The following is a 72089-nucleotide window of genomic DNA, read 5'->3' as shown; positions in this document are numbered from 1 at the left end:
GGAGATTTTATTCCTCAAAGACCATCAACCAGTCGAAGTACTAGTTGCATGCCACGTGGTCAGTGTTCACACAACCATTGATTTTATCCCACAACTTGTTTTCACCAAAGAATTTCAGTAAGTAAATATTCTTCGATCTCTTTTTTCCCCCAGTGTCCGCAGATCAGCATCAATGTCCACGTGAAGAACCTAGTTATGTTGCCAGTGTCAACCCAACAAAAGGTACTTTACCTTCTTTTATATATTGTGATTCCTTTTTTAAAGTTTACTTTTATATTTGTTGTTATAGTTGAGTTAGGCAGGGCTTTTGTGCAGTCCTAAGAAACATACTGACTAGAGTGTTTTTCACTTTGTGGAAGAGTTTCTTTATTTTTTTTTTCTCTTAGTGTATGGAATTGAGGCGCTTCGTCAGGAGCTCCTTCAGTTACTGGAGGATGGAGAAGAGGACGCAGCCATGACTTGTGAGACGTCTGTCACGACGGGGTGCGCCGGTGTGAGGAAAGAGGTAGACCCAGATGCAGACACGGTGGAGACAAAAACGTAGTTTCAAAAATAAAGCGAGCCTTTATTGGCTGATTGCAGAAGAAAAACATGGAACTAGGGAAACTAAGGAGGCTATGAACACTGTGTTAACAGAAGGCTGTGACACTCAGTGAAGAACTATGACAAACTATGAACACTGAGTAAACTAGGAAACACAGAGAAACAATGGAGTAAACCTATGAAAACTGTGGTGAGGTTAACAGACGATCTGACACTGACTGAGTGGAAACACACAGGCTAAATACACATAAGGAATGATCAAAGGAAGTAGAATCACATGGGGAAAACAGCTGATAACAATTAACATAATGACAGGACACGTGAAACTAAATACAATAAACACAAAACACAAAGCTCTTTCAAAATAAAACAGGAAACATAAGAAGACACAGCCATGACTTGAACTTGACAAACAAAGAAAACTTGGACACAAAACATGGCAGAATGTAACTAGATAAGCTGAAATGAAACTAGACTAAAAAGAATAACAAAACACCAAGAAATTCAGAATACTGGGTCACATGACCCAGGGCCATGACAGTACCCCCCCTCCAAGGGCCGGCTCCTGACGGCCGTAACCAAAACAAGAGAACACCAGATCCGGGCGGACGGAGGGGGCATGGACGGAGGGCCAGAAACAGAAGAAAGAAAAAGGACAACCTAGAGCACCTGCACCAGAACACAAGCACAAGTGTCCAAAGGAAAACAAACCTCCCGAGGTCGATGCGACACAGTCCATAATCCAATAACTCAGGGGGACGACCCGGGGGCCGATGGCTCAACAGTTCATGATTTAACAATTCAGGGGGACGATGCGGGGGCCGATGGCTCAACAGTTCATGACTTAACAATTCAGGGGGACAATCCGGGGGCCGATGGCTCAACAGCTCATGACTTAATAATTCAGGGGGACAATCCGGGGGCCGATGCCACAACAGTCCATGATTTAATAACCACGGAAAAAGTGGCGGCAGCAACTGAGCAGATCCGGAGAGCGGCCGCGTGGAAGACGGCGGTGATGCCAGCAACAACTTTCAGGAGGTCTGCCATGGGCACGGCGGCGGCTAAAGAGTTCAGGGGGCCGCCCATGCCGGTGAAGATGCCCAGCCGGTGGCCCGGAAAGTGGCCGGCGAAGGCGCAGTCGTGGACGTAACTTGGCAGGTGCTGGCGGTGAGGCAGGGCCAGGCGACAACATGGAAGCCGCTGGTGGGGGCGCTGGTGGAGGCACTGCAGTGGCAGGACCAGGCGAAGGCGTAGCTGAAGCTGGGGCTGGACCAGGCGAAGGTGTGGACCATGGACGGGCTCCTCGGGCCCGCCAGCTGACGAGGCATGAGGCTGGACGGGCTCCTCGGGCCCTCCAGCTGACGTGGCATGAGGCTGGACGGGCTCCTCGGGCCCTCCAGCTGACGAGGCATGAAGCGGCGTGGGTGCTGCAAGGTGCCGAGTTGGCACACCCAGGCATCCAGCTACAGATGCAGGATGAGCAGTTATGGAGACCCCTGGCAAAACAGAGAGCTGAACAGGGGGCTGAGCTGTTACTCTGGCAGAAGAAAGATGCCGCTGACTCTCTGGAAAACTTAATGTAACATCACACAATTCATTTCCCACCAGATCGCCCCTGAAAACATTATTCATTAGTTCACCGTCTGGTTTAGAACCCAGAATAGAAATGTCCATGGCAGTCTGAGAAAAAGTGGCGTCGCAGTCAAGTACTAGGTGAGTGTTCCTTTCAGAGGTCTGCCTGTCGTCGTCCAAATTCATATTTTCATTTTCCTTCACAAACATAAATTCAGAGTCTTTATTCTCAGTCTTTGGTTCTTTTAACTCAGAAGCAGAAAAACACAAACTCAGATTGGCTGCCTCACCCTCAGAATTACATTGATGAATCTTGGACACACAGGCAGTATCTACCCCATAATATTGCCCAGAGACAGTAACAGTCTCTGCATCATCTCTAGCGAAAGTTTCACCATTCCTAGCAAGCAAGTTAACTGTTATGGAAAAACCCTGTTCGAAAGTTGAACCCCCAAGGCTCTCAGTACAGTTCATTTCCTCTGTCACAGGAAGACAACGTGACGTTTCTTCAGTCTCCACCTGTGACAGGGTTTCAGTCACCAAAGGGGCCAGTTCGGCCCTGTGAGCTGTGTTTATAACAGAATTGTTCATAGACACATGATTTATCTGTTCATGGCTAGGTTCCTGGACATCCATTAATTCGGCACAACTGGTCAAAGAAGTCTCATTCACGTTCATTTTGCAGTCATGTGGTGGACATGTAACCTGATCAGAGTCTGTGCTTACACATACAGCAGTTACACTTACTTCTGATGGGGAGGCTGGCACTAGGTTAACGCCAAGAGTCTGAATAAACTCTCCTGTGATTGGTTTGACAGAGCCATTAGCTTTAGCAATAACCACATTAGTCACAAACAAATCAAAAGTGACGCTGTCAGAGGGGATTGAAGCCTCATTATGCTCTGACTAACAGGAATCATGGGGCTCGGCCTGATATTTGGCAGTCTCAGTCCTGCATTCCCCAGCTAGCCCCCCACCAGAAGCTGACTTAGACAGAGACTCTGAGTCACCTATGAAGGGAGGTGCAGCTAACACAGTGTTTAAAAGAGCTGTGGCTGCCAGTGGTGGTGCAGACTGTGAGCTTACTATGTCAGTAGTACTCCCAACCAACACCCCATCCTGAAATGATTTAGAAGAAACAAAAGAGCATGATTCCAAATTTACACAAACTGAAGGTAAAACATGATCATTAGAGACAGTATCAGAGGCCCAGATCTCAGCCTCAGCATTCACTGCGCCCTGAGGGGAGCTGGAGCTACATGGTTCAGACATGTGTCCCCCATCTTCTTCTTCTGGGGGGCACAATTCACTTTTAGAGTTCAGAACATAGACCACATTGCCATTACTGTTCTCTTGACCAGGAACACAAAACTCAGGCGAATTGTGCTTGTTGAGTACAGGAGTGAGAGCATCACTCAGAGGTCGCTCTGAATTGTTTTCCTCTGGTTTACACAATAATTTGATCTTACACAATACATAACAAGTATTAGAGTCACAAGATGAATGAGCTAAGGAACAGTCAAGTTGATCACCAGGTACAGACAGGGTGTCATTATTTAATTCACATCGCTCATGACCAGAGGTTATATCACCACCCTTCACACCAAACATGAGTTCTTGATCAACACTTTCATCATTTATTAAGGGAATGGGTGGTGTTGAGGAGCACTGGGTCACTATCGCTCCTCCAGCACATGTAGAAATTGTCTTTATCTCTGGAGCGTCTGCAGACCTTTCATGACAGTCACATTCCTGCAACTTAGGAAGACTTTGAGGCGAAAGATTGTCACTAACCTCTATTATTAACGGAGTCTGAGAGGAAATGAGAGTTCCACCAACCTCCAGCTGCCACGCGGTGTTGCAGCGACGTGGACGTCGCCTCTTCTTTGAAGAAACCACTGAGGCTGAAGCATTGGCTGTTGGGGAAGTGAGGGGTGGCAGACCCTGGCAGCTCCGAGGGCCCCCGAGAGCCAGGCGTGTTCCCCGAAAGATGTGCTGACAATCGGGGGTGAGCCACGGCTTTCCCCAGAGCTCCTCCTCTACGTGGGTGCAAGCTGCTTGCTGCCGCTCACAGAGGTCGAACTCCATGATTTCCGTAGTAGGTCTTTATAAAGAACTAAACACTGTACTTTCAGTCTTAGAACACAATTCAGTTATAGTTTCCGGCCCCGGCGAATCAATGCACATCTCGCTCTTCTCTATAGAAGGATCGTGAGACACAGACACACAGTCACTCACCCCCGGGGATAGCGCGGTGCGACGCCGGCGCTGACGCCGGTTCTTTCTGGAAGTGGGTATGATGGATGCTGAAGCCACTGATGATTATGATTATGATTATTCAGTTCATAGTATGGCCCCATGAAGTCATTTCTCAGAGTGGAATGTTAGACACGCTCACCCAGAGGAATCCTCTGTCCAGTGAAATCCCTGATTCTTTTAAATTGTGATAGCAGTAGTGCACACAATAGTTCAAAAGCTGACTTTGGTTGCGTTGTTTTTAAACTTATATCCTAGCATATTATGGAAATGATTAAAGTGACTTATTCTACACCAACACACACACATACAGTGTACACACATACACACACACACAGGCACAAACCCAATAATGAGACGCCACTGCTGCAAAAAGTCAATCAATTTTTTCCCTCCTACCTATTCCATGATTAACTGTAAGTGGTATCATTACAGCAGACCACATAAAATTACAGAGAAGGCTTGCCAGATTCTAAGGCACATAGTGGGTACAAGTCTCTGGCATTAACATCAGCACAAAAACTGTACACCTGGAGATTCATGTCATGGGTTTTCTTGGTAGATTGACTCTTGTAGTTTTAATGTGTATTTTTGTCCACGTAGTTTAATAAAGAGCCTGTCCTCATTCCCTTTATCCGTAATGTGTTATTGGTGATAATGGGCGTGTTTTATCTCAGATGCTTCGGTAATTTGTTGTCATAGAGTTTCCATACAGTCCATATGGTGCAGTTGTTTGTGGCTGTTATATGATTTCTGAATACATAAAAATATACTTACCTGTATAAGTAAGGTAGCTCTATCGATTTGAGACAAGTTCACCAAAGAGGTAATTTTCATTTGAAGAAATGCAATATCTAGAAACATAAAGACACATTAAAATCCATTAGAAATAAATGTACTCTTTTCGGTGCTGAGCTCAAGTTACTGCAAGTAGTTACATTCATCAATGTTTCCAAGCAACCTCAACTCTGCTGATCATTTTTTAATTCAGGCCAAATACATCTTGTCATGGTCCTGGGTCATTTGACCCAGCCTTTTATGTTTATTTTTATTATTTTTATTCTGTTGTTGTCAGTATGATCCTTTGTTGTTGTTTATGCTCATTATGTGCTTGGGGTTTACACCTTTTTGTTCTTAGAGGTTTGGTGTCGCACTCCCTCTGTTTTGTGTCTGCCCATGTGTGTCCAGTCTGTGCATTTCCTGTTTTATTTTCAAAGTGTCTTTTGTAAGTGTGTTCTGTTTGTGCTCTCCCTGTCTCGTCAGTGTAATCAGCGTCAGCCGTGTCTCCCAGATGTTTTCTTCTTATTCCTGTTCACCTCTTGTATTAAGTGTCTGCGTCTTCCCCTGCTCGTTGTCGCATCGTACAATCAACCTTCGCTGTGTGTTCCGTTAACCTGTTTGCCTGCCCATTAGTTTACGTTTTCCCAGTACAGTGTCTCCTGTTTAATCTGCAACTGGCATGAAGCTGTTTGTTTTGAGTTTCACCCTTGCCTCCGTGAGTCCACATTTTGGGTCAGTTTCGCTGCCTGCCTGCCTGCACACAGCCATGACAAATCTGGAGCTGGTGCATGACTTCTAGAGGTGGGAATCACCATACATCCCACGTTACGATAGTATCACAATACTTAACACACGATACGATATTATTGCAATTTTTAAAAATATTTTGCGATATTCATATTCTGTACATAAAGGTAAACTTTATCAATATTCATTTTCTCTAATAACAAAGTCTCACACTCAGTCTTTCTCTCATTTCAGTCAGTTTTATTGTTGACAAACTGAACGGTTTGTATTACAGTCTAGTCCAACTTAACTGAATGCAACCATCTGGTACAATTATAGCTATTCTGAACTATGCAATTTATGAAAACTATGCAGCCCATTCAGCAACTGAAGAATTTGAAAGTAAATTAAAACAAAATATAATTTTACATTAAATAAAAAGTAAACTTAATTAAAATAAAACATGTCTTAAATTAAAATAAGTAAACTGTCAAGTTTATTGCTGCCATAAAAAAGTTAAACACATTTGGACAGTGAAGGAATGTCAGGATTCTTGCTCAGAAAAAGGAGCTGATCAACATGCTCTGAAGTCAGAGCATGTTCCAGTCCACAAAAACTTTTTTTGTAACACAATATCGATTTTTGCTGTCCCTGTATCGATACATTATTAGCAAACAAAATATCACGATACTACACAGTATCGATTTTTTTCCCCCACCCCTAATGACTTCTGGCTTGCTGACATCGAAGACCAGTGCATCATCGGCCTTCTTGATCTGCTGACCCTCTCAGGGGCCCCAGCCCCAGCCTCTAGGCCCGATAAACCCCCCTCAACCGAGACAACCCAAGCTGTTGATGACCTGTGGCAGCGCAGCAGCGTAGGTCTCACCGGTGACCAGCGCCAGAGGTTGAAGTGCCTCCTGGAAGAGAACATGGACATCTTTGCTGCTAGTGACAAGGACTGCAGGCAGACGGGGCTGGTTCAGCACACCATCTACACCGGCTCTTCTCAACCCATCTGTCTGTGCCCACACCAGCTGCCCCTCTCGAAATGGCAAGGAAAAGATCCGTGAGAAGGCTGAGGCTGGGGTGATCGAGCCGTCGGACAGCCCATTGGCGGCGCCTGTGGTCCTGGTGGGAAAGAAGGATGGCAGCCAGAGGTTCTGCGTGGATTTTCACCGTCTCAATGCGGTAACCAAGAAGGACTCGTACCTGCTTCCGGGGATAGACGAGGCCCTGGATTACATTGCCCACTCCAGCTGGTTCAGCTCCCTCGACCTATGCAGCGGTTACTGGTAGGTGGAGCTAGCCCCTGAAGCAAGGCCTAAGACTGCATTCACCATCGGACAGGGGCTGTGGCAGTTCAGGGTCATGCTATTCAGACTCTGCAGTGCGCTAGTGACATTAAAGAGGCTGATGGAGAGAGTGCTTGTGAACATCCCTCATAGCCCCTGCGTTGTGTAACAGGATGACCTGTTGGTGCACGGTGGCAACTTCGACAGTGCACTGTCCCACCTGAGCAAGGTCTTCGGCGCCATCCAAGAAACTGGGCTGCGGCTCAACCCGGCGAAGTGCCAGCTGTTGGCGAGAGAAACCATGTTCTTCGGCTATGTGGTCAGTGCTCAAGGCATCGCCACTGACCCAGCGAAGGTGGCTGTAGTCCGGGACTAGCTGTCTCCCTTGAACATCAAAGAACTGTAGAGCTTCCTGATCCTAGCCTCCTACTACAACTGGTTCATCAAGGGTTTCGTGATGATAGCCAGCCCTCTCCACCGCCTGACCGATAGGGGCCAGCCGTTCGGCTGGGGTGATGCCTGCACTGCAAGTTTTGCACAGCTGAAGGAGGCCCTCACCAGAGCTGCAGAGCTGTTGAGGGGCTGTTGGTGCCTCAGTTGCTGTGGTCGCAGGTGCTCAAGCTTGTCCATGGCTCGGTGGGGGCCGGCCACTATGAGAATGCCAAAACTCTCCGCCGTCTCAGGGGACGGTTCTACTGGTCTGGTTGTCGACGGAATGTGAAACTTCATGTGCATTGCTGTGACACCTGCATGTTCTGTTGTTCCAGGCGGCAGCGTTATGTTGCCATGGTTATAGTGTGATACTCTCTCTGCGACTGTGTGTTTCTGGGTGAAGAGAGAGCGCCTTTTGTTGTTGTTGTTTTGCTAAGCTACGCCGAGCAGTTGGGTTACTTGTTTCTGTTGGAAAATAAACGGCTGCGCTCCCTGGCAACTCGGGGAAGCAAGACCAAATGACACCGCTGTCTCCTCCTTGTCTGAGCTCGCCACCGTATCTTTGCTAAATGTTTTGTTTAAAAAAGTTAGGTACAAGACTTTTCAGATTTTTATATCACCAAAATGTGTTTTGTGTTTGTTGTTGAACCAGCCCTGTGTTTGTCCACCAAGGCTTAGTTAGCGTTAATTACTTGTTATTCTATTATTCTTGCTTTTTTGATGTTGAGTTTTTCACTAGTTCACACTGGTGATTGCAAAGACTGTGCTATAGTGGCCCAGTGAAAATCACCTGTAATCAGCTTATGCCTTTATTTTGGACTTTGGAATTTGCATGCCGTTAGTCAGTACTGCAAAATTAATTTAATACCTCAAAGTCAAGTATTGTGCTCGATTAACAAATTGCCAATTTGAGAGTATTATGTAGCGATATAAAAAATGACATGAAATTTTACTGTTTTGGTGTGACCAGGAATCAATAGACATGAACTAAATTGATCCTAATATATTTGCACAGAAAAAGAGTAACTCAGTAAAAATCACCCACTCCTCAATCCAAGGTCTTCCTTTTACACACAGAATACACAACTACCATCACTACTATGCAATACTTAATTTAAGTGCAATAACCCACACTGCAAAAATATAACACTATTTATTTTTCTGATATTTGTACATTTGATATTTTTGAGTAATGTTCATATGTATATAGTGCAGCAGAACCGTACACCTCACCCCCTCTTTCTTTCCCACGTCTGCACTGAGAAGGAGATGAATGTACATCTCATAGTACATGTGTATAGTGACAACAAAAGGCATTCTATTCTATTCTATTCTATTCTATTCTATTCTATTCTATTCTAATTATTACACTCACAAGCTGGTCCACTGGGTGTAGTTGATGCAGGAAGAGTGGTACTTGGCATACTGGTAGTAGTTGTTGCAGTTTCAGTAGTTGGAGTACTAGTGGTATTCTGTGTGGTTATTATTAGTCCTATAAACAGTCAGAATCAGCTGTTATAACTCTGTTACACTGATCCAGTAAATTAGATTAAAATGTGGCTGAAATGGTGAAGGACTCTACTCACCATTTGCAACAGTCACAATGACACATCGAAGCTCTGAGTGATACTTGGTTCCACTGTAAAAAAAATAAAATAAATCTGTGCAATAGCTCTGTTATTTACAGTTCAAAATTCTTCTTTATGTAGTTGAACATCATCTTTCCTTTTCAAGTATACCAGAATACTCTCCTTAAAGGATACTTGATGACCATGCTTAGATCACCCAAAGACAAATCTAAGCAGAAAAATTCACACAGACACACCACACTCAAAAAGAAAAGTTAACAATAAAGAGAAATCTGATGTTTTGATGCTTTAAATGTGATCAAAACGCAATAAATATGATACAAATGAAACTTACTTTAAGTCTGTTTAGATTTAGAAAAATAACTTTGTATTTATACACAGTTATGTAAATGTAACTGTGTATAACATGTATTTCTGTATGTATTATTGTAGGGTCTACCTTACAATATAAAGCGCCTTGAGGCGACTGTTGTTGTGATTTAGTGCTGTATAAATAAAATTTAATTTAATTAACTTGAGTAAGAGATGTCAAAGCAAACAATGATAAAGTCTAATGTTTCATTATACAGCTCTCTGGTGCAATGATAACTTCAAGTCACTTAACCACTGACACTTTGTATCTTAATTGAGCACACTTTCACAACATGGTGGTTTCCAAACCAGCTGCTTTCTAATTCTTGAACACAGCACAGGTCACAGCGGATGGAGGTAAATTTCAAAGAGACATGGCTGCATGGATCTTCAACATGAGTCTGAAACTGCAGAGGGTTCTATCACTCTGGGAGACATCCTGCCTAGTTCCTGTCCCCAAAAAGATCAATCTGTCAACCCCTAGTGACTACAGGCCAGTGGCTCTGACTTCACATGTCATGAAGACGCTGAGAGACTCATCCTGAAACATCTGCATCTGCTGGTAGAGCCTTGGCTGGAGCCCCTGCAGTTTGCTTATCGACCCCGTATCGGTGTGGTGGATGCCATCATCTACCTGCTGGACCAGGCTTATTCTCATCTGGACATTGTTGGGAGCACTGTGAGAGTCATGTTCTTTGACTTCTCTAGTGCTTTTAACACGATCAGACCATCATTGTGTAGAAATGTTTAGCTTATTTTACAGTTTAGACATGTAGGAATGTTTAGTTTGCTTTAGAGTTTAGAAATGTGTTAAGATAGAATGTAGAATTATGGTAGAGACACTGACACTGCCCTGGATATAAATAAAGGCCTGATTGTGTCATGAGCTTAGAAGTAGATTTGTAACTGGATAACTGTGGTCTGGAGGGGAGATGGTATTTATGGCCCCTAGGAAGAGACACATACCCACAGTGTTTTAACTGATATACTCCCACACCTATATGTACACTCACTCACGTGCACGCACATACCAGGTATGCACACACAGTCACTCATGTGCTCGTGCATACACACAGAGACAGAGTTTGGAGCACACCATGGGGGATTTATGATGGGGTTGCCTCTATAAAGCTGCCTGGAACTAACAAAGGGTGAAGATTGTTTCAGAGGACACCGCCTCGTCTTCCCTTCTAGAAGTGCATGCTTAAATGAAGATGAATAAAGATGAATAAAGATTTTGTAAAAATAACTACTGAGTTCCGGTGCCGTTTTCTGGATCCCTCGACGAATAAAAGAACTGGGGTAAAACTGATTTCGTAACAATTGCTGCGGAATAAGCTCACAGAAATGCAGGTAGACGCCCCACTGGTAGCTTGGATCACGGACTATTTAACAAGCTAGCCACAGCATGTCCGGCTGAAGAGCTGCCGCTCAGATAACATCCTGAGCTGCACTGGGGACGCCACATGGGACTGTCCTATCACCCTTCATCTTCACCCTCTACACGTCTGACTTCAGGTGCAAGTCTCAGTCATTTCATGTCATCTGCAGAAATTCTCTAATGACTCTGCCATTGTGGGCTGTATCAGGGATGGACAGGAGGAGGAGTACAGGAGTGTGCTGGACAGCTTTGTTGAGTGGTGTGAGCTAAACCATCTATAACGTAGCCTCACAAAATCAAGGGAACTGATCATGGACTTTGGGCTGACATGGAGGTCGTGGAGGAATACCCCCCCGGAGATAGCGAGAACATCGGGTGCTCCGTGGATTGTTATCGGCTCTGCCAAGAAATGCAGGCGGCGGAAGGAACGCAAACAAAAGCGGGGATGCCGGTCGGGCCTGCTAGCCAGGCTAAAGAAGCAGCCTTTCAAACCACCACTCCCGAGTATCTTCCTGACCGACGCACGGTCGGTTGTCAACAAAATAGACGAACTGAACCTACTTCTCGCTGCACAGCCAATCGTCCGCGACTGCTGTGTCCTGGTCGTCACGGAGACATGGCTACGAGAGGGAATTCCCGACGCCTCCGTGCAGCTAGCAGGCCGCACAATGCACCGCAGCGACAGAAAGTCTACAGCGGGGAAAAGCAGAGGAGGAGGGTTGTCAACTGTCCCTTAAAAAACGGAATCGTCCCGTATTTAGAAACAAAAGTACACGTCCCGTATTGAGCTAATAAGGGACACACTTTGTCCCGTAATACAGTGAGAATCAAAAGTAGTCTATAAATGTTAATGGAATTAACGCTTTGTTTGAAAACATAATTCCCAGCCCCTCTCCTGTTTTGTGACCAATGAGCTGACAGCACACTTAAGACAATTCGAGTATGACAATTCAGATTACCGCTTATCTCATTGGTCGAGGAAAGGTCGCTTACGGAGAAAATACCGGAAGACAACAGATGACCACAACAAGAGGCATAGCCAACAGGGAAACAAACGCCGACACTGCGGTGCAAGTCTCGGACGACAGTACACCTAAAGCTGGGCATACACTGTGCGATTTTCAAACTGCACGATTGACTCGCAGGGTTATAAGTTGGTAGGTCACGATGCAGGGTCTCACACTATACAGCCCGATGCTCTGATGCAACCTGAGTGCTCACACTGTGCCTCCATAAAATGAAGGTTATAACAGAAAATCTGTCGCTCACTCTCCCTCTCTGTCTTTCACTCACACAGACACGCACACCACCACCATCAACTTTGCTAAATTGCTAATGAAAAACATTGATCAGGCAACTGTGATTGAGCAGCAATGTAAATCCAACTATTTTCACGGTTGTTGTGGTCGTGATAATTTTGTGAGGCCACATCAAAAAGGCTCGGATGAGCTTTCCAAAGTTCTACAAGTTGTGCCTCCATCACTTGTGTCCAGATCACACGCTGCACTGCCGCGCTGCTCCGTCTTTTTCACCGACGTTTACGTGTTTGCGCGTGAGCAGTGTGAGCGGCTGCGGTGACACCCTCACGAGTGATTGATGATCAGGAGCTGGTCGTGAGGTGTTAATCGCTTCTCGTTACCCCACGTATACTGCACAATGAAGGCCAAAATTGGGCTGATCACCAAATCGGTCGCATGACTCAAAAATCGGCTCAAAATGGGCCAAAAATCGCACAGTGTAAGCCCAGTATTAGACCAGCAATGTGTGTTCCCCTCAGAGAAAGAAAAAAAAGGCTGCAAAAGTACAGGGAGGAATGGGAAAAGGAAAACATCTGGCTGGAAAAGTGCACAACAACAACTATAAAGCGCACTGCACTGTGTGCCGGCGCACTTTTTCTATAGGCATGCTTCTAATGGTGGGCACATGAAGGGCATGAGGGGCGTGAAAGCCCGGGGAACCCTTAACAATTTTTTGTCCACCAGGCCACGGCAGAAGCAGATATGGTATGTAAACACTGGTTTGTTTGTTTTTTAAACCCTCTGTTTAAGGTTAATACGGGCATGTGCAGAAATATCAGCGCTATGTGGCCAGAAGTGTGATAATATAATTTATTTTGTGTAATAAACAACTGCAAGGACAGATGATTACAACAAATAGATGACTAATACATAAAAGTAATACATAGATGAATAATGATGATGAGTTATGATGCGTAATCAAGGGAACAAGCGGGTTTACAAACAGGAGCAGCTGATTAGCATTAGAAAAGCTGAAATAATACCTCAACTGAAGCCAATAAAAGCACTATATGTGCACTGTTACAAGAATGTTTTTCGTTCTATTGTTTTCTATTAGTTTATATAATTTTAAGTTAAGCAGGACAGAGTTCTTTAAAAGAAAGATTTACTTATATTCTCAAAAGTTAAGCATGACAGGCTTCTGTTTAAGAAAGAGACCTGTTTTATTGTGCTAATGTTGTCATTTTGAGCTAAAAATAAATGGCTAAATGATCATTTGTTTCCCATATGGTCATATCACAAAGAATATGCATCTACTTAAATCAAATTCAAGTCAAATGGTTAAAAAAATAATTTCACACACAAAAAAAGACCTACAAAATTCACCACACTGGGAAGGGTGAAGACAACTGGGTTGCCCGGCCCTGGCCACGAGGTGTCCCTTATTTATTTTTCAGGGAGTTGGCAACCCTAGCCCTTGCATACCTGCACGACATGATCTCCGAACAGCAACGGACATACCCAGAGGGAGTACACATCATTGCAGGGGATTTCAACAGAGCATGCTTAAGAACTGTGCTGCCTAAATTTCTACAACATGTGAAATGCCCTACGAGAGGAAATAAAACCTTGGATCATGTTTACTCAAATATTAAGCAAGCCTACAGATCCGTTCCCCTCCCCCACCTGAGCATGTCCGACCACCTCTCCCTACTCGTTGTCCCGGCATACACACCACTCAGAAAAAGGACAAAGCCCACCATCAGAACCATTAACACCATTTCTGAGGAAGCTCTCGCTCAATTGCAGGACTGTTTTCCTCTCACAGAGTGGAGTGTCTTTGAACAGGATGACCTAGAGACTCACACAACCGCAGTGCTGGGTTACATCAAACACTGCATGGACACTGTCACCACGGAAAAGCGGGTCTGGCTCTACCCCAACTGTAAACCCTGGATGACAAGCAAGGTTCAGGCACTGTTAAAGGCACGCAACTCTGCATACAAATCTGGGGACCAGGACATGTACAGCAGAGCAAGAGCAGACCTTAAAAAAAGGCATCAGAGTAGCAAAACTGGACTATTCAAACAAGCTATCAGATCACCTCTCTGATAACAACTCCAGGAAGGTATGGGAGGGCCTGAAACACATCACCAATTACAAAGGCAATGGGACAAATATAGATAATATGGACGTCTCGTTAGCAGAGGAACTTAAACACTTTTTTGCCCACTTTGAGAAAACTGCAGTCACCCCCACCATGCACACCACCCTGCCCACGGCATCCTCTGAGCACAGCCCCCACACATTTAGCCTCCAACAACATCAGGTCTGCAATGTGTTCAGAGCAGTAAATCAGAGGAAAGCTGCTGGCCCCGACGGAATACCTGGTAGAGTGCTCAAAGCCTGCGCCGACCAGCTGGCTCCTGTGTTCACCAGACTATTCAACCTCTCCCTGACACATTTGATTTGATTTGATATACCTTTATTAGTCCCACAAGGGGAAATTTCATAAGGCTGCCGACCTATTGCACGCAATGGCGGCGCCATCTTACCCTCCGACCATACATACATTACACAAAACATCACATGGGGAAGACAGGTCAGAGAGGTATAACAATGGAAAATGCACAACATGAGGAAAGATAAGGAGAAAAAAATATCTCCCCCCAGACTGAGCTCCAACAGGGAGATCAGTTTGAGAACAGAAAAAAAACACCTCTGCACATAGCACATGAAAAAACTCTTAAAACAACAAAGAAACACATGACAAGCAACAGGGGTGGGTAAAGGGTGACAGACAGCCGATGTAGACAGTACATCCGGGCCTGCAGCCTATGTGCTGGTCTCCATGATCCACCGTCAGCATCGGAAGGGAATAAGCGTCGAAGGCGTTTGGAGGGGGAGGGGGGATGAGTGTACATCTGCATGTGTATATGTCTGTGTGTGTGTCCAGAGTTCAGCTGAGACAGTGTCCTTTGCCCTGCCAGGCTAAGTAAACAGTCTTCCAGCCAACCCAGGTGGCCTTGCATGGAATGGGAAGAACAGTCTCAACACAGTCGTTGTCAGGGTGTTGTTGTTCCGCTCCAGCCTTTCAGCTGGCGCCAAAAGGGTATCCGCATAAGTGATAGTGCTTTTTACTTTAGTGCGAACAGCTCATATGAATTTCCAAGCAGTTCTACAGTCCAACACTGGTCTCTCAATCTCCCGTTGGAGAGCCGTGAGCTTCGCCATACTTGCACTCTGTGATGTTGTCATTCTTGTGCCCAAAGAGCCGATTCTGAGAACTCACAACAGTGTGCCTCCCCGAGATGTCATCCATTTTACGCTCAGAGATGTTATTCCGAGCCAGCCCTTCCGAGATGTAATCCAGTCTGCACTCATAGATCTTATTCTGAGTATTCACGGCAGCTGTAAGCCTTTCTAAGATCTTATCTGTGCTGCACTCAATGAGCCCATTTTGAGAAACTCACGCCTCTTCCCATCGTTTCAATCCCAGCGGGCAGCCTTGTGGGGGTTTGAACAGCCGGTTCCGCTTCCTTAGTTCGTCGGTAAGTCAGGGCCAAGCCAGCTCCGATCAGCAAGAACCCTGTTATCATGGTTCCGAATAGGAAGATATCTGCCGAGATGTTTCCGATGGGTAGATATCTTCAGCACTCAGGCTCACCCAAGCCCAAACTTCTTGTTGAGAAAGGGGTGTCAATTTCATTCAGAGACCTGTTGATCAAATCCATAATTCTCTTTTAGGTTTTAGAGAACAGATTGTGAGAGAGTGTTCCAGGGAAAAGTAATACAAAAAAACACGAGACTAGACAAGGACACAAGAGGCTAAGCAGGGAAGCTAAGGGAAAGGAGGAGGAGGAGAGGAGAAAAAGTGCGACCACCTTCGTCAGTACCAAAGGAGAGCCACTGTCCCTCACTGCGTGAAATCATCAACAATAGTCCTAGTCCCCAAGTCCACCACCATCAGTAGCCTCAGTGACTACAGACCTATCGCATTGACTCCAGTGGTTGCAAAGTGCTTTGAGAAGCTGGTCCTAAAACACATAAAGGACTGCCTCCCACCCAGCTTCGATCCCCACCAGTTTGCCTATAAGGCAAATAGGTCCACAGAGGATGCAATTTCCACCGCTCTCCACTCCGCTCTGCATCACCTGGAGAATCCTGGGACATCAGTAAGGATGCTCTTCATTGATTTCAGCTCGGCCTTCAATACCATCATCCCAGACATCCTTATAGACAAACTGGTAAACCCCCTCCACATGTACATGGATCAAAAACTTCCTCACAGACCATTCACAATCAGTCAAGGTTGTTAACCAGAGATCATCCACCCTGTCTCTCAGCACTGGTTCACCACAGGGATGTGTGCTGAGTCCACTCTTATACACCATCTACACCAGTGACTGCACCCCTACTCACCCGTGCAACATCATCATCAAATTTGCAGATGACACCACTCTGATGGGGCTCATCACCAACGATGATGACACTGCCTACAGGGATGAGGTCCAGCGACTGTCAGAATGGTGTAACTACAATAACCTCACCCTAAACACCAAGAAAACAAAGGAAGTGGTCATGGACTTCCGCAAAACAAGAACTGATTCCCCTCCCCTATCCATAAAAGGTGACTATGTGGAGAGGGTGTCCTCTTTTAAGTTCCTCGGCACCCAAATATCTGAGGACCTATCTTGGTCCACAAACACATCAGCCCTAGTAAAGAAAGCCCAGCAGCGCCTCCATTTCTTGAGGGTTCTGAGATGGAACAGGCAGCAGACTGAACTCCTAGTGTCCTTCTACCAAGCCACTATCGAGAGTGTGCTGGTGCATGCCATCTCTGTGTGGTACGCTGGTTGCACAACAGCTGACAAGAAGAGACTACAGAGGGTCATCAGAGCTGTAGAGAAGGTGTTCGGCTGTCCACTCCCCTCCCTGGACTTAATTGCCAGCTCAAGATGTCTCTCCACAGCCAGGGCAATTATAAAGGACCACCTCCATCCTAACCACCACCTCTTCAACATCCTGCCCTCTGGAAAAAGGCTCAGATCCATCAGGTGCAAAACCAACAGAGTAAAGAACAGCTTCTTCCCGTGGGCTGTCAGAACTCTTAATGCAAACTAAGATATGTGTACAGACTTCCCCAACACATCCACTCTGACACTGCTGTTGATCATCTATGACCAATATCTCAGTCTTTCCATGTTCTGTGCAATATTTTTGGCTCATGTGCAATATTCTGGTCCCAGTCTGTTTCAATGTTTCTTACACATACACTATCTATATAGTCTCACTCACATATATGTATACATACACACTGCTTTTTATTTTATTTTATTTTATTTTTTTCCCCCTTTCGTTGTATATTGTATATCAGCGCCCTGACCCACTGGTGTCAAGACAACCATCTCACCCTCAACGTCGCAAAGACAAAGAAGTTGATAGTGGACTTCCGGAGGTGCACAGAAGTACACACCCCCATCACCATCAACGGTGCTGCTGTGGAGAGAGTGAGCAGCTTCCGGTTCCTTGGTGTACATCTGGCTGAGGATCTTACGTGGTCAGTACACAAACAAAACAGTGAAGAAGGCGCAGCAGTGCCTCTTCTTTCTCAGGAGACTGAAAAGATTTGGCATGAGCCCCCGCATCCTCAGGACCTTCTATCGCTGTGCCATTGAGAGCATCCTCACTGGATGCATCACCACCTGGTATGGCAACAGCACCGCTTACAACCGCAAAGCTCTCCAGAGAGTAGTGCGGTGCTCTGAACGGATAATTGGAGGTGAGCTTCCCTCCCTCCAAGACATCTACAGGAAGCAGTGCCTGAGGAAAGAGGGAAGGATCATCAAGGGCTCCAGTCACCTCAGCCATAAACTGTTCAGACTACTTCCATCAGGAAGGAGGTTCTGCAGGATCCGGTCCTGTACCACCAGACTGAGAGACAGCTTTTTCCACCAGGCCATCAGACTGCTGAACACTTCATAGACACCTCACGCTCACTTACCAGAACTTCAATATCATGCACATATTATCCACACTGTATATAAATGCCACTTGTTTTGCACATGTCCAACCACCAACCTCTGTATATGTTATATATTTTATTTTATTGTTTACTCCATTTAATTTGTAAAATATGTACACACACACACACACACACACACACACACACACACGTAGAAAAACATATTTAGTATACACATCCAGTAATGCATACACTCTTATATTGTACATATATTTATTACTCTCAGATTTAGCCATTCTTATATTTTGCTTGTTTTATGTTATTGTATTTTTGCACACCTCTGTTGCTTGAGAAGCTCGCACACAAGAATTTCACTCGCATGTACTGTACCAGTGTACCTGCACATGTGACGTGACAATAAAAGTGATTTGATTTGATTTGATTCATATTGGTCTCTCTTCTTCTTACTTTGTGGTCCAGCTACCCAATTTTGCTGTGCAAGAAACTGCACAATGACAATAAAAAGCTCTAAGTCTCTAGGTCTAAAAAAACAAACACTGAATCTGTCTTCAAGAAAGGGCAGAGTCCGCTTTTCCTACTGAAGTGGCTCAGGTCCTTCAATATATGTAGGAAAATGCCGACCATGTTCTATCAATCTGTGGTTGAGAGCGCTGTGTTCTTTGCAGCTGTGTGCTGGGGCAGTGGGGTGAAGACAGCTGATGCCAACAGGCTAAACAAGCTAATTAAAAAGGCGGGTTCTGTCCTGGTTGTCAGACTGGAGAACCTGGAGGAGGTATCTGAGAGGAGAATGCTAAAAATGCTTCTAAGTATCATGAACAACTCTTCTCACCCCATGCACAACTCCATGATGGAACTGACCGCCACAGGAAATCCTTCCTACCTGTGGCAATAAGACTGTACAACTCCTCCCTCTGTAGATGACCTTTAGGATTAATACTAATGTAGATAAGATAAGATAACCTTTATTAGTCCCACACGTAGGAAATCTGTTTTGTCACAGCAGGAAGTGGACAGTGCAAAAGTTATATAGCAAAAATTAGAATAAATAAGAATAAAATACTGTACACAACTGTACAGAATAGAATAAAATAAAATACTATATACAGTAGAATAAAATGGAATAAAATATACAATAGGATAAAAATAGAATACAAATTCTATATACAATTTAATAAAAATACAACTTTGTCAGAAAAGAGTATTGCACTTAGTGTTATTGCACATGTGTGGGTTTGTGTGTGTTTGATCAGTTGAAGTCTTTGTTGAGGTGTCTGACAGCAGATAGAAGGAAAGACCTGCGAAATCTCTCCGTCCCACACTGTGGGTGCTGCAGCCTGCCACTGAAGGAACTGTACAGTGCTGTTAGAGTTTCCTGCATGGGGTGGGAGATGTTTTCCAACAGCGATGACAGCTTAGCCACCATTCTCCTGTCACTCACCACCTCCACTGGGTCCAAAGAGCATCCTAGAACAGAGCTGGCCCTTCTGATCAGCCTGTTCAGTCTCTTCCTGCCCCCAACAGAGATGTTGCCACCCCAGCAGACCACTCCATAAAAGATGGCTGAGGCCACCACAGAGTCATAGAAGGTCTTCAGGAGTGGGCCCTCCACTCCAAACGACCTGAGTCTCCGCAGCAGGTACAGCCTGTTCTACCCTTTCCTGTAGAGGGCGTCTGGGAGCTTTGTTTTATAGTCTTTGTGCAATATTATTAGTCATCTGTTAGTTATTGATTGCATGTTTGTCTCATTTCTCCCAGTATATGCTGCTACACTACTTTTTAAAATTCTTTTTTTTTGTATTCATTTTGCACAAGTATGCCACTTTACTGATAGGTATGTTATTATTATGTGTGCCTATGCCAAGAGGCACACATATTACTATTCGTCGGATTTATTATTATTATGTGTGCCTATGCCAAGAGGCACACATATTACTATTCGTCGGATTTATTATTCTTATTATGTGTGCCTATGCCAAGAGGCACACATATTACTATTCCTCGGATTTATTATGTGTGCCTATGACAAGAGGCACACATATTACTATTCCTCGGATTTATTATTATGTGTGCCTATGACAAGAGGCACACATATTACTATTCCTCGGATTTATTATTATTATTATTATTATGTGTGCCTATGACAAGAGGCACACATATTACTATTCCTCGGATTTAATTCTCCAGTTTCCGCCTGAAATTTTGCAGCGAATCTCGCCCCGCAGTTTTGAGACAAGCTTCATATATGTTACCTCATTTTGTGCGGCCGGATCTGGAATGGTGTGCTATGACTTTTGGTCTTTATGAATTTTATAGTTTTTAAATATTAATATTTTAGTGAAAATTTTCCCGCTCCTCTGCCTAACAGTTTTGACATTAGGGTTACATATGTTAGATCATTTTGTGCGGCTGGAGCTGGACTATTATGTCATGACTTTTGGTGTTCATGACTTTTATAGTTTTTAAATATTAATATTTTAGTGCAAATTTAGGCCAATTCATCTTTTGGCGCCAAATAAACAGACTTCATTTGTGGTGTGTTGGCTCTCTCTAGTGGTATGCCGGGAGTGGTACAGCCTGTCTACCCTTATTTGGATTACCGTAATGATGACAATTTCAACGGTGCGCACAGCGTCGCTGCTTTCAGGAGCCATTGGAATTTTTAAGGTTGCGCAAATCATTCAAAAGTTACGGTAATGCTTGGTGGAAAACTCAATATCCCACAATTCATAGCACACCTCTGCCGAGTTAAACAATGGCGGCCACCACTTCGCTTTTATATGTCTTTTATTAGTGTTTCTAGGTCACAAAATAAACTTTTAAGATATTTTCAGGCGAGAATGTAGGTGTGTAAACTTCAAATATCTGCTTGTTTTATCAAGACATCCCATATTAGTGACAATGCTCTGACGACCTCGGTCCTGCCTGACAGCTAGCCGGCTACCTAGCTAGCTGCCGCACTTGGCTGCAAATGGACAGCGAGGGACTCTCTCTCTCCTTTCACCTCCCGGTCTCGCAAATGCTCGCACAGAATCGGAGTTACAGCTGGATGTGGAAAAAATAACTGAGTTGTTTGGTGGTGCTATAATGCGGAGCTACAACAGTGGGCAGCTATCCACCGTGTGTGACAGAAAGGACATGTCACGACCGCTGATCGACCGGTGTTTGCTAACGCGGAGGTCAATCGTGGATCAGGGAAAGCGAAGGCAGGAGCGTGAGGTGAACTGAATTTCAGGTAAGAAGTTATGACCTGCACTCTATTTGGATCAGATATAAACCGAGTTTAGGTGTAGTTTATTTAGCAGCAGTTCTCTTATGTGTTGCTGATAGTCGGCTAGCTAGCTAGCGCCGCTAGCATAGTTAGCTCGCACCGCTAGCGACCCTTCGTGAAAAAGCACCCAGGCTTGGCTTATATTGAGGCGGGTGAAAATCGTGTCAGCACCCGGTCGCCGCCGACAGTATGTGTTTTAGCTGGACTTATTTTTCGCTTTATATGGGCCGATGATGCTGGAAACCGAAGGCAGGAGCGTGAGGTGAACTGAATTTCAGGTAAGAAGTTATGAACTGCACTCTATTTGGGTCAGATATAAACCGAGTTTAGGTGTAATTTATTTTCGTTGACCTTTTACAATCGTAATGCCACGGGAGTTTATATACAGCTGTGTGCGCACTAAGTTACTGACGTTGGACTTTATTTTATTCATTAGGGTTAGTTCATAGAGTTGCCGTGCTGTACAAACGGAATCGTCCCACATTCAGAGAAAACATTATGATTTATTCTGTCGTTACGAAGCCTCCCCTGTCATTCTCTCGCGTGTTGAAACGTCAATCATGAAACTGATCAATGATCGGCTGTTCGCTCTTATTTATCGCGCTAAACAACAGCAGCACGTTTAAGCTTGATCAGCTGATGTTTGCTGGAGCATGAAGATGAAATCAGGAGATGTCCTTACTGAATCATCAGAGCTGAACTGGTGATGGAGAAACAGGTTTACACTTTAGGTGACATGAATGAGTTGAAGGGAAGTTATGAACTGTTTCTGAGAGAAATAAACACCAAGCTCCTTTTTTATTTAGCTGACAGCTGGTAACTGTGCAGGGGCGGATCTAGCAAAGCTTTTGCCAGGGGCCAGGTAGGGCATTAACAGAGAAAGGTGGACACAAAGATATACTTTTCTTTCTTACTCTCATACAGGGAGTGCAGAATTATTAGGCAAGTTGTATTTTTGAGGAATAATTTTATTATTGAACAACAACCATGTTCTCAATGAACCCAAAAACACATTAATATCAAAGCTGAATGTTTTGGAAGTAGTTTTTAGTTTGTGTTTAGTTTTAGCTATTTTAGGGGATATCTGTGTGTGCAGGTGACTATTACTGTGCATAATTATTAGGCAACTTAACAAAAACAAATATATACCCATTTCAATTATTTATTTTACCAGTGAAACCAATATAACATCTCCACATTCACAAATATACATTTCTGACATTCAAAACAAAACAAAAACAAATCAGCGACCAATATAGCCACCTTTCTTTGCAAGGACACTCAAAAGCCTGCCATCCATGGATTCTGTCAGTGTTTTGATCTGTTCACCATCAACATTGCGTGCAGCAGCAACCACAGCCTCCCAGACACTGTTCAGAGAGGTGTACTGTTTTCCTCCTTGTAAATCTCACATTTGATGATGGACCACAGGTTCTCAATGGGGTTCAGATCAGGTGAACAAGGAGGCCATGTCATTAGTTTTTCTCCTTTTAAACCCTTTCTTGCCAGCCACGCTGTGGAGTACTTGGACGCGTGTGATGGAGCATTGTCCTGCATGAAAATCATGTTTTTCTTGAAGGATGCAGACTTCTTCCTGTACCACTGCTTGAAGAAGGTGTCTTCCAGAAACTTGCAGTAGGACTGGGAGTTGAGCTTGACGCCATCCTCAACCCGAAAAGGCCCCACAAGCTCACCTTTGATGATACCAGCCCAAACCAGTACTCCACCTCCACCTTGCTGGCGTCTCGAGTGGGACTGGAGCTCTCTGCCCTTTACCAATCCAGCCACGGGCCCATCCATCTGGCCCATCAAGACTCACTCTCATTTCATCAGTCCATAAAACCTTAGAAAAATCAGTCTTGAGATATTTCTTGGCCCAGTCTTGACGTTTCAGCTTGTGTGTCTTGTTCAGTGGTGGTCGCCTTTCAGCCTTTCTTACCTTGGCCGTGTCTCTGAGTATTGCACACCTTGTGCTTTTGGGCACTCCAGTGATGTTGCAGCTCTGAAATATGGCCAAACTGGTGGCAAGTGGTATCTTGGCAGCTGCACGCTTGACTTTTCTCAGTTCATGGGCAGTTATTTTGCGCCTTAGTTTTTCCACACGCTTCTTGCGACCCTGTTGACTATTTTGAATGAAACGCTTGATTGTTCGATGATCACGCTTCAGAAGCTTTGCAATTTTAAGACTGCTGCATCCCTCTGCAAGATATCTCACTATTTTTGACTTTTCTGAGCCTGTCAAGTCCTTCTTTTGACCCATTTTGCCAAAGGAAAGGAAGTTGCCTAATAATTATGCACACCTGATATAGGGTGTTGATGTCATTAGACCACACCCCTTCTCATTACAGAGATGCACATCACCTAATATGCTTAATTGGTAGTAGGCTTTCGAGCCTATACAGCTTGGAGTAAGACAACATGCATGAAGAGGATGATGTGGACAAAATACTGATTTGCCTAATAATTCTGCACTCCTAAAACACCAAGCTCCTTTTTTGTGTAGCTGACAGCTGGTAACTGTGCAGGGGCGGATCTAGCAAAGCTTTTGCCAGGGGGCCAGGTAGGGCATTAACAGGAAAGGGGGACACAAAGATATACTTTTCTTTCTTGCTCTCATATAAAATATTTAGCTTTTTATTAAATAGTTATCTGCATCTTACAACCACAGTTTGTATAATAATACACAAGATTGGCTGTAGACCATTGTTAATCATTCAGAACACTGTGTAAAAATAACAAAAACAGAAAGTGAATGCAAAAGTGCATAAATATTTATTTTACGTGTTTGATGTGTGTGGCGGGCGTGGTCTGCAGTGCCGCTGCAGGGGAGGTGGACCCACCTGAGCGGCACCTGCAATCACGCCTCGGGCGTAGTCTGTGCTCTCTCGGCTGTTTTTGGGTGTGTGTCGGGCTGTGAGTTGAAAAGCTACAGCCGGCTGTTTGGGTACCGCAACCATGTGTGAAAAGTGGTCCATAACGTAATGCTTCAAAGCGTGTTCATGCAAACATTGTCGGATCTGCCGTGGTACAATGGGACTTCTGCTCATGAACCTGTGTGCACAGCGCCTGCAAATCGGGCGCTGTAAACTTTAAAAGTAACTTCATCTTTACACAAAACTGTAAGCTGTCATCTGTGAAGCGTGAGCGGTGTTTGTTTTACCATAGTTCATGGTGGAGAATGGGTGCTCTTCTGAGTTTTGCTCTCTGTAGCTGTATGAATGGTAAACTACACTGAATAAACACAAATTTAAGCATCTTCACCCCCTTTCAGCAAAATTTTCAGTTTTTCTGCTGTTTTCAGAAAAAAACTCTTTTCCATAAAAATTCTGCTCATTCACCTCTTTTCAGGGCAACATTCTGCTTCTTTCCTTCTTTTCTGCAGAAATTCTGCTCATTGACCTCTTCTCAGCAGAATTTTCACAATTTTCACCTCTTTTCAGCCGAAATTCTGCTTATTCACCTGTTCTGCAAAATTTTCAGCCTTTTCACCTCTTATAAGCACAAATCTCAGCTGTTTTCAGAAAAAACCTCTTTTGAGCAGAAATTCTGCTGATTCATGTCTTTTCAGGGCAACTTTCTGCTTCTTTACCTCTTTTCTGCAGAAGTTTGAGCAGCTTCTGCTCATTTCAGCAGAATTGTGAGTCTCTCCACCTATTCTTTGCAAGAGTGAGTTTGGCTCAGTGAGATAAGTAGCTGCCTTGAGACCAGGAGGCCCAGGTTCGAATCCTGCTCATGGCAAAAAAAAATTTTCAGCACAAATCCCAGCTTTTTCAGCTATTTTCAGCAAAAACATCTTTTCAGCAGAAATTCTGCTGATTCACCTCTTTTCTGCAAAATTTTCAGCCTTTCCACCTCTTATCAGCACAATTCTCAGCAGCTTCTGCTCATTTCAGCAAAAGTGTCAGTCTCTCAGCCTCTTCATTGGGAGAATGAGTTTGGCTCAGTGAGATAAGTAGCCGCCTTGAGATTAAGAGGTCCAGGTTAGAATCCTGCTCAGGGCAACATTTTTTTTCACCACCATACAACTTTTGCAACTTTTCATCTTTTTCAGCTTTTCAGCAGACAGCTTCAGTGTTAAGGCATCCACACAGCATTTTCGCAGGAAATGCAATTTTTTCTAGTTATACTTTATTATTATTCTAGTTGCCACTTTTGCACTTTTTTTGGCACTTAACTACTTCCACAATCTTCAGCCGATTTTCACCGTTCAAATTTTAAACTATTCTGCTATTTCTGCTAATGATGGCTATGACTTTTGGCATTTTTGCTATTATACTTTTAAAATATTAAGCTTTTTCCTTTAATTTGTCCCATTGAAATGAATGGGAAACTTCCGCAATTCTGCTAAAACTTGCTTGTTTTTGAAACTTAACTACTTCCTCATACTTTCACCTAGAACAACCATTCAAACTTTAAAATGTTCACAAATTTTTCTGCTATTCTTGTATGATTCAGCTTTTTCATATCTGTTACCGTTTTCATCTTATCCTTCTTTAAGTTTTGAGTTTCATTTTTGTGATTTTTCACAAAATACATGCGTTGTTATGGTTGCTATGCACTTGGCTTTCAGTGTGCCACTGAAGGTTTTGCAGTCTTCTCTTCATGTCCGAACAACTTCTTGCTACTTGCTCAATTTTCACTTAACTTCCACAAATTATACATCAAAACGTAGGTATTTTTGCTGGCTTTCAGAAAATGTCACTATCATTGTTGTGGGATTTATAGAATTTTGGCAAATCTCCTCAGACCAACACAAAGTCTTACAACATAGAAAGTCAATGGAGAGTTTGTTCAAAATCACTGCTGGATTTCTCTAATGAGAGGCATTTTCGAATCGTCATATCCCCTTAACGAAGCGAAGTTAAGACATGAGGCTTGTGCCAATATATCTTCAGACACTCCTGACGCTCACAATTCAAGAATGTTTTTTCTCACCTATTACCATTTGGCCATGAATTGGGTTTGTTTGAGGGTAGGAAATTTGTCCCTCGCTCAGATTTCTTCAGATTTCAGACACTGGAAATGAGGCACTTTTTTCTCTCGTCATATCTTTTTGATGGATTTCCACAGAGACCTGAAAATTTCCATGACTGTTCACCAAAGCCTGCTGTCTCTTATGGTGAAAGAATGATATCAATACTCCAAACAGATTTAGAGTTAGAAAGCGTTGTTTGAGGGCAAGTCAAGGCAGTTTTCGCTTTGCCTCTACTCAGTTATGGTGCATTAGAAGTCAAATATCTTCAATAATTCATATTTTAATGATAAAGTGTCAACACTTTAAGATTCCCCCATCTCTTCTGAACAAAACGGTGTAAGAATGACTGTTCTCGCCCCTACGGTTAGGAAATTATAGCCATTTGTTTGAGGGGAATGCTCACTATGAAAAATAGACAGCACAAATCCTGTCTCTGTGCTGCGTGTGTGTAAAAAGAGGTGCACCTGTTTTGGCGGGAAAAACTACACAGCCTCTCTGATTGGTGGATTCAAATTTAGCAGCTCCCAGGCTGCTTGACTGACCTAGAAACAGGCTGTTAACAACCCCTGTTCACTTGTTGATGCTGCTGCTGCTGCTGCTGCTGCTGTTGTGTGTGTGTATGTGTGTGTGTGTGTGTGTGTGTGATTTAAATTCAATATATTTAGACTGGTTGACTGAATTTGATCCTGTGTGTGTCTCTGTGCATGTGTGTTACCATATGTGTACATATTTGTGATTGTGTGACTGTTATACTTTTTTTGCTTTTTTTTTTTTTTCATTTAACAATTACATTTGAGGGACCCTTAGCATGTTCAGGATTTTTTCTGCTGTCCATTTTGCTTTTCCAATTTTTCTATTTAGGTTATTACTATTGTGCTAAGTCATAGCATTTCTGCTGCTTTTCAGTATTTGTGCTAAATACAGCATTTGAGCTAAATCATACTATTTCTGCTATTTTATGAGATTTGTGCTAAATACAGCATTTGTGCTAAATCATACTATTTCTGCTATTTTATAGGATTTGTACTTAATATAATATTTCTGCTTAATTATAGTATTTCTGCCATTTTATAGTATTTGTGCTAAAACATAGTATTTCTACTAAATGCAGTATTTCTGGGTAATCATTGTATTTCTATATATTTCTGCCAGGTCCCCAGGGAGTCAGTCCTCTGTAAGGACTGTAATATTCAAATTTACATATCAGGACCTGGACGGCTTCCCAGCCAGCCAATCATATCTGAGGCCTGGCACATTCAAATTTGCATATTGGGGTCTTCTAAGCCAACCAATCATCTATGTCATATATCTTTAATATTTCATATTTGTATTTTAAATGGTAAACATTTCAAGATTCCCCCATCTCTTTTGAACAAAACGGTGTAAGAATGACTGTTTTAGCCCCTACGGTTAGGAAATTATAGCCATTTGTTTGAGGGGAATCCTGACTATGAAAAATAGACAGCACAAATCCTTTCTCTGTGTTGCGTGTGTGCAAAAACAGGTGCACCTGTTTTAGGCGGGAAAAAAACACACAGCCTCTCTGATTGGTGGATTCAAATTTAGCAGCTCCCAGGCTGCTTGACTGACCTAGAAACTTGATTTTCTCTCCTGTGTGTGTGTGTGTGTGTGTGTGTGTGTGTGTGTGTGTGTGTGTGTGTGTGACAGAGGCGAGAGAAAGAGGCGAGAGAGAGTTTTATGGGAGCATCTTATTGTATGATTTAAATTCAATATATTTAGACTGGTTGACTGAATTTGATCCTGTGTGTCTCTCTGTGCTTGTGTTTTTCCATATGTGTCCATATTTGTGATAGTGGGACTTTTTCAGCTATTCATTTTGCTTTTCCAATTTTCTATTTAAGTTATTACTATTGTGCTAAGTCATAGCATTTCTGCTGCTTTTCAGTATTTATTTTAATTCAGTAATCATACTATTTTTGCCATTTTATAGGATTTGTACTTAATATAGTATTTCTGCTTAATTATAGTTTTTCTGCTAAAAAATACTATTTCTGCCAAATATAGTATTTTTGATTAATTATAGTTTTTCTACCAAATCATAGTACAGTTTTACTGCTCTTTATATGGCTTTGAAGACAACCAATCATATCTGAGGCCTGGCACATTCAAATTTGCATATTGTTGGCTTCATGGCTTCCCAACCAATAATCATATCTGAGGCCTGGCACATTCAAATTTGCATATTGGGGCCCTCGTGGCTTCTTAGATAACCAATCATATCTGAGGCCTGGCACATTCAAATTTGCATATTGTTGCCTTCATGGCTTCCCAGCCAGCCAATCATATCTGAGGCCTGGCACATTCAAATTTGCATATTGGGGCCTTCATGGCTTCTAAGCCAACCAATCATCTATGTCATATATCTTTAATATTTCATATTTGTATTTTAAATGGTCAGCATTTTAAGATTCCCCCATCTCTTCTGAACAAAACGGTGTAAGAATGACTGTTGTAGCCCCTACGGTTAGGAAATTATAGCCATTTGTTTGAGGGGAATCCTCACTATGGAAAATAGACAGCACAAATCCTGTCTCTGTGCTGCGTGTGTGTAAAAACAGGTGCACCAGTTTTGGCGGGAAAAACTACACAGCCTCTCTGATTGGTGGATTCAAATTTAGCAGCTCCCAGGCTGCTTGACTGACCTAGAAACTTGACTTTCTCTTCGTGTGTGTGTGTGTGTGTGTGACAGAGAGAGAGAGAGAGAGCGAGAGAGAGTTTTATGGGAGCATCTTATTGTATGATTTAAATTCAATATATTTAGACTGGTTGACTGAATTTGATCCTGTGTGTGTCTCTCTGTGCATGTGTGTTTCCATATGTGTACATATTTGTGATTGTGTGACTGTTATACTTTTTTTTTGCTGATTTTTTCGTTTCACAATTACATTTGAGGGACCCTTAGCATGTTCAGGATTTTTCAGCTGTCCATTTGCTTTTCAATTTTTCTATTTAAGTTATTACTATTGTGCTAAGTCATAGCATTTCTGCTGCTTTTCAGTATTTATTTTTATTTCAGTAATCATACTATTTCTGCCATTTTATAGGATTTGTACTTAATATAGTATTTCTGTTAATTATAGTATTTCTGCCATTTTATAAGATTTGTGCTAAATATAGTTTTCTGGTAAAAAAATAGTATTTCTGCCAAATATAGTATTTTTGATTAATTATAGTTTTCTACCAAATCATAGTACAGTTTTACTGCTTTTTATATGGCGTCTAAGACAACCAATCATATCTGAGGGCTTGCACATTCAAATTTGCATATTGTTGGCTTCATGGCTTCCCAGCCAGCCAATCATATCTGAGGCCTGGCACATTCAAATTTGCATATTGTTGCCTTCATGGCTTCCCAGCCAGCCAATCATATCTGAGGCCTGGCACATTCAAATTTGCATATTGGGGCCTTCATGGCTTCCCAGCCAGCCAATCATATCTGAGGCCTGGCACATTCAAATTTGCATATTGGGGCCTTCATGGCTTCTAAGCCAACCAATCATCTATGTCATATATCTTTAATATTTCATATTTGTATTTTAAATGCTCAACATTTCAAGATTCCCCATCTCTTCTGAACAAAACGGTTGTAAGAATGACTGTTTTAGCCCCTACGGTTGGGAATTTATGGCAGTTTGTTTGAGGGGAATCCTGACTGTGAGAAATAGACTGCAAAAATCCTGTCTCTCTCTGTGCTGTAAAAGCCTGCACTTGGTGCACCAGTTTTGGCGGGAAAAAGCACACAGCCTCTCTGATTGGTGGATTCAAATTGAGAAGCTCACAGCTGTTTGACTGACCTAGAAACATGCTGTTAACAGCCCCTATTCACTTTCTGCTGCTGCTGCTGCTGTGTGTGTGTGTGTGTGTGTGTGTGTGTGTGTGTGTGTGTGTGTGTGTGTGTGTGTGTGAGAGAGAGAGAGAGAGAGAGAGAGAGAGAGAAGAAAGACACACACAAAGACCTTTTTAGGGCAGCATCTCATTGGTGGATAAAAATATAATATATTCAGACTGGTTGACTGGCATAGAACCTGTGTGTTTGTCTCTCTCTGTACATTTGTGTATCCATATTTGATTTTCTGTGTATTTGGTGATTTGTGTATCCATATTTGATTTTGTGTATCTGTTGGCTGTTCTTATTTTTTTTTTTTTTCTAAATGTATTTTTATTTTATTTTTCACAGGTGAACAAAAATTAGTTTTGAGTGAACTTAACCTTTTCAATATTTTCACTTAAGTTATTACTATTCTGCTCAATCATATTATCTGTTCTAAATCATTGTTATTAAGCTATATATTAGGATTTCTGCTAAATCATAGTATTTCTACTATATTATATTTTTCTTTCTAAATATAGCATTTCTGCTATAGAATAGTGTTTCTGCTATATTATAATATTTGTGCTAAACTGGAGTATTTTTGCTAAAACATAGTATTTATATAAAATTACAATGTTCATAGTATATTACAGTGTCTCTGGTAAATCACAGCATTTCTGCTATATTGTACTGTTTTCTAAATCATAGTATTTCTGTAATGTTTAACCTGATGCTCCCCAGCGGGGTCGGTCGATCTGTCGGCCAGGGGGCCTTGGTCCCCAGCGGAGTTAACAAGGGGTTTGGGGTCTCACGATCCCCCCCACCACCACCGTTCTCGATGGAAGGATAGAGTGAGTGCGGTGTGTGTGTGTGTGTGTGTGTGTGTGCGTGTCTCGAGAACACCCTAGCGTTCGCATGAAGCGAGTCTCTCGCGAGATGATAAGCGGATGGTGGGTACTAAGCGTGTTGGTGTTTGGTTACGGAGGCGAGGCGGCGCCGGCAGCGACAACAAGGGGTCTCGTTAGAGCGAAGGCAATGTCACGCACTAGACCATGGGAAGCGAAAAGCGCTAAGCTTTCGGCGGTACAGGCGTGGCGCTTTTACGCCCGTCGGTGTCACGGTGCTCGTCCTCCTCACCATCACCATCAACATCGCCCGGCGGTTTTGGCCTCTGCGAGGTCGGCTCCGGTGTCTGGGTTGTTGCGACCGGCCACGTTTCGCTATCGAGGGCTAGGGGTCGAGGAAGACCAAGAGCAGCGGCGGCGGCGACAACAACAACAGGAGAACTCGGAGGAGGAGGATCAGGAGGAAGAGCCGAGAAAAGAAGAGCAAGAGGCCGAGGGGATAACGACTGGACAGCCCGAGCGCTCGCAGGCGAGGAGCGGTACTCGGAGGATCAGGAGGGCCAACGATGGGGTGGCGGATCCCGTGGGTCCCTCGCGGAAGAGGCTCACAACTTCTGACGGCGTTGCAACTCTGCCAGGACGGCGGCTCGCAAAGGCGAGTCGAACCGCCGAGAGGAGAGGAAGAAGCAGGCGCTGAACCGGGAGAGGAAGAAGCAGGCACTGAACCGGGCGGGGGACTTGGGAGATTTGGCAAGAGGGCGGCCGCGGCCGCGCTGCAGGTGGCGTTCATGATCCTGGGCGCGATCGCGGCCGGCGCTGTCGGTGAAACTTCGCGGCGCAGATGTAGCCGGCGATTCGACGAAGAAGAAGGCGACAACGGCGAAGACTATGAAGAAGGCGACAAAGACTATGAAGACAAAGACTATGAAGAAGAAGCAGAAGAACCAGAAGAAGAAGAAGAAGAAGAAGAATTAGAAGAGGCGGCGACCTCGAGCGAGGGCGAGGCCCCACCGAAGAGGCCCTTGCGGCTGCGGCGGCGGCGAGGCCTCCGCGTTCATAACCCTACTTCCGCCGGAATGAGGGACTCGGTGATCGCCATGACCAACCTGGGCGGACAGGCGCAGGCCCGCCATCGGCGGGTGGAAGCTCATGGGCCCCATCGAGTTCCGGGCCTACGTGGGGCTGCTCGTGCTCGCCTGCGTGTACAGGTCGGGGAGAGGCCTGCGAGAGCCTTTGGGGCGCCCGAGGCGGCAGGTCGTGTTCAGGGCGCGATGCGCTCAAGACCTTCGAGCCTACTCGGCGCTGCGCTTCGGCGACAGAGAGGCCAGGCGAGGCGTGCGAGGCGGGCGGCGGCAGCGGCTCGACAAACTGGCCCCCATCAGAGCCGTGTGGGGCGAGTGGTGCGGCGAGGCTGCCCGCCATGTACCGACTGGGACCGGAGGTCACCGTCGGCGAGAGACTGGTGCCGTTCAGAAGTGCGTGCGCTTTTGCATGACTGTATATCTTACGCTTGCAAGCGCGTTCTCTGTCAAACTCACGTCTCTTCTTCTTGCGTTTCTGCCCCAATCTCCCCCACACTTTCCCACATCGCTCTGGGCGGCGAGAGGAGAATAGGGCGTGACAGCGGCTCACGCTTCTTCGCTTTGTTGTATATTAGATGTAACGGGTTCTGCGTTTGTGCTTTTACATGACTGTATATCTTCCACGCTTACAGCGCGTTCTCTATCAAACTCACGTCTCTTCTTCTTGCGTTTCTGCCCCAATTTCCCCACACTTTCCCGCATCGCTCTGGGCGGCGAGAGGAGGAATAGGGCCTTGACAGCGGCTCACGCTAGCTCGCTTTGTTGTACATTAAATGTCGGGTTCTGCGTTTGTGCTTTTGCATGACTGTATATCTTCCACGCTTGCAAGCGCGTTCTCTGTCAAACTCCGTCTCTTCTTCCGTTTCTGCCCCAATCTCCCCCCACACTTTCCCACATCGCTCTGGGCGGCGAGAGAGGAGAATAGGGCCTTGACGGCGGCTCACGCTAGCTTCGCTTTGTTGTACATTAAATGTCGGGTTCTGCGTTTGTGCTTTTACATGACTGTATATCTTCCACGCTTGTAGCGCGTTCTCTGTCAAACTCACGTCTCTTCTTCCGTTTCTGCCCCAATCTCCCCACACTTTCCCACATCTCTCTCTCTCTCTCTCTCTCTCTCTCTCTCTCTCTCTCTCGCCATCATCAGGAAGGTGTCCGTTCAGACAGTACATGCCCAGCAAACCCGGCCAGATGCGGGATCAAGATATGGGTGGCGTGCGGCCAGCGCTCCAGCTACAGCGTGGAAGATGCAAGTGTACACCGGCAAGCCCGACAAGCGCGGCCCTCCCGAAAAAGCACCTGGCAGCTCGGTGGTCTTGGACCTCACCGAGGGATTGCCGCCGGGGCCTTAGCGTCACGTGCCACAACTTTTTCACCTCGGCGAGCTGCCGACAGGCTCTTTGCGAAAAGAGGCCACCGCGGTGCTGGGCACCCTGCGGCGAACAGACCCGAGATCCCCAGGGCTGCGCTGCGTCAAGGGCAGGGCCGTGGGCTCCGTGGAATCCGTGGTACTTGCGGCTCCGCGCCCACGAGGAGAGGGAGGAGGAGGAGGAGGAGGAGGAGGAGGAGGAGGAGGAAGAGGGCCAGACACGATCATCCTCTCCTCGTGGCCAAAAGAACAAACGTGCTGCTCCTCACCACACGCTCCTCGCTACCACCGCCGCTCTGGCCCCGAGCCCGGCCTGGCCGCCCGCGGCGGCAACAGCAAAAGCAACAGCAACAGCGGCGGCAAACCTCCTTGGTGCTGCATTACAACCGCACCAAGGGAGGCGTCGACTAACCTGGACAGGTGGTGAGCACGTACAGCTGCAGGAGAAAGACCTGCAGGTGGCCCGTGGCCCTTTCCACAACATGGTGGGCGTGGCGGCCTACAGCGTTCGTGCTCTGGAGGAAATTCACCCGACTGGATGGCGGGCAAGCTCAACAGGCGAAGGCTCTTCCTCGGCGGCTGGGCAAAGCGCTCGCGCGCCCCATGATCGAAGCCAGGGCGTTGGCGAGGAGGAGGAGGAGGAGGAGGAGGAGGAGGCAGTCGCGGCCGGTACTACTGCTGCTACTACTACTACTACTGCTACTACCACTACCGAGGCCGGCGGTGCCGGCCGCGCGACTCCTCTCCGGTCAAGGCGAAGGTGCAGCGTGTGTCCCAGGAGCAAAAGCGTCAAGACCAAGATCCTGTGCCGCGGTGCCGGCGCTGCGTGTGCATCAACTGCGCCGTCAAGTACTGTCCCAACTGCGCCGCTTCACGCCGCGCCGCTTCCCAGGCGCCGCCCGGCGTCGTAGTAACCTGGCGCGCCCTCGGGGACCCCACCCCACCCTAAGCGTTTTTAGGAGACCGGTGATCATCCTTTTTACGAAGGAGAAGGGCGAGAAAGGCGAAGCGGTGTCTGAGCGTATTCTGCGCAAGATAATACCGACCGATGTGTGAAAGCGAGTGCAGCGTGCCCGTTCGTTGCCTGAAAGGACACAAATGCTGTATGGTTTTGTTCATGATTGTTTTATTGTCGCCAATAAACAAAGACTACAACATTTCATGTGAGTTGTTTATGCGGCTTGGAGAATGAGATTATACTAGAGAGCAGGTTAATGCAGGCGCCACGTCTACGCTTTAGCGGCGTTCTGAGGACTGCGATTAAGTGGCGCGTCGCCCGAGGTGGTCCTAGCGACACCCCACACACACACACACTATCATCATCATCATAACGCATAACGCATCATAGCGGTCCTAGCGACCCCACTATCATCATCATCGCGCTTGCTCGCCCGAGGGGTTCTAGCGACCCCCACTAAACATCATAAAGCATCGCCCGAGGGGTCCTAGCGACCCCCACGCTAAACATCATCATCGCCTACGCCCGGTCGCGACCCCACTATCATCATCCCGAGGGGTCCTAGCGACCCCACTATCATGCATCATCTAGCGCCCCCACTACCTACATGCGAGAGGGTCCTAGCGACCCCCACCTAAGCATCATCGCGCGCATATGCCCGAAGGCGCACATCCCGAGGGGTCCTAGCGACCACTATCATGAACATAGCATATGCCCGAGGGGGTCCTAACAACATCCCGCCCACCTAAACAGCATCATAGCACATGCACCTATGCGGTCCTAGCGACCCCCACCTAAACAACATCATAACTGCACACATGCCCGAGGGGGGTCGGCGACCCACTATCATGAACATAACGCATATGCCCGAGGGGGTCCTAGCGACCCGCCCCACCTAAACAGCATCATAACGCGCGCTATGCCCGAGGGGTCTTGGCGACCCCCCCCACTATCATCATCATCATAGCGCGCGCCCGAGGTCTCTAGCGACCCCCTATCATCATCATCACCATCATCACCATCATCACCATCACCACCACCATCACCACCACCACCATAATAACACACCGCCCCTCGGGGTCTCCGACCACGCCCGAGAACAAGCGGGCGCACAAGGTTAGAGGAACAGGCGCCTCAGCGGCAAGGCTTTCTCAACGTTGTAATAAAATGCGCGGCCACAGGGGCGTTTTAAAAACGCACTACCCGTTGCACATGGCCCTAAGGCGTGTCCCCATGAACCACGCCTCTCCTTCCTGGCAGGGATCCGCCTAAGCGGAAATTACTGCATTTTCGCGCATGCTCTATGGTGCTTGTGACCAGCAGAGGCCGCCTTTTACCGTCCGGACGGGGCATCCGCCTGAGTCGAAAATACAAGCAGCGAATATAACGTCTTACCATGTGTATTTACTATGATTGCTGCTTTATACATTGTATGTCAGTTGATTTAATTACACAATTGTGGCACAATAAACGTGAATCAGAAAAACGTGTAACGTCTATGTAATATGTTGGCCATCGCTTCAAAGCTAACGCTTCAACCGGTAAAAGACGTACAGTCTTGTATATATGTGATTGGAACCAGTGCAGGTTCTTTGGTTTTGCTGTTTCAGAACACACATTAACTATAAAGCAGAGAAAGGAGGCGGCTCGTAACAGAGAGAAAGGAGGCGGCTTTTTCATAGGGCGTATCATCCGATCGCGGTCTCTGGTTTCACCATGAGCGCGTTTGACCACAGCAAGACAGATGCTCTCTTCCAGTTCTCCCACATATCTCACTCCACCCAGGAGCACTTGAAGAAAGTGTACTCAAGCTTGGCAATTTGTATGTGTCTGGCTGCTGTCGGCTCCCTCGTCTACATCTATCTGGTCGCATGCCTGGTTACAGTGAGTCGGCGTCCCCCTCGCAGTCCTGGGGTTGTTGATCTGTCTTTCGGTGGCTACCCTCACCTCACTGGGGTTGTTTATCTGGTTTGCCGTGACCCCCATAACCCTGAGACAGAAAGGAAGAGACTTGCTTTCCTTGAAGGATTTGCTTTGCTCACAGGTTTTAGCCTTGGACCCATACTGGGCGATGTCATCGCTGTCGATCCGAATGTCATCGCGACCGCCTTGTGGGAACCTCGGTGATTTTCATCTGCTTCACTCTCAGCGCCTTATGCGACACACACAGGGGCCACCCTGTTCCTCGAGGCACACTCATGTCCGGCTGTTCTATTCTGTTCCTGGTGTCTCTGACAAGCGTGTTCTTTGGATCTACGCTTCTGTTTGAGGCGAACACCTACCTGGGACTGCTCGTCATGTGCGGCTTTGTCCTGTTTGACACTCAGCTCATTATCGAGAAAGCAGAGAAGCGAGGGGCGAGGACTACATCTGGCACTGTGTGACCTTGTTTGATGATTTCATCAGCATTTTAGGAGACTGATGATCATCCTTTACGAAGGAGAAGGCCAAGAAAGGCGAAGGCGGTGTCTGAGCGTATTCTGTGCAAATAATACCGACCGATGTGTGAAATGAGTGCCGTGTGCTGTTACATTGCCTGAAAAGAACACAAATGCTGTATGGTTTTGTTCATGATTGTTTTATTGTCGCCAATAAACAAAGACTACAACATTTCATGTGAGTTGTTTATGCGCTTGGAGAATGAGATTATACTAGAGAGCAGGTTAATGCAGGCGCCCCGTCTCGCTTTAGCGGCGTTCTGAGGACTTTGCGATTCCTCAGCTGTCGTTGGCGTCGTCGGGCTCAGCGATGGCTGCCTTGTCATCAGTGTCGGTGCTCTGGGAGGCAGCTTGGTTCAGCCTGTCGTTGGTGGTGTCGTCGGGCTCGGCGATGGCTCGGTTAGCTGCGGTGTCCGTGCTCTGGGAGGCAGTTGCTCCTCAGCATTGTCGGCCGCATCGGAGGCCATCAGCTCTGTGCCCAGGCGTATAGGCGAATATAGCCGTTACCTCCATCATGATATTCCAGACTGGGTCGATGTCCTAGCGCCTTGTCTCAAGATGCGGCGGTCTCGCTGGGACATAACAGTAGGCTCTACCTCGACTCTCACCGTGAAGTCGTGGTCCATTTCGGTGAACCACATTTCGTAATCGTCCTCAGCCAATCCCACATTGTCGTGGCCTGCGCATTTGGGATCGCCCGAAAGCCTCGTGTAACTTGTCCACAAACCTTTGTTGTCCTGGCGGTAGCATACAAATCCTTAAGCGTGCTTGGCATGCTCAATGGGGTGCTCGTGCACATGGCGACATAGCCAGACACCAGCCGTTGTTCCCGTAGCACTCAGCGGTGTCTATACAGAGACATGTTGAACATCATGACCTTGAAAGTTACAGTAAGCGGCTCGACCGTCTTGGCGAACTCTGCAAAGCGTGTCCAAGTAGACCTGCCGTTTTGCGTTAGAAATCGCCCGGCAGTGCGCACCGTCCAAAACACCAACTGCCGGTCGGGTTCATCTCGGTGTATTAGTGTTACTCTGCTATCCTCTGAGACTCCTATGTGTGGGTGGCGGTGTGACTCGTCCGAATGCGGTGGCGTAGAACCAGGGGTCCAGTTTTTATGTATTCTATTTAACCATGGGTGGGGTTTTGCGAGACCAGAGAGGAGTAAGTGGTGTAATGTTGTTGTGAAACACACAGTCATAGAACACGGTTGGTTGGCGCATAAGGTTGTGTACACAGTTTTATTTCAGCACCGTCCTAGACTCTACTAAGCAACAAATGTAGAATAAGTAACAATGCTCACTTATGCTTGAACATTACATTCTGTTAAATCTACTAACCCTGAAACAGGTCCATATAAGCCAGAGCAACAACAAGCGTCAAACCCACACATAGCCGCTGTGGGGCCATTGCTCCCTGTGGCGCCAAAGCCAGCCGACCTGCAGCGCCAAAGCCAGCCGACCCGCAGCGCAAAGCCAGCCGACCGAACAGGAGCTTGTTAACAGGACAGCAGACTTGCGCTGTGTCTACAGTCATGTCCTTGGCAAATAAGCACATCATAGCGGTATTATCGCCCCGACCCGGACGTAGCGGGCATTACCCGGGCGTGTACATGAAGCGTTTCCATGTAAGCAAATGGAATGCGTACAGGATCAGCGAACCAAGGCGCTGGCGGTGGTGCATGCATTGGTGCCCGACCGGAAGCTATTTGCCTACTGCGAAAAGGTACAAAAACCTTCCTCTCCTGGCTACCACCGTACAACAGAACTTGTGTTCAAAGTTATCGCTTCAAGACATTCTGGACTGCGAACTTCGATCGCGGGGCCGTTTACTTTATCAACACCGTGAACTTCACGGCCCGATCAAGTGATAGGGATTACGCCGAAAGGTCTTCCACTGAGCCTACATTAGACACACAGATCCAAAAGCTACAATGCAACTGTGCCCACTGGGCGTCCTAACTCGTGGGAGACCGCGCGTACACCTCTCATGGGCGATTTCACCCGGCGTGAAATGGGACTACCTCCCAGCGGCGGTCTTCTGCTACAGTTCCGCCGCGGTACAAACCTGAGCCTCCGGGCTACAGGGGCGGATGAACCGTCCGTGTCGCGGGAGGTGTCGGCGTGGAAGGACCGTTCGTGCAGGAGGCAATCGAGGTGGGCGGCCCCTATCGGCGCATCTTTCAATGAAGCCCAACCGTCAGCGTCCTCTCGCCTCCTGTGTCAATCGGACGACCTACGGATCTGTACCGTGTCCCTGTTGTTACGAATGGACACACATGTGTGTGTTTAACTGCGGACACATTGCATGTGAAATTGCATCCTGAAAAGCGTGTCAGCGTCAGGGGTGCGAAGGTGTTTCTACTGTAAAATCCAGTGGGCGTGGTACCCGGTTCGTCCGTATGAGTAGCGTGTCACAGGATGTAATCTGTTCGGATTGTGCTAAGGCTAAGATGTACATCAAGCCTTGCGGTCACGCTAACTGCGAATGTCCTAATCCTGTTTGTTCAGAATGTGCCTGCGGAGAAAGCGGTCAGGTTGTATCTTTCAGTGTAACATGTGTCACGCATAGACATAGTCTCGCGCACCTGTATTCTACTAAGTTTTAGCGAGAGAATAGGCATGTGTTTGCTCGGCGTTGTGATGTTTGTACATGTATGTGTTGACATTGTAATCAGCATTTGTCAAATAAATTAAAAAAACACAAAGGGGTTACCACGTATCAGCTTGAATTCTGTGTCATCAGCTATGTATGAGTGCGTGTGTGCTGTATAATCAGTGTTGGGAAGGTTACTTTTAAAATGTATTCCATTACAGAATACTGAATACATGCCCCAAAATGTATTCTGTAGCGTATTCCGTTCGTTACTCAATGAGAGTAACGTATTCTGAATACTTTGGAATACTTAATATATTATCATGCTGTTTACAACTACATGAATGTCCTATTGCTGTGATTTATTACTGTTACTGAAGAGTGCGTGATAATGAAAGCGCGTAGTAAAGGACCTCTGGCTATCGTCCGGTTCCCTGTCGGGCTGGTGGCGAAAACTAGCTTTACTTTGTTGTCTGGGTCAACTTTGCTTTGGGAGACAGAGAGGCGTTGAAAACTTCTCCAGCGGAACTTATTTTTCCGGAGGAAAACACGAACACAGTGTACAGATGAGTCTTAATAGCTTACTTACAAATGGGCTCCTCAGGCACTCTTCTTGGCTGCTGTGGTTATTATTATATTTACATGCTTCCAGCTCCGTTTTGCTCCGTGACAGCTCGGACTTTTCCTTTCTCTCCCTCCCTCGCTCACAGACACACTAGCGGGTATGGTAGTCAGTCTCCCTGCAGCACGGACTACACTGCCCATCAGGCTACATGCTTTAGAGCAGGGGTGTCGGACTCCAGGCCTCGAGGGCCGGTGTCCTGCAGGTTTTAGCTCTCACCCTGGGTCAACACACCTGAATAAAATGATTAGCTCATTACCAGGCCTCTGCAGAACTTCAAGACATGTTGAGGAGGTCATTTAGCCATTTAAATCAGCTGTGTTGGATCAGGACACATCTAAAACCTGCAGGACACCGACCCTCAGGCCTGGAGTTCGGCTATCAGTCACCCTGTAACCATGGCAACCGTAGCGCTGCCGCCTGGAACAACAGAACGTAGCTGTCAAACAAACCCAAATAATCCTGACCAGCGACAATATGAAACAGGAAAGTACCGCCGTGTAATCCATTTATTTCAACAAAGTAACTGTATTCTGAATACCACCTTTTAAACAGTAACTGTAGCGGAATACAGTTACTCATATTTTATATTCTGAATACGTAGCAGCGGTACATGTATTCCGTTACTCCCCAACACTGTGTATAATACCAAAACATTCACAGACTCGGTTTATAATGCGTACAAGACAAACTTTATTTGGGTTTATGTACAGTCTGGAGTAATAACAACAGATGTGCTCTTTACGTGACCAACAGTGTATATTATGTTTGGGAGATCACATTGACAAAGGAAGACATTCACTCAAACACAACCACCGTTCTGACTCCCGGCACCGGCGGCCCTCCTGATCGGTCACGGTACCAGCGTACACCAACACAGGTCCGCTAACGTGAACCATGCCTGCTGCCGTTATGAACACAGATGGGTCTGCTTTTTGGCCCAGGTCGGCCCAGCGTTTGTCGGCAAATCGGTGAGCTTTTGGGCCCAGGTCGTAGCGTTTGTCGGCAAATCGGTGAGCTTTGGGCCCATGTCGGCCAACCTAACGATTGCGCCCGAAGAGCTGTGTGTGTGTTGCAATGAATCATGCTGTGTAATTGCGGTGTCTTTCATCAAACAAATAAAATAAAGACAACTTTCACTGACAAACCATGCCTCAAAGTTTCTTTATTTATTTACAAGCACAATACACAGTTCAACATCAAATAAAAAAACAACACACAGAGGTGTTGGTGAGATCCATCGAGCTGTGTGTAGTGTTTGTCGGCAAATCGGTGAGCTTTTGGGCCCATGTCGATTAGCGTTTGTCGACAAATCGGTGAGCTTTGGGCCCATGTCGTAGCGCGGGTCGGCGGCTCCCGACCCACAGGTCGGCGACTCCAAACCTGCAGGTCGGCAACTCCAAACCTGCAGGTCGGTGGCCCAAAACCTGCAGGTCGGCAACTCAAACCTGCAGGTCGGCGACCCCAAAACCTGCAGGTCGGCGACTCCAAACCTGCGGGTCGGCAACTCCAAACCTGCAGGTCGGCGGCTCAAACCTGCAGGTCGGCAACTCAAACCTGCAGGTCGGTGACCCCAAAACCTGCAGGGTCGGCGACTCAAACCTGCAGGTCGGCAACTCCAAACCTGCAGGTCGGTGACTCAAACCTGCAGGTCGGCAACTCCAAACCTGCAGGTCGGCGGCTCCAAACCTGCAGGTCGGCGGCTCAAACCTGCAGGTCGGCGACTCCAAACCTGCAGGTCGGCGGCTCCAAACCTGCAGGTCGGCTCTCCAAACCTGCAGGTCGGCAACTCAAACCTGCAGGTCGGCGACTCCAAACCTGCAGGTCGGCGACTCAAACCTGCAGGTCGGCGGCTCCAAACCTGCAGGTCGGCAACTCCAAACCTGCAGGTCGGGTGGCCCAAAACCTGCAGGTCGGCTCAAACCTGCAGGTCAGCGAGGAAAGTGCTGCAGGTCAGCCAACCTAACGATTACACCCGAAGAGCTGTGTGTAGTGTTCCAATAAATCTAACTGTGTGTATTGTTGCAATAAATCACGCTGTGTAATGGTGGTGTCTTTCAACAAAAAAAAAAAAAATAAAGACAACTTTCACTGACAACGCACCGTGCCCCAAATGTTCTTTATTATTTTTTACAAGCACAATACACATTTCAACATCAAATAAAAAAAACAAGAACACACAAAGGTGTGGTGAGATCCATTGAGCTGTGTGTAGTGTTTGTCGACCGTCGGTGAGCTTTTGGGCCCAGGCCGACCAGCGTTTGTCGACAAATCGGTGAAACTTTGGGCCCATGTCGTAGCGTTTGTCTACCGTCGGTGAGCTTTTGGGCCCATAATAAATGTGTTTGTCGACAAATCGGTGAGGCTTTTCATATTGTACAACATGCATTCACAGGTTTATTTACTGCGCATGGTGTGGTGGTAGAACTGCAAACAACTAACTGCACGTGCGACAACAGTGTGCGATGATCTGTACTGTTTATGCATTAGAGGCGAAGCCAAAGTAGTTTGTGCGCTGAGACCATATGCACAACAGAACAGAGACACATAACCGTAAAAGTCGCTTTGTGGTCTACTGAAAACCCCGGTGTTCATCGCGGCGGCGTCGAACAATGGCGAGTCATGAGGACTCCGCGGGGCGACTGGCACGCGACGGCGTGATATGTCCGACCGTGAGTTTCCTTGGTAGTTGTAACAACAGCTATGGGAACCATCCATTTCAAACACGTCGCGTCCCAGATCATGGACGGCGTTTCCTCGGGGCGAAGGTTGGAGGCGTGTGTGTGAGGTTCATGCGGTCACGCCGAGGGCGGGCAGCACTGTGGTATCGTGGACCTGTACAACAGTAATGTCGCGGAACCCAGCAGCGTGATGGCGAAAAGGTTTGATGTGCGAATGCGTCGGTATGGAAGAGCTGTACATTCCTGCTATGCCAATACACTTGCTGGTGTCAGAATGGAACAAATCGTTGAGTCGCTTCCGCGAAATGATCAGATCGACGGCGGCTTCTCGCTCAGCTCGCTCTCTGGACACCCGCAGAGCTGCGGTGATGCGTAACGTGATGAACATGGCATACAAAAGCGTTCGGTGTCAGCGAACACCTTTGGTTCGCAATACACTGCATTGTAGCTAGGCGCATCTGGTGAAAGAGGTGCTACAGCTGGTAGGTTCCGCCGATCCGTCCTCGGCGATATGTGTCCTGCAGGCGAGGTTCAGGCTACGACCGTGCCCAGCGACAAGGGCGCTCCGTCAGCTATAAATTGTACCTGGTGGCCGTCGTCTTCTTGAGGAGCGCGTTCTCCTAGAAGACCAGCGGTGTCACCCTCACTCTCGTGTGGGCCGTGAGCGAGGGCGAGCTCGCTTTGCGATTACCTTGAATAGCGGACGATGCTACTACGTGCACATCCGGGACGAACTGCGCCCATACCTTCGATGCAACGGATCTTGCGTGTGGCGTTACTCAGATCACGCCCGGATTCAGGCGATGGTCGCTGTAGCCGATACTGCGGTATCTCGCTACCAGGACTCTGAGTTATCCGGCAACCGGCAGATTCTGCCAGACTCTTAAGGCATGCCTTTTGAGTGTGGTCAGCGCGTGATAATTCACTGGTGATAACACCCCCAAAGCGTTACATTGCGAGAACAACCATGCTTCCCAGAGGGCATTTGCCCGATCAGGAGTTAGTGCTATCTGTCATACTGAATAAAAACATGGCGGCGTCGGCCATTCACCGTTATACCTCCCTCCTGTGGTATGTTGGATAAATACCACGCTTACGAACAGGTCCGCTTTTGGAAGCTGAAGTTGTACATGGCCTTACGGTTACTTTCAACATGTGTCATTGTTATCACTATAGTGGCTCACGCTCTGCGTTTGTACAGTTAGGGAGTTGCTGGCGGAGTAGCTGCGATATGGTCGCTATCGGTGTGCACAACTCTGATTTGGGGTTTGTACGCCGGTGCCACGTGCGCCTCGAGGCAAAAGACTACGACCACAGTAAAGGCGCTTGTATCCTGATTTGGCGTATCTAAAACATCTTCGTTTGCACTCGCTTTCAATTGATCGTGGCCTACATGTGCGTGGCTGTATTGGAGGACCTGCCACGAAGGCAAATGTACTCCCGCCCGGCCTTGGCGGAGTCACACCTGTGCGTGTGGGCGATCGGCGTGTTTGTGTGGATTAATGCAGTTGGATTAGTCCGGCTGTTTAGGCACATATAACGGGCGTCACGCACAGAAAGCGACGAGAGAGCACCATAATGGGAGTTAAGGTAAAAATGCGAATGTGCGCCATTGGATTATGTAGCGTGCATGCCTTGTGGACATGGCAACGCTCCAGCGTTGGGCGACTGGTACTACGGATATAGGATACTATTTCTTCTAAGCGGAACTGAAAGTCATGTGGTCCTATTGCACCGTGGAACTTAAGATGCTAAGCGAGGCGATCAGGCAAGTGCAATACTCTGCCGTGGCGACAACGGGTAGCAGAGGTTTTAGCACTTTGCAGAAAGATCGTGCATTGCACACCACTTTCGACGGCGACATGAGCACAATGGATTAGGCAGACACAAGGAGATACCGATAATAAATCGAGACCAGTACAATCCGGCTCCTGTCGGTTGGGCTATCCTATCGCTGCTCCTACTGCATTTACAATATGGCCCATCTGGTGTTTAATCCAGTGACAGATTCATATGCCCTGTTGTTTGGCGTCCCAGCAATCGCGATATGCGTGGTGCTCATTAGATTCACGCCAGATAGTACTAGGACAATGAAAACTGCCCGATACTGTGTAACCTGAAGCCTGTGCTCGCAAGAACATAAAGTCGCTCTTGGATTCCACTACATTAATTCTGCGGTCCCTGGTGTGAGTGTCGGCGCTTTCTGTTAAATCGTGCTTACAGATCACGGGCACCATGGCCAGTGGCATTCAAAAGTACAGTGAGCAGCTGTTGGATTTCATAGCATTAACTCTGCGTGCCCTGGTATTGGCGAATGCTATGCTGTGGTTGACAAAGTGCTATCTGTGCGTCTGCAGCGTTCAGGCGACACCAGCATCATGACGGCGGCACGAAGGCAGATGGCACCTGGGCATCACTTCCCCTACAACAACTGCAGCACATTCACTGGACTGTGATGCAGGCCCACCGTATTGGGCGACAACGGCGAAACCGTACCCTGGGACCTAAATCCCTGGTATTCTAAGACCCGAAAGACAAAGTGCGTTTACACGCGGGGGTTTCGCGGCGCAACGCTGACATCTCGATGGTTACAAGCGTTACATGCAGAGGACACACAAGGCCGTCGAGGGGATTTGCAGAGCAGTAGCAGGAGCAACAACAACAGCAGCAACAGCAGCAGCAGGAACCCTCGGAGGGTCCCAAGCTCGACAGGTCACTGAGCACAACCGAAGAGTACCCTGTCAACTTTCGAACACCGAGACTCCCAGTTGAAATTGTGGTGCCAAAGGACAGGTCTATGGGCGCCGCCTGAAACAGAAAGCGAAAAGCCATCGCAAAGCCAACAAGCTGATCGGTTGTCTCACAGTCACCCTTATCGACTCGACCCAACTTACATCAAAAGTACTCGCACAGTTCAGTTGACTTGCCACGCTAAGTGGATGGTGTATCTCGCAATGTGAATAAAGTACACTCAACACATGTGGGTTGTTTTCATGTCGTTTATTGTTGAGATCAACACACACATGAACATACATACATTTATATTGGTAGCACACAAATCGTTTGTCACGAAAGCCAGCGGTTTACATTCAGCTGCGCACAGAACCTCTCCCGGTATGAATAGGACTAGTTGTGTATCCTTTACAAGCTCTAATAACTTGTCCATGAGGCAAAACCCTGGGCGCTTTCCACTATGGTCAGGGCATGGCGTATCACAGTTCTCAGATATCGTTTGACCTGATTGTTGTCGATAACTGCTTCAATGTTCAACTGCTCGAGTTCTCCGTTCGCGGCATCCGCTGCGGTCCCACGACACTGGTCTGGTACGGTGGTAGCCACCTCCGTTGGCTACCAGGGTAGCTTGTCGATAGCGTGCTATTTGGCGTGTAAAGCGACATGAGCTGGAACACGTCGAGCGCCTCGTCGTCCTTTATAGCGTAGCAACTCTTGATGCAGTCTCCGCCCGGTTTCGGTGTTCACTCGCCTAGTGGCCAGCAATCCTCCCCATATGCCCTTATTGGCGTGTAGATCATACCGGGGTCCAAAGGCGCTTCTAACTGAGCTGTCCTGTCGGCGTTGATTTGGTAGCTATCACGGTGAATCGGTCGCCTTGTTGCAATTGCTCGTGGCCCGTGTTGATCAGTTCGACTTCCGTACATGTGAGCGCGTTGAAAGCGACCTACTGGCCATGGAACTGTTGGCGGGAGCACTGCGGCCACATCCTTTAGAGTTTGAATGTATTCAGCGTTCAGTCCGTGTGGCGTGAGGCACATATAGGTCTCCGTCGCGAACAAAGTGGAATAACCCCGGGCAAGTCATTGTTCGCTGAATTGTATTTGTAACTGCGAAAGGAACATCCTTGGAGGGGTTTCCGCTCAGTGAGACCGTGCGTGTGAGATCCGTATAGGTCGATGTACTCGCGTGGGCGACATGGCTTGCTGGCGCTATCCGTGGACACTTCAGTCTTTGAATAACAACCTCTTAGCCAGAGTGCGATCGCGGCTGTGCGGTTGCTGCGTGAGGTTAGGCCGGTCAATACGATTGCCACCGCGTAAGTACTTCTAGTGCAGTTGTACTGGTGCGACACTTTGGCGATCCGAGCAATTTGACGCGGCGTATTCATGTCACAATCAGACAGAGGTCCGAGCGACCGAGAGAACCAAGGGCACCAACGAGCAATTATGTATGTCTCCAAGTCATCTTGTGCCAACCGCTTAGGTGGCGAGTTGTTAACTGCGAAGGGCGGTCCGTGTGAGCCCTGATATAAATCGCCAGTGTTTCCCAGCGAGCGGTTGAACATGTCAGGAGTATCATTTCTTCCAACGTCAGTCTGTGCCAACAATCTACATCCATCTCGGCCTTGTAAAAAAAAAACCCCACAAAAACAAAAACCCCACACAAGCACCCTTTCAGCACGAGTAGTTCATCTCCACTCTCTTACGATACATCACCAGTTTGTCGTTGTAAAAATCAACACGTCCGACCTTGTTAGCAAAGTTACAGTTTGTCATCTGTAGGTTCTCTCGGTTCACCACCCTGGTCAACACCACATACACGAGGGTTTAATAAGGCGAGCTTCGCAAAGTACTTAGGGGTGGTACAGCACCTGACCGTGAACTGTACAGCCTTGACAGTCGTATGTGTTCATGGCCAACAAACACGCCAGCGGTGGGTGGTCACCACCCAGTTGTGACAGTGCCACTCGGAGGGACTCACTCTGTGAACCGTGCCGCTCTGTGTTCCCCTCACGTGAAACACGTTGAATCCCTGATTCGTTTTAATTTAATAATCGACTATCACGCCCTCGGTGTGTCTGACTTTCGCCTCGTTAAGCCTGCCAGCGGAGACTCTTTGAAAGGCTGAAGAGCTGGGCCTTGACGCTTGCTATTTGTATCCCGTTCGAATCCATGTGCCATATCAGCCTCACTCTACAGCCGATCCAGAGTCGATCCACGGTGAGATAATCCCTCTCCGTGGGCTGAACACCCGGCGATGCGGCGATGGCGAGGCAGTTTCGGCGGTGCCTGAGAGGCCTGTTTCAGAACGTCGTACCAGGCGTTAGGGCCTCTCTTGCGGCGCCGCATAGCGTGTCACCTTGAGAAACCTGTCTCCGGCACGTCGTCTTTCGTGTGTCTGCGCGATGTGCGCCGCCGTGTACTCCCTCTGCTGTTTATCCTGATGAAATACCGCAGCCTCTCCGGATGAATGCGTGGGGTTCATCGGCGTCTGGTTCGCTGACAGTCGCTTGGCTGGTGAATATCCGTCTGGATTGCTCCGTCACAGTGTTGAATTGAAGATATGTCACAGCCTCGGCGTGCTCGGGGTCTTGGAACTGCCTTCTGTTGACAAACAGTGGCGTGGAGTCTTGCTAACAAGGCCTCGAATCGGCCGTCTTCCCATATCCGTGTAGAAGCACCCACCGGCTGTGGCTGTGGCGCTACCGAGAAAATAACCAAGGGTCCCTTTCTGGTCCGTAGAACAACTCCATGCAGCGTAACGTTCGTTCCAACAGGTCCACGGTCATCAGGCGTATTCATCCTACGATAACATTGGCGGCCCAGAAGCGGAGGTCGTCTTGCATGAAACCTGCTCAGAAGACTTGGTCGACACCCTTAGTTTTGAAACAAAGCACTGCAGGTCTTTACGATTCGGGGCTCGCGGTGGCCTTACGAGTGCCGTTCGTTCAGGTGTTTGTCTTCCATTAGCTTAGAGTCGTACACTTTTCGCAAAACTTTGCCAGCGCGACACAGTGTAGTTCACGGTGCGTCTCGGTGAACCTCTCCAGCGACAGGTTGTTGTCCAGTAGTCCTTTTAAATCCCATGAGCTTGTGTAGCGTATACCGTCCTTGATCGAACACATTTCCCCTAGGGTTCCAGCGGCCTTGTTAAGTCAGGCGCTAACGTGCAACGCTCATGTTCATCTTGTTGAGCTGTGCGATCAGCAGCGAGTACATACGATTTGCCACACCGGCGTCTCCGCTGAAACAGCGCCACTGTCAGCCTTGGCGTCCTCGGCGCATATGCAAGCGTGTCATAGCCCTGACCCATTGTTCTTGGCAATATCTAGAAAAGCGCTAACATGGCGTGCGTCGGTTATCGACATCGCGTCGCTCGATTCAGCGCTGTCTTTTCCGACACAGCTTGCCTGCAGCGTTGCCAGCGGTCGTCGTTTGAAATCGCGGCCCAATCCTGCAGTCAGAGACATGTACAACACACCTTGCTCCTTCCGAACCTTATAAGCCCTGTCTACGCCTTGGCGCTCGAATCGCTCAAAGGCCTTGAGACACGGTGTCGGCGGAACAAGGCGGCGTCGCTGTGTACATGGACTTGCCTGTGCACAGAGCCACGGTTGTCACGCCGCCTTTACCTGTGCTGCTTAACACAGTCTGAAGCCCGGCTAACACTTGACGGCGGGCGTGTGCCCATCTCAAACAGCAGCCAGCGTTAGTCGCGTCTATCCTGTCAGCGGAGATGTAGTCGTTTCCGTGGGTGCGGGTTCCATGGCGAAAACCAAAGTGTTTGGCGTACCACTCTTGGTCCGTGTGCGAGCATAATGTTTATATTTTCCAGCAGCACAGTGAACCCGGTGGCCAGTCTACTACCCATTCTTATCTTGTACAGTTTGTGCAAGACCCTGCGAATGTGGGCTCTCCCGGTTTGAACATGTGGTCCTCGGGAAGAGTCACCGCTAGATAATGGCTGCCTACCCAGTCCAAGCGAAGCAGGGCTTCGTCCGCTTTGTTTCGGCGTCTTGGGTGGCCGATGGCGCCCGTTGAACTGTGGACAGTTGGACCCTAAGGGCCTCTCGTTCTTCGCCGCGCCTCGTCTAAAAGCTTGCCTGAGTCGCCGCTAGTTCCTTCTTACACAATTCAAGGTCAGCTGCCAGTCGGTGGGATTGGTCCAGCGCATTGGGGCTGTTTGGCGCTGACTTTCGGACTTCGCGCGCATCTTGATCCCGGCGTTGCGTGCGCTCCAACTCAAGGTTTTTGAAGCTCTAACAATTCACGTTTCAGGCTGTTGATTACCCGCGTGTGATACCGATCGCTCTTCTCGCTCGAGTCGTCCGCTGTCCTGGCAGCCCACATAAAGCTCGACTTAGCCTTACGGACATTCTCGGTTTGATGTTAGCCCGTGACAAATGACCTAAAACATGTGCTTTGTAAAAGCATGCAGCGGTCAACAATAACAACCGTCACACACCAGGGGCCTTTCGTATGAGCGTTGAGTATATCTAAAATATGCGTGTTGTATGTTCAGACCATTTTCAGTGTTGTAGAGTTAGATGAAAAGTAACATCTCTGCCAAACTCGAAGAAGTCATAGCGCTAATTGGGTCTTTAGGTGTCGGATTGAGAAGTACTCACGGAATATGGAAATGTCACATACACACAGTGTCGTCTAGGTAGAAACAAGTGCAAACATCAAGCAATATATGTGGCGCTATTATGGAAGTGTCACATACACGCAGTGTCTTCCAAGCAAACAATTACAAACATCAAGCAATATATGTGTGTGAGTGCTACCAACACCGCACAGAACAAAGAAATGCCAGTGAGATTCGAGAAAATAGTTTATTCGGTTGTCACAGAAACGCGGTAATATATCAAATAGGTTTAAACCCCAACAACCCCTTCCTTCCGTGTATGGATAGTGTGACCCCAATGTCATTTTCCCGTTTGTCTTCTGCAGAGGGAACTGCTTGTAACATGCAGCACCCTCTGCGTGTGTATCTCACAACAATAATAACGAAAATACAGTTGATAATCGTGTTGTCTTTGCGTCATTACGGGTCACCACTCTGTATCTCTCGCTCAGGATAGCGAATGATAGACTCGCACTTTGAGTCCATGTAACAGGAGAGTAAAGCTACCAAGGCGTTCATGTGATGATAATGCGTTAACCTCAAGTCCATTGGCCTCTTGGCAACGGCTCCTTTCACGCCTAGCGTCTCCCCATTGTCAGTATGCGCATTTCACACACGAGCGTGCTGCTCCAGCAAGGCCCTTTCATGTGCCGTAAAAACCCTGCCTGTTAAATGCACTCCGTCATACCAATCCATGTTAAGTCCGTATATGCTTTTCTCACATAAGGTAATGAACCCAAGTAGTTATACTACATCTGTGTCTCTCACAATTAGTAGATAGGTGCTGTTTCCTGGGATGTACATGGGATGTCCGATGCACATTGTCACTGTAAACCGTGTGATGCAAGTCTGCTGGTAGTTAAAAAAGTAATGTGTTACAAACCTGTTTTCATGTATAAAGTGTTCCACATGTAAACCAACAACAATAAAAAGAGGCGTGAGACCGTACATATGCCTGTGACTCTTTATTGCTCAGTTCCACACAACAAATAAAAAAGCACAATAGCACTACATCATATAACCAGTCGGTGGTGTACAGGTTTGCACCTCTAGTGACATATTCTCGGGCGCTGCCACGTTGGTCACTGACGTCCGTCATATCCGAGAGGTCAGAGTCAGTATGTTCTTTTTTCGTGTTTCCCTCGCGATGCGGACGCCGTGGTATCATGGTGACCACGTACATCACATATATGATGATGTTGAACACCGCAATGGCACATTCGGCGTTATGAGACCTGTGCTGCGTTACTGGTGAGGGGCGATACAGCAACTCCATGCACCCAGCGATCACGGCCATAAACAGTTCCGTTCATCATCGCCAAACGCGCGTACACAGTCATGGTGCTCCCTGTGACAGCGTTGGTAGAGGTGGCGGCGAGCGTCGACCTTCCGTTTGCTGTTTGCGGCGAGTAACAGCACTATGCTCACCACCATGGCAAGGCACCCTAGGGCGACCAGCGCAATCCCAGCGTGAATGTAGCGTATCTGTGCTCTCCGTTACTGTCCTCGTTGTCGTCAGCGGGCGAATGTTTGTGGTCGAGAAATAGATAATGTTATTGGGTAGTGTCAGAAACCCCACGATGAGAGATGTTATGACAGCAATCGAGCTTCCGGCGGCCTGTGAACCGCCATGGGCGAGGCTGCGGCACCCGACACGAGCGCGAGTTTTGCCGCGAACATGTCTTTGCCGTTCGACATGGCGACTTTAGCGGGCATTCTCTTGCGGTTCATAGTGCGTTGCATGTGGCGGTGTCTGGCGAACATCTTGGGGTTTTTGTATCTACTGACTATTAGTACACCGTATCGGCCCGATCGCAAAGCTTTGCAGAACCGACCTCTGTTAGTTTGCTCTACGAGGATGTTAGGAAGCGCGACGATCGAATTCAAGACCGTGTCAGGCTGCCTGCCGCGAAGTCGACGGATGACCATCGGTGGTACAAAGTGCAAGGCATAACGCGAGCGCTGGACTCTATGGCTCCGCGGAAAGGCGAGAAACCATAACCTGATAAACATGGGCGTGTTCACCCACGGCGCTGCAAGACCGACACAGCAATCCCGAGTAAATTGGACTGGGTGCGTCGACTCGTCAAACAACTGAGCGTTTCCGACTCCAAGGCTTCAGAGTTTCGTGCTGGTGTGCTGCGGATATTCGTATAACAAAGTCCCTAGTGTAGCGGCATGTGAGGCGGGTGTGGGATAAAACACGTATGTCAGCGCACATCGGAGTGGCGGTGGGCGCCCGACTGTAAAATGTATTCAGCGGGGAAAAAACCAAACCCCAGGTGGGTCCAGTTTCCCAACTTGTCCTCACGCAACTAGAGGCCTTGCACCTGCGTCCAATTTGCGGAGGTTTAAGAGTGGCGGCATACCTTCACCCGACCGCTGCTCGGATACAAAAAGCGGTACCGCGTGCCATAACAGCTGTGTGGCGGGTGTAAGGGTATACAGCGAGACTGGGGATTCTACACGAAATCGACATGGTTGCGTGCGACACGGTCACAAACACAGTGGCGTTGCTGAAGCTCAAGGCGAGACACAGCGGCGTTCTAGATAAAACAACGCTATGGCGTTATAACACGCAGCTGTGGCTGGCGTGGGTGATATTTTCGATCACCTACCCCAGCGTGGCGGCGCTCCACCGCCTACTTGGTCATAGTGAGGCCGGGGCGAATTTGGTTCGAATCTGGGCTGTCTGAAGCCCACTGTATCAAAAAGCATGAGCGTAAATTCCCTTGGCTGACATGTTTCTGCACACAGGTTCTCAACTGTCTAGCTCCTACTTGTGTGCACATGAGGTCATATAACAGAAGCAATACTATGTCCACAGAGGACCTTTGCTCACAAGTCAACCCGGAGATCTAGCTACAGGAACATATGTTTCAGCGAAGAAAAGAAGAAACTTAAACACGACCAAGTCGCTCCGACCAACAGCCGACTGGCGGCCGACTGTGAACGTGCCTGATCACTGACATGTGTGTGTGTGTGTGTGTGTGTGTGTGTGTGTGTGTGTGTGTGTGTGTGTGTGTGTGTGTGTGCGTGTGTGCGTGCGTGCGGCGCTATAATGCGCCAGTCAGGCCCGGCGAGTTGATAGGGCGTCTGACAATGGGACTGAAGAACCAGGCACTGCACGTTATGCTCGCGAATCCCATCTATCGCCGTTCGATGTGATGGCGACCCGCGAACGATACGACTGGATGTTGAGTCGACCATTTGATAATGAGATTTAAGATCAAGGCTAGCGACTACGTGGAGGAGATCGGTTAGCGTCCATCGAAAACATGGCAAGAACACTGGTGGAACATTACAGTCGAGACAGATGGGCGTCAGAGTGTCTGATTCTGGTGAAGGGCGGACGGGGGCGCAAAAGCGGCGGTTAGGGAAACCAGAGACCGCTACCCTCTTGCACCCACCTGGATTTCTGTAGGCGGAGCAGCGGGCGCTATAGACTATCTCACCTTGAAACTGCTACGTGACACCAGCGTGGCGAAAAAGGCAGTGTTTCTGGTCACGGACGGGACTGGGATTCCCGTGACGTCTTGTGTGAATCTAACAACGAAGGCGTGGTGTTTCATCTGAAAGATGAAGTCGGCGGCGTTGGTACCGTAGCCAGACCGCCCGGTTCCGCAGGCGTGCGTTGCATCGTTTGCGAATCGACCTCTGGAGGGACACCTCATGTTTCTGGAGCGCTGCGTGCCGCAGGCTCGAGCACAAAGCCGATACTCCGATGGTAGAACTAGCCAGCGCTCTCCGGGCACTGTTCTGGTATGCACGGCAGACTCAGGCGTGGTAGCCGTGCTCACGGCTTCTGCGGGCGCGAAGGGCTCACATTGCGGTTGGCCAACACGAGCTACGGGCGCAATAGACCGATGCACAGCTCGGCGTTTGGCGACCTGCTTTCGCGGGCGCCGGGGTTGGCGGTTTACAGCCAACTGGCGTGAACTTCGAGGCCCGCAAGCCCAGATTCCGTGCGCTGTGCGACATTGCGGAGGGCGGCGATCACCTTGGGGAAGAGCTCGAGCTTCTGCGGAGAGAGTGGGAAAGTGTCGTTGCAGACAAAGACCAAGACTCCACATTGCCACAACAAGTAGCTAGGTATTTCTATCTGAGTGGAATAAGAGGCTCCGTGTGCGGCGAATTTCTCACCAGATTCTTCAAAATGTAAGCATAACCGATAAAGCCGAAGTTGCGCGTAAGATACTATGCGCCTCCCGTGGGTCCGTGGGGTTGAAATCGAAATCGGCATTCGTTGGCGGCTTTCGAGTTGTTACCCGCATGTCCGCGCGAGGCTTCTGAGGGCTCTGCTGTGAATAACAAGCGATGTGGCGGGGAGCTCACTGTGGAGGGCAGCAGCATGTCGTGGCGCAAAAGACTACGAGAGCATGAACAAACTTAGCAAGCTGTACATGGAAGGCAAGGTGCCTCGCTTCGAGTCACGGCAGGTATCTGCGACTGACCAAAATGGGCTCGCATCTCTACGTTCGCGTCAAGCAAGGCGTCGCGAAAGCAAAGCGTTTAAAACATAAACTCCTCGTCCTTCTTATCCTGTTGGCGCGGATTACACCCACGTTCTGGGGACTCGGACCCAAGGGCCTTCTGAAGGTTGCTACGAGCGATCGCTTAGCCAGCTGGTGTGGCGATCTAAAGGCTGCGTGGGATAACGAAGATCGCGCGCATCTTGAACAGTACCACGCTCTCTATAAGACATTGGCTTTCATGGCTAAGATCCTGACAAAACACAAGCCAGTTGGACTCCGGCGCGATCGTCGCTGGCGTTCAGAACCATGAAATACGTGTATGACCTGTGGAGCTTGGCGCATCCTGAAGGGAGGCGGCGTCTATGGTTTCCGTGTGAAGCGAGAACAATGTTATGACTTTCGCGAAGCGGCGTAAGTTCGAGGGTAGCTCCGTTGTGCTTTGTATTAAACATGTGTGTTTATGTACATGGGGGTATGTATCTGTGTGACAATAAAATTAGGAATAAACTGAGACCAGTGACTTGTGTGTAATTTCTGTTTATTTCACAACCATCAATTCAACGTACACCACTGGAAATGCTATACAAAGGCAGCTAATAACAGCAAACATCACACACTTTCATGTTTCCGTACTCATTCAGCAGTCAGTCGATCCGCATGCAAACCGCGCCTGCCTCCCAGTCATCCAGGCCGTATATGTGCATGTTGTGTGAGAGCAGTATGAGGCTAATGCTGTGTTTAGTAACCGCTGGTATATCTGGATTATGGAGCAGCTTGCGAATCATGTCCAGCATTTCATTTTCTGAGCAAGGATTATGTGTTCTCTATCATGTTGATAAGACCACTGCGACACATAACATGTAAACTCAATATCCATCAGCCTTAAATCGGCCTTGCTGAATACAATGTAAAGTCTTTGTATTCTTGGTCAGTATCACGCTTTCTGCGAACATGTGTTTCTGGCCGACCACGATCTCAGTGACTTTGGGTAAGAAGCTGTAGTCGGCGATGTCTTTCGACACTTGGTCCAGCCTGCTTCCCAGCGCTGACTGCCGTCGTCCGTTAAGGTGTGGCGGCTTTTGTTAAGCTCTAGTGGAAAGCAACAGACAGGGTAACTTAGCATCGATGGAAAGTGGCGTTTAACGTGTCATCTTACAAGTTATAGTACCTGGGGACCTTTTGCCCGTGCTTTTCCATGCTCTCGTACAAGTCCTTGTTGTTAGTCTGCACTATCTGAAGAAACTCAGCGGCCCGCCGCCGTTCTCCAAACAGTGATCGATGATCGCGCGGGTTTTCCTCACTAGGTTGGGGGTGGAGTAACACACTCCAAGTGGTAGTCTTGGGCAGCTTCGGCGTCCTCAACTATGTCGGATAACGATTAAGTAGCACTTTTCGGCTATGTCGTGCCTGTGCGCTTGAGTTTCTCTAGGCTCATGTTCGAGATCCAAGCTTAGCCGTAGATAGCTTGAGATGACTACTCGTTCCTGGTTGGCTACTCGTGCGGCGGCTGTATAAGGCTGATGCTGTCTACTAACCGCTGATATATATGGATTATGGAGCAGCGTGTGTACCGTCACTGTCGGTTGCTGTAGCCAGGTCGGCGGATAATGTAGCTGGGTCGGCGGATAATGTAACTGGATCGGCTGGATAATTTCAATTTTGGCGTATGTTGGTTTTCTACACATGTCTCCTGTCCTTCTTCTTTATCTTTATCCTGCACACGCACACTGGCTACAAAACAAACAAAAGAAACAAACTAGATGTGTGTAGTAAGGAATCAGCGACACTTTATTTTATGGAAAGTATGTACAACAACAACAACAACAACAACAATATGTAGTGTGCACAGACACATTTAATCACAACATGCACCCGGTGTTTCTTGGGCGATCCCGTTTCGATCCGTGAGAGATCTCTCCCGTTGCGAAGAGTGGTGTGATAGCGTGTGTTTTCTTTTTTGTGAAACGTTTCCCCTGTGGTGCAGCATCACGAACATTGGGTTAAGTCACTACAATGCTCTCTCGGTCCACCGTGTGTAAGAGGTGTGTGTCTCCGCAATGCAAGCGCTGTTCTACCGTTGTCTGGGTCCCCACGACAAGGCCCCGAGCTTCGGTACTCGCTGACCATTGTGATCATGGTCGCAGCGTAATCTCGTTTCAACATTTCGACCGTAAAAATGTCATCTTTGAAAACGCGATTGAACACATCACCGCGTCCTTCCACTCCCAATCTTCTTCCAGTTCAAAGAGGTGGTCCCTGTCCACTGTATCGTTTGTCAGAAGCACTTTCGATCCTGATGATACGTAGTCCTAGTTTTGCAAAACAAACTCATGTTCTTAACCGGCACACCAGCGTAGTCTCCAGAATACACCGTCAACCTCGGTCCGTGGAATGTGCAGCGGGCCCGTTGCTTCTTTGAGGTGGCTTTCGTTGTAAGCCAGGTCAGGGAGCCGCTTAAGCCCAGCGCTTGAGTAAAACAGCTCCGTAATACAAAGGCGCCCGAGCACTGACTAGCGTCTGGCCGCCAAGCACACATCTGTGGAAGGTTAGCTCGTCAATGCCTTCACACGGCTGTAGCTTCCAACACCAGCGGCGGCGGGTCCTCCGTGAAGTCTAATGTGAATGACAACCTAGGACACTGCGGCGGCGGTCGCTCGTTCGGCGTCCTCGTAACACTGACCCATAGCATTCTCCCATTCCTCCTCGTCGGCGCTCTGCTCGTAAGACTCCACCATAGCCGAGGTGACTTGAGACCAGAATCCAGCATGAGAATCGGGAGATGCGTGGCTAACATGTCATACAGCATTTCAAGTGACAACGTGACAGTGCTCACTTTTTGTTCACCTTCGCCCGACCTCTCTTTACGTGAGAGGAAGCTGGCTATGGGACAATCTGTGCGTGCACAATTCTGCGTCTTCACCTCGCTGTTGACAGCAGACCTCGCCCGACACTTTACGTCGAACACAACATGAGCATCTCGTGCGCAGTGCCACTGTCGTCCTTGTTGTGCTCGCCGAGAAAAACATGTCCTCTATCCCGAAACAGACAGGGTGCCGTTTTGATAGTCGTCTTGAGTTTCTGTTCGTACACCTGTGTTAAAAGCGTGTCCCAACACCTTACATAAACCTTCCTGTGAGTCGGTAGCGAGGACATATGTCCGGTAGACAGGCCGCAGTGCACAGTTTGTACCTGCGGCGTTGGTCTCTAAGCATATTTGTCGAGCGACAGCTTGTTCAAGCGCTCTCAGTCTGTTTTCGTTCAGTGTCCTTGTGAGCGATTAGCAATCCAGGAAGTCGGCCTTATCGGGAATACAAGTCAGGGAGGGATCCAAATGTCAAACACAAAATGACAGGCCAGCTTCATCACCTCAGCGAACACCAGCTGGTTTATGCGAAGCGACCCTCCTGCCCACCATCCCAGCGCGCACTCGATGTGCGTCTCGTAAAAGCAGCGGCGATGCAGCGTCTCTAAGCGCTGTCGAACCGGACTCCAATTGCACGACCTCAGAGTCCGCGATCATCGTAACAGACTGTATTAGATTCTGTCTGTATAGACAAAGCGCTGCGATGCGATCCATCTTCCGCTTCTCCACCACGTCCCTAATTTGTACAGTGCTTGAGTGCGGTGACCTCTTTGGGGTGTTCAGATTCCATTATCAGACACCTGTCCGCCCAGGCGTCGCTCATGAACCCCATGGTGTTCGTGTTCCACACAAACCATGCAGTTGTGAACAGCTTGGAATTTCACCGTGGCGATTTTGCCTGTGATGGGGTCTTTGGTCGCGGCGTCGCTTTCTGGGGTGCTGGTGTCCAACAGATTTTTGAGCGTGTTGGGGATGACGTTCGATTCTCTGTCGATCGATTTTGTGTTTTTTTCTCGTGCGTTATGTGAGCATCGTCTATCATCACTGCATAAGCATTCCTGTTCTGCTTGTACTTGAAGGCCTGCATCGTGAGCGAGTTAGCCTCTCGATACAATCCCTCACCGGCGAAATTGATACTCCAGCACATTGTTAGCGTAGCTTTACCTTCTCCCGGACGGTGATGTTCAACAGCATGATCGTTCGATGGTGTATCTGGAGTGCGGTGTTTGTTATGATGTAATTAAAGGTGGTCGGCGCTTGAAACAGTCTAGTTATTGCCAAGGTTTCACAGAACAGGTATTTGACTAATGCCGCGCCGTTACACCTTTACGCTGGCGTACTCCGTTGGCGTCGTCGCAGACTGTCCCGCATAGCTGTAGATGTATGTCCGGCGGGTGGTGTCGAGAGAAAGAGATCGTTGCCTCGACTCCCATCTACGACTTCGTGTAAACCCATATATATTGCATCTCGTTCGCCAAAGTGGCGTCTTGTCAAGATTGTAAAGACCATATCCGCTATGAGCTCAAACTGATCCCTACCACCGTACTCCTGTTTCATTTCTTTGCTCATCGTTCGACTTTACCCAACTGTGGGAACAAGTGTGCGAAATAGTAACTGTGATCGTTTTTGCTTGTGACGAATGGGTGCGTTTCTGCGTGATTGTAGTAGCAGGCATCGCCCGCGTAACATTGTCCTCGACGCGGCATGTCGTTGCCGCTCCTGCGGCTGCAGTCTGGCGTCCGCTGTCTAACATCTTGAGGCGAGATCTAGGGAGTTCTGCGCTGGAGTGCGTGTTTTGCGCAACCCGACATCCATAACACTCCTGTTCACCGATGCGTGTTTGTGAAGCATGCTTGGTGAACAAGTCTGGGGTGTCAGAATCTATGAGGCTGTCCAGGGTGTATCTAAACACAATCAGTCCTCGTGAGTCGACTCGCGATTGCGATCCCAGCTAGATCGCGGGTGAAGGCCTATGAGTTTGTCCATGTGCATCACATCGCCGGGCACATCTGGATTATAAGTTGACATGGCGCTTTGTTGAGCCACCGCGTTGGTCCTAAACTACCCATCAGTGCTCTGAACAACGTCTGGCCTTCGCCTCATGAGGCGAATGTCCGTCATCGTGAATGTCGATTTCTCGAGGGTCTTAAGCTTCAAGCGAGTTATGCTCTGCGGCAACACCACTGCAGTTTTCCCGGACTGACACACGGTGTGTACAAAGATCCCTGTAATTCTTTAACTGTTTTCTTGTCCAACTTGTTAGAGTTCAATCGTCCGAGACTATGTCCACCCAATGGAATATAGCTGACAATTCAGCTTTCTCATCCTTCATTGCTACCATTGCATTGTTTAGCGAGGAGAGTTTCTTCCTGACCAGCTGCAGTCTCATGAAGGCATTGAAGGCTTGTTTGTGCAGCTCGTCGTCGTCGTAGTAGGTCGGTATCATCCAATTGCACATCGGCCCGTCGTCCTGGTCAAACACGTCTATACCAGCGTCCATGTCAAGCATATCCAGTAGATAATTCCTAGGTGTGTATCTCACCTGCGAGTCGGGTTGTACTTGCGTACTGTCATCTCCACTTGATACGTCGTTGTCATTGTCCATATTTAGAATAAAACAAAACAATCTCCCGTGGCGTTATCCTCTCGGATGGGAAGCGACATGGACACGAGTCGGGTCCTCTAGTGTGACTTGAAGCACTGTACCTTTGCAACAATCGTAAGATATAGAAGCAGTTGGGCGTAGCTCTATCGGCGAGGGGACAACGCGAGAAGGACAGTTAAATCCGACGGACTGTCGTGTCTGCGACATCATTGAAACTGATAGAAATAAAGCTTTCCTGTTCGGGGCACAGTGACATTGTCAATCACAGCGGTGTCCCTGTCAATTTCAGGCAGGTAACATTGTCCAGTACTAAGCGACCTTGGGCCTGTCGATCGTCATGCGGAATGTGCCGATAAAACTAACTAGCTACTATTACGACACAGTATGGACCGTTGCCACCTTGTAAATATCACTCGACTCCTGGAGTGCGTGCAGTAGCTAGGGACTACAACAACAAGCTACAAGAGACTAGACCTTTTAGCTTTACAGCTATGATTCTCTCAGTCGGCGGAACAATATCAGTCATGTTCTCGCTTGTCGGCGAGGTTTATTGGTCTAACAGGGTATTGGTTATCACAATTATACAACAACACAACGTTGAATGTAAGGCGGTTTTTCAGCGAGGTTGTATTACGGGTTGGGAAGTGTGCGCTGCAGCATGACCGGCTTTGCGCTGCAGGTCGGCTGGCTCCGTGCTGCAGGTCGGCGGCTCCCGACCCACAGGTCGGCGGCTCCAAACCTGCAGGTCGGCTGCTCAAAACCTGCAGGTCGGCGGCTCCAAACCTGCAGGTCGGCGTCTCCAAACCCGCGGGTCGGCGTCTCCAAACCCGCGGGTCGGCCCCCCAAAACCTGCAGGTCGTGACTCCAAACCCGCGGGTCGGCGCTCCAAACCTGCAGGTCGTGCCCAAAACCTGCAGGTCGGCAACTCAAACCTGCAGGTCGGCCCCAAAACCTGCAGGTCGTGACCCCAAAACCTGCAGGTCGTGACTCCAAACCTGCAGGTCGGCGGCCCAAAACCTGCAGGTCGGCAGCTCCAAACCTGCAGGTTGGCGAGGAAAGTGCTGCGGGTCGGCCAACGTAATGATTACACCGAAAAGCTGTGTGTAGTGTTGCAATAAATCACACTGTGTAATTGTGGTGTCTTTCAACAAAAAAAATAAATAAAGACAACTTTCACTGACAACACACCGTGTCTCAAATGTTCTTTTTTTTTTGTTTGTTTTACATGCACAATACACAGTTCAACATCAAATAAAAAAAAATAACAACACACGGACGTGTGGTGAGATCCATCGTAACAAAGTGTAAAAGCGTAGGTCAATAGTAACCTCAGAACATGCACCGCATCGATGTGCGCAACCGCCGCTGAAAACAAAACGGTCGCTGCAGGTCGGTGGCTCCCGTGCTGCAGGTCGGCTGGCTTTACGCTCCTGTTATCAGTTGGAAAGTCAGCTAGTTCACTGGGACCACACGGGGTATATGAGCAAACCGGATCCTTGCTATGTTACAGTGAGACATAAGCTCAAATCTAATACACACCACCTGTGTTGATCATACGGCTTGGAACAAATCATTGAGCACTGTATACCATGGCATATTCCGCTCTTGTGTTTATGGTCGCATGTGGAGTTTTAGTTGTCTACACGACTGCAAATGACCATCAGTGTCCATTTCTCCAAATGTGCCCGGAACTGCCATTGGGCTTAAGATGCACAAATGACTTTGACAGCACAATGACCTGCACCATCCCACAAGACCTGGTCTTTGAGCATACGGTCTGAGGCGGACAAGAGGCGGTGATCAATCCCGAGGAAGCATTCGTCAAGGCTACATATGGCACACACACCAGCAGGTGTCTGTTGAAGAGAAGTGGTTCCGGATTGTCCTGTAGTATGCAATTCAATGGCAACCGCATCTTCGACCAACACCAGAGATGGACAATAGAACTTGTGTACAAAAATGACATTGTTCAAATGCGATACGGGGCCTACAACCCGATCTGCTTCATGAAGGTAGACCCACCCTCAGCGCTTTCAGCTTCAGGCTCTACCATTACCATAGACCGATGGACTCACAGGTCAATGTCCAACATGTACGTGGAGGTAGAGTGGCGGAAAGGAAACGCTCTATCTTTCAGAGAGATCCGAAGGTGTGTCAGGAACAAGAGCTGTCAACTAAAGGTTCCTGCCTTGTACGAAGATGGAACCGTGACCGCGAGAGCTAGATGGACACCCGGGATCCCAATGGCAGTTCAGAAATACTGGAGCGACTGGAGTGACACTATCACCTGGTCTCTAGGCTGAAAGTGGCGATGGTTGTCTTTTATTTGAATGGTGTAATCAAATGTGTCGTTGTATACATATAAGTAACAATAAACTCTTGTCACGATGAGCCCAATGTTGTTTGTATTTTGTCATATCAGGGTTTGATTGCGTCTGAACTAACATGATTGTCACATTGCGCAGAACACAACCCGAAGGCAGTGGTACTGACAATAAACTTGTCCGTTATCCCACCTCAACTCTATAATATAGACACACTGATATCGGCTGTGTGTGGTGATAAGCGTTCGTGTACAATATGTATCATACAAGTGTACATCTTTATCAGCACACATAACATTTGAAGGGGGGCACCTATTATCGCTTTGCGTATCAATCACAAGGTGAAAAATGTCTGGTGATACCATAACCTGCGATGCCTTATGGGTAGTCAACAGTAACGTGTTAAGAGTCTGTGTTGTCCATGGCCCTGCAGTTAACAAGATATAACGCAACCCTGTTAGCCAAACACAGAGTGAGTGTCACATTCATACGGTGACACTACGTTCATTGTGTGGCCAGTTGCTTAGTGAGGTTGTGCTGTAGGTTGGAAAGATGCGCTTTATGTGGGGAAGGTTGCCATCTCGGACAGAGTGGGAGCGATTGACTTGTGGTTGTTCTATTGACACTGAAGTGTGCAAGCCACCACATACATAGGAGGAAAGACAACGTGTTATAGTGAGACAGGCGCGCGGTGTTGTGTTTATGTGAAACATGGTCTCTTTCTTAGCCTTTACGGCTGCGATCCTAGCTGTGCTCCATGTCGGCAAGGTTGTGCTCAAGGTTGTGCGCCAGGTCGGCAATGTTGCGCTCAAGGTTGTGCTGCAGGTCGGCTGGCTCGTGCTGCAGGTCGGCTGGTTCGTATTTCAGGTCGGTTGGTTCGTACTTCAGGTCGGCTGGTTCGTGCTGCAGGTAAACTTGGTTCACGCTGCAAACCGGCTGGTTTGTGCTACAGGTCAGCTGGGTTTTGCTCCAGCTCGGCTGGGTTGTGCTCAGGTCTCGTGGGGCGATTCTGCTTTCTCGGTGGTTGTTATATTGAGACTGAAGTGTGTTAGCCACCACATACAAAGGAGCAAAGCGCGAACCTGGACTTTCAGAATTCCAACTCTGCTCGTCATCGTAAAAACCAGGCGACCGGTGCTGTGTTTTTGTGAAACATGGTGTCTTTCTTAGCCTTTACGGCTATGTTTCTGTGGTCTTCACAGTTTGTCGCCGCTACCGGATATTTGTATCTCGGAGAAAGATTGTATCCCTCTCACGATGACTGTCCATTCCTCACATATTGCCCACCATTGCCCTCGACTTCGCTGCATAAATGACTACGACTACAAGATCTATTGTTCTGCGGGATGAAGCCCGGAGAACACCAGCATCATGATGGCAAGTCCTGGCAGCAGTGTCGGGCCAGCTGTGTGTTGACTAAGGCCACTGGCGGCGGTATGAGTTGCACCATGCAATTTCCACAGCGCGCATTTTCAATCACAATCAGAGATGGACCGTGAACACGATCCGCGACAACGTCGTTCAAGCCATAATTAAACAACTACAACCCAGCGTGTTACACAAGATTAAATCCACCTCCTGCGCCCCGAACGTGTGAACTTACGGTTACCATTGGCACCCTTACACATCACGCTGTGTCGCGCTTCAAAATCGAAGTGGAGTGGTCAACGGAGCTGCCTCATCCTGGCGACACAGTGATTGTAGCGCGCACACAAACAGGTCATGTGTACACGAGGTGCATTGTGCAAAAACAACCATTTGGGATCTTCATCCACGTAAGGCATATAGGGTGAGAACAAGGATGATACCATGGGACAACCCTTGACGTTGGTGCGACCCTGGCGTTTTCATAAAAGTTCTGGAGTAACTGGGTGATTATGCAACTTGGATTCCTATAACAACCAGATGTGGAAGGCGAGTCCAACTGATCCACTTGTGTTTACCTCTACTGTATAACGCTATACATATAATGCAGCAGTATACATATGTTGTGTCTACAATAAAAGTGTAAACCTTGATTGTGTTATTAGTGTCGTTTATTCACGCTCACGAAACCCACACCGATAGCTGGTGGACATCACGGTATTATTTAGCATGGGGGTTACAGGTCATGGTGGGGAGGGTGTCTTTAAATTGAATCGTTTCAGGGTCGGTGGCCACAGGCTTTGTGGTACTACTGCAAAGGTTGCAATCCAGCACAGCTGTGACACATCACAGACATACAAGGTGTTAGTGTTAACAAGGAGAGTATGGACAAGCCGCTGCCGTTTGTCGACTATTTTCCAGACATATATCCCCAGCGTAGAAAGCGTCGACATCGATCGCGAACCGACAGTAGTCGGTGTTACTGAAGTCAATATTTTATCACAAAGAATCATTGCTGTGCAGGGGACTGGTGATTCGGTGCATAATCTTGAAACCGTGCCACTGTACACTACTGTCAATTTGGAAGTGACCGAGATGGCACCCGTGGTGGGTTACGACCTAGAGATGGATCACGGATGACAGCGAAAATGGACGCGGTGAAAGCTACATGGTCCAGGCATTTTGCAGCAGAGCCGATTTTCATCAGCGTCTCGCCGCGAAGACATCAAGCGGAAAGTGAGCGCGCTGTCTTTCCTTTGAAATCCGTGATCTGCGTCTCGACCACGAGCTTGAGATCGAGGCTAGGCGTTCGGCGCCTCTCCGTGAATCATTTCTACAAAGCGGCGTGTCTGGACATTGAAACCGTGTTCGCCGGGGCCCACGGGATCCAGCGGTCGATCGAACTTCGTTCGCGTACAGGTTCCTTACTGCACAGAGGGTACAGTGGGCGACATGACTACATGCCGCCAATAGGATGGTGTCGAATCTAAAGGAACAGCAAAAACAGTTTCCTCAACACGTTAAGCGCGTGTCCATCCCAGCCTGCCTTCGGACATGCGGGGCAGCAGCGCGAGTAACGTCGCGTTTCCATTGTGGTCCTAAACTCACACGTGCACAAAGGCGTCACGGGGCTCACAGGAAAAAAGTTACTGGTGGCATACAACAAAAACAAAGCCACGCTCTGTCCTCACCCGAACTCGATCTCGACATGGCCAAAACCGCTGGCATAGGCGATGTGCGGCGGCGTGGAGTTTCACGCTTGCGGAGGAACTCACACTGTTGGAAGAATGATATCCATATTACGAACCCACCGCATCGAACTGTTGTGCGTGTACAGCGCCGAGTTCGATTGCTCTGGCGTGCTGAACCAGCGCGTGCACTTCTCTGCGGATCCCAGTTACCTGAAAGCGCTAGAGCCGGTGCCAGACAGCGATGTGAGAAACTCAAGCGAATGTGGACAGGTCTGTTTGTCACGAGGCGCTCAGCGAGAGCAGCGAGCCCGTGTTCCAGTTTGGCGTCGTTTTCTGGACATGTACAGGGAGATGTTGAAAAGCGTGGGCTCCGTGCTTTCCAGCGACACGTTGACCGAATACAAACTGAGACAGATAGCGATGCGCGTGGAAGCGTTCAACAAAGAAAAAGGCAAACTAGGCCACTTCAAAATGAACAGCTGTGGCATGAGCGTGATCGACCTGTACAGAATGGCCAGCACGAGGGATATCAAATGCGCGTGTACCAGCATGAAACTCAGCGACGTCGCGCCGTGCGTCGTCACGAAAATGAAGAGCTACACAAGAAACCGCCAAGGACCGAGAAAACTGTACAAGGTGGCGGGCGTGAGCTACGACAAAATGGGCGAGATGATAAGCATGGGCGGCAAAAAGCCTGTTCGCGGTGCTTGTGTACAACTTGTGGAATTCGCGGTTGTGCTGTAGATTGGCCAAGGTGCTCAAACGATGTCCGCTCTGTTCCATCGATGCAGGACTACGCTCAACATAGGCGTCGTAGTTCACGGCAGAGGGACATGTTTAAGCGGTTTCGTACAAAGTATCCATTCGGTGCAAATACCACAACTGAAGTTCACGCTCGACACTCTTAGAGTGAAAGCGGGGCGGTCGGCGGCGAACAGCAAGCGAGACTGAGATGGGACCCCAAATCGCAAAGTCCGGCGGAGACAGCGAGACCTGGAAAGGGCGCCGTGTGTGCGAACCTCTCACCGGTCTGCACTACTCGGGTCGGGTATGGGATTGGGTTGTCCTTTGACTTTGCGGGCATGTACCCTTCCATCATGTATTGGCGCTCAACATATCGCCTGAAACGACCGTGCCGTGGCCCCGGTCCATTTCCCTCACGATCTATCGGGCTGGATTTGCTACAGCTGGGAAGCGAAGGACGCAGTGCAGCGTCTCTGATTCTCAAAATACGGCGAGCACCGGCTCGTACATCAGGGCGCCGGGGTGTTCGCCTCGTCGGTGGGTATTACCTGAACCAGCGCTCGGCGTTCAAAACAAAACAAGGACCCGCGGTCGGCGGCGCAGGCGAATATACTTCAAGTTGCAAGAAGGAGAATGCAAGGTTATGGCCAATTCCTTTTACGGAACCGCTCCGTGCCCCTGTGGGCCTCTGATATCTGGCCACAAGGCAACAGATCGTGGTTGTAAACAACTGCGTGTCGAGTTCTACCGTCACAAATGCCCGTGGTGTCTGGCGACACGGATAAGCGTAATGGTAGCGGTGGGTTACGGACCCGGGGACTCGGTCGAGATCGGCGTGCGGACACCGTGCATGACAGAGAAATGAACTCTCAGCAACAAAAGGCCTCGCTTGACAGTTTGCCTACAAGGCCCAGGAAGCCATGCGTTGAAGCTGAAGCGAGTCGGAGAGCAGGTGCCCGATTTCCTGCGGTATGTACCGTGGCGCTGGTGGAAGATATTTTGAAGCGAATATGCGTGATCGGCCGTGACAACAGGCACGAGCTCCAGCGCGACCCGCGGGGCAACCTCACCGACGAAGGTTACCCTGTGTATCTACGCAAAAGTCCCTGGCGCGAGGCGCTCGCGTTCCGGTCACCGGCGTTTGTGAAAGACAGGCGGGTGAAACTAGAATACGAAAACAGTTGCTCTGTATATTGTCATGTCGCCAAAGACATATCTGGCCTTAGCGCACGGTGGGCGGTTGGGTGAGCAACTCTCCTCTATCTCGGTTAAGGTGAGGGGACTGGCCGCCTTCAAAAGCATCACGATCCCCTGCGACTCTGCTGTCACGGATCGTTCATATTGTGCGTGATGAAAGGGGACTGCGTCAAGTGGAACCCGATCGGTGTGGTGCTTTTCAACCGCACCGTGGCATCGGCTTGAAGCGGAGGCGAAATACTGTACATGAAACAGGAGCCTACGTTTGGCGAGTCGGTAGATGGGTCGAACTCAGTCAGGCCTCGTCGTTTCTAACGCCGCTGAAGTCGTATCCGTCGATGCGCTCCAGTTGACTGGAGGTCAAAGTGCGGTCTTGGTCAGGTTGGAAAACACGCGGCTCGAGGATGCAAGGCAGCGCCGTGTACTGTTTGAGTTTGTACAAGGGCGGGGTTTACTGCATGAATCACATGTTTTCCAGAAAGGAAAGTATCCTGAGAGACCTGCTCGCTGCCAGGGGCGTCTGAAATGATCGCATCTAAAATGGGCTTAGGGTTGTTCCCCTGGAGCACCCTGATCAAAATCTTGCTAAAACAAACACTTCAGCCAACACACACTGGCTCGCCTGAAAGTCGGCCTTTCGAGCGTCAAAGCGGCGTGCGTTGAGCTCACTAAGACCTGGCTGCAGCGCATCACCGGCCTCACTGTGAAACCGGTGAGAATGCTACGAGTTCCACAAATGCAACCCGTGCGAAGCCACGTTTTACAGATACCGGTGGCTTTACAGGCCACGTCGGGCTGGTTGACAGTCATGTTCGGCGGTTCCTTGTTGTGCGAAATCACTGCGGTGCCGTGGAGTCTACTCTACGAGATGATGACACTCAAACAGGTTCCCGTCTACACACACGGATCCAGGGTCTAGGACCGACAGTTGTGATTGACCATCCCTACCAGCTGGGTAACAAATGCTCGCCAATTCAAAAAGTCATGCTGGCCCATTCAGCCCGATCGGTCTTTGGTGAATCGGGCGTGAAACTGATTAACACTGCATAATAGACTTTGTCTACCTAGACACATGTACAGCGACAACTCAGAAAAGCAGGTGGCGGAAGACTGCAAGACCCAGTTGCTTCTGTCGATTTGCTGTATCAAGGACCGCCTGAAAAGAATAGCCAGCGCTGCCTTCAACTGTATCATGAACACCTGCCCGAGCACATGATACGGCGTGCGGAGGAACACGAACTGGACAGGATCATGTTAAACCCGGCAGCACGTGAGCGGCCGGGGTGAAAAACTGACAGCGTGCGTGAGCGTCGTGGTCGGCGACATGACACTCCGTCCGGCGGCCGTGTACAATAGCGTGTGCCGTAAGCTGGGAGAGTGGTTGTCCACACTGATGAGACAAGGTGCGATTTCGACTACAGCGCGCAAACCCACACGGTGAGAAGATATCGATATCGCTTCCCGTTGCCATGCTACGAAGTCGGGATTGCGTCTGAGACAGGAGAACTGTGCGTGTCGAGCGAGTTACGAAAAAGACCCTGGTGGACCTAGCGGGTCTTCTCTGCAAACCACGCTCATGCTACAGATACTGAATCGGGTGCATTCACGCGGTCCACTGACACACTATGCCCATCGAACACTCTCTGTATCATGCCGTACTCCATGGCGGGCGAGGGCGGCCATGGCGATGTGGATCGGCAATTCAAAAAGACAAAGTGGCTCACTGTGAAAACCCTCGACAAGAGCGAAAGGCGACCGGGTGTGCCGTTTGAGACCAAACAGGTCTCGTACCATTATGCAGACTGTAAAAATTTCTACAGGGACCTGTTGGCCAGCGGCGTGCCCGTGCATGCGGTCTTTGCTCGTGTATGCGGTCCGGACAAAAGCAGCGTACAATCGGGCGCTGTGTAAGCGAAAAGCCTTGGCTTTGAGCGCGAAGCACGACCGCCATGATTGATCGAACCACCGTGGTCTTCGTGCACCACGTCGGCATAGCTGATTGTATTATATATACAGTATCACCGCCAGCAGCGGTCACATTCATCTCAGCCAGCGAGACCTGAAGACATCAGCGTCATGGCGTTCAGCCACACCGACTACGTTTTCACTCACACTATGAAGAACCAAACAGAGGCCAACCAGCCGACCGTCTTCACCGTCGATCTAGCGGACCTGATTCAGCTCGCGGTCACAGTGCTCTGTTTACGATCGATTCGATGACCGTTCGGCATACAGTCAAGGGGACTGGAAGAAGGTGCCTGTGAAATTTGCGGTGTTAAATGGAAACAAGACAAGGGTCATCACGTGCGATCCCAACAGACATTAGTCTAAGTGGCTCGTGAACCTCGGTACACAAGAAGCCTCAGGTGTAAACAAGGACCACTCCGGCGGTTGGCGTTGCGTCAAGATAGCGGGACCGACCGCGAACCGTTCAGTCGTGCGCTATCTGTCTCGAGGATGAGAATAAACAGGCTGCTCTAAATGTATTACGATTCATGATGTCGGAGAGTCTTTGGGTTGCGGATAAAGCTAGGGGGCTTTAGACATCTTAATGGCCTCAGCTGCTAACGAGTTCAACGTGCATTGTGACTTATGTGGTGCCCGAGCGTGGCGTACACTCAAAACGACTCGGGATCGTCGTTTGCATTCCCAAGTGCGAAGACACATACGTTTGCGTGCCCTCTGCTCGAAATGTGGAAGATCGCGCGTGTCGAGCTTTGTGCGACATCATGACCCTGATCCGATGCGCTTGTGCGGACAATCTGAGCATTCTGGCGGAACTAACTAGATCGGACTGCGGACTACCCGGCGGTCACTTCTCGACTGACTTTCCACCTAGGGACCGCTACCAGGAAGAATTGTGATTCCGCATTCGCTCATGAAATACTTGGCGGCTCTGTACCAGCGATGGCGACTATGCGAACAGTTTCGCGATAGTGGACAGCGTGGCGCCTAATGTCAAGGTGCTACTGGAGAGCCCCTGTCCGAACATCGGTCTGGTGTCAGGATCTATCGATTATTCTGACGATATCTGGCTCCACCGTTCGCGAAGTGTACAACGGACTGTTGGCACAGCACCAGTCGGCCGGCGTGACAGAAGGCGAAGCTCAACATTACGGTCTAGTCAGCGGCGCCCAGCTCATTCCCCAGCTCATTCCCAGCTCATTCCCCAGGTGCTGTTGAGGCGAGCCCCCTTGGCGTTCGACATGCGTGGCGACATGGATCTACACCGTGGAGGACTTTCTTTACAGGCGACCCTCTGCGTTGTATCGACAGTGAAACCGAGGACTTTGGTGTTGTTATGTTGAGCGAATCACACAGTTTACACATTATTATGTTCAAATACCTTTATTGTCACATGAAAGCGGTTGTGTTGTATACCAAATAAAACAAATACACATGTCAATGAACAGTGGTCTCTCTGTAGTTCTTTCTTTGTAACGCATTGCTTTATTTGTCACTGTCAGTCTAGAAACAGCTCGGTCTCGCTCACAAACAATACGTGTTGATATCTGTGCACGTAAGACATAAGGGAGTCCATAGCCCGAAAACACATGCTGGGCCCATCTTTGGTTAGTACATAACCCAGGTGTTGACTGAATGTCACGAACCATGTTCTTTTGGCGTAACTATGTCAAATAGGTGGCGAGGATATTCCTGCTTAGGTTATACACAACAACCCGGTAGCGGATCGGTTTTCCGTGGGTTGCCTACGATGCAGTCTGGCGTAACACAATCTGTCTCTTCTCCATCGCCAGCGAAACCATATCGGCGAATCCGTTAGGCTCCTCATGTCTTCGATCATCCTTGTCAGGAGGCGGGCTGATCACGGAAGGCCCTCCAGCCAACAGTCGGTGGTCTCGCGACACGGCGCCCGAACAACCTGACAGGCAACTTACGGTCAGCTCGGCTGCGTGTAGTCGACACTGCCGACAAGGGTCGGGCGTCGTTAAGGCCATTAGGTGGTGCCAGTATAGCAGGCGGGTTACGGTCGAGACAATGCGATGCCGCGCATGTTATGGGAGATGAAAATGTTTCATTAGAGACTGTGTCACATTGAAATCTGCAGCGGAGAGAACCACGTTATGGGTGACCATGGAAGGGAATGCTCGCCTGCGGTCTGAGAGCACACAATCCCGGGTCGCTCGATAGTGCAGCAGTGATAGCGATGTCACCGTCCGCACTGAGATCCATGCAGGACACGACAGTGGACAAAGAGACATCGCCCACCAGCCCTCATCGGCGTATGCTATGAAGGCATGCCATGTTTCAGCTAGCAATGTCCACGGTCTCACTGTCCTGTTGCACTGTGGGTCGAGTCGCTCGGCGCGGTCGCGGGCAACAGTATTGTTGTAGTCTGCCTGCGCCCGTTCGTGGTAGTCCGAGCTCTCGCCGAGCCGCCGTCAAACTCAGCGGACGGGTGTCCCTGGTAGCGGTCTGCCTGTCCGTGGTACTCCGGTATCGCTGGGGGCTTCTTTGGCGAACTCGAGGACCGTTTGTTCGCGACACTCCACTTCCTGCACTTGTTCTCGGTGCGCTGGCGGGCTCTTTCTCGCTACCACAGCACCGCAGGCGGGCAGGTGAACCTGAAGCGCTCGGTGGTTGTGGCGCGTCCACGTAAATAGGCGGGGCGTGCGCCCGCGATCGCACCT

The 72089-nt window shown here is 48.4% G+C and overlaps 1 pseudogene; it reads left to right on the top strand.

The window, feature by feature from the left end:
• Positions 1-36194: 36194 nt before the first annotated feature.
• On the top strand, positions 36195-36992 carry LOC120433745 (annotated as a pseudogene).
• Positions 36993-72089: the final 35097 nt, after the last annotated feature.

The sequence above is a fragment of the Oreochromis aureus genome, linkage group 3 (assembly GCF_013358895.1).
Source record: "Oreochromis aureus strain Israel breed Guangdong linkage group 3, ZZ_aureus, whole genome shotgun sequence".
NCBI lineage: Eukaryota > Metazoa > Chordata > Actinopteri > Cichliformes > Cichlidae > Oreochromis > Oreochromis aureus.
The sequence above is the reverse complement of the archived record's forward strand: the minus strand, read 5'-3'. Positions and strand labels throughout refer to the sequence as shown.